Here is a 60,948-nt window from a genome sequence, read left to right as displayed (position 1 = left end):
GTTGAAACTCTATCAACCAGTTTTTGGTAGCTAAAATGTTAAAAAAATCTTACTACTTCAAGATTTTTTGCTGCTGGAGTTTTTCGGCTGTCAGAATATAATTGTTTTCTTAAGAATTCCTGGTGGCTTACATAAACTATTTTGCTGATAAGAGTTTTTACAGTCATTATGATATTGCTTTACTGTTCGAATTCTTGTGGCTGTTATAAAATTGGTTTGCTGTTAGATTTTTTAAGGCTATTATAAACTTGTTTTCTGTTAGAATAAAAAGTTATTTATTTCACCAGCTGGTTAAATTTTTTTGCCAGGCATTATGTCGCAAGAACTCGAGGCTCAAGAACAGGGCGCTGAAATCCGGCTGTACAAGCGTAGATGGCCTTTTCTGGCTGCCCTAATGTTCCTGCAGATTCTCGCCGGCTGGGCTTTCGCTTGTTTCGGACAAATCAGCAACTTTTACGTCAAGTTCTTTCGCGTGCCCTACGCCCTAGTCAACTGGCTGACCATCGGCGAATCGCTGGCCCCTTTTTTCACCACTTTACCGCTGGTCTGGCTCGTCTACAAGGGCTGCCTGGGGTTCAGGAAGATAGCCATAGCTGGAGCGGTTGGCATTGTGCTTGGTTTTGCCCTTATAGCACTTTCAACAGCTTGTCGGGGCTGTTTTGCCGCCGCCTTTTTAGGCCAACTGATCAACGGGCTCGCGGGTCAGTTGCTACTCGCCACGCCTTCCATGTTTGCAGTGCTCTGGTTCCCCGAGAAGGAAGTGGGCACCGCTATTTCGGTGAACGTGCTCGGCCTGTACGTAGGCAACGTTCTGGGCCTTGTTATCCCCGTAACTTCGCTTCACCTCAGCTTCGACAACTCAACAGCTTCACAGCGCTATTTGCTTGAAGACAACCACGTACTGATGATCTTGTACACATCCTTCACAGTTCTCGCAGTCGCCATCTGCCTCTTCTTTGTAGTCTTCATCACCGACCGCCCGCCCTTACCCCCCACGCGCGCCCAGCGACTCAAGACGGACACGTCATCAGCAGTGACGTCATCCAAAGTGCCGCGCTCCTTCTGGGCGCAGACCAGTTCGATCTTCGCCGACCGAACTGTGCTTTTGACGATCGAGGTCGTCGGAATCGTTTTCCAGGCGCCGATCGTCGAGTTCACCACAATGTCGCGCATCGTTCAAGCTTTCGTCACGAATCATGACGCAATGGGTGCTTACGTCATGACTGTGTACTGCGTCGGCGGCGTGGTGGGCTCGGTAGTGGGTGGCAAGCTGGTGGACGTTTACAAGCGCTACAAGACTTTGTCGATAATCAACGCGGCGCTGGCCTTTGCGGCTTCAGTTGGTATTGTGCTGAGCGCCAAGTACAAGAGCTACGTGTGGATGTGCGTCACAAACTTCGCGTTCGGCTTTGCCAATCAGAACGTGCTCGTAATTGGCTTCGAGATTGTAACGCAGCAGACCTTTCCGCTAGACGAGACCTTTGTGAGCCTTTGGATTGTTGGTATCTTGATCCCGACTGCGGTACTTTACGGGGAGTTGGGAGCCGTGGTGTACAGGTCTTGGGGCGGCGTCGCTCTGCTCACTGCCCAAAGTGCGCTGTTTCTTCTGGCCTTCATCCTGTGCTGCTTTTTCGACAGCAGCAATAAGCGACTGGAAGCTGATAAATCAATGACGTTGGGCGATAAAAATGACGATGGAGAGAATGCCAAAACGCCTTTGTTGAATGGGACGAAAATTTCTCAAGAATGAAGCGATTTCTGCCCTTTTTAAGATTGCTGTACAGCCGCATGTAAAGGATTGGACAAATAACCCTTTAGTGAAGATAAAGCGACGGCCGACAAGTCTGCCTTGTACAGTTATGTCAAAGATTATTTCTGTACAGTCATGTCAAAGATTATTTCTGCACAGTCATGTCAGGAATTGTTTCTGTACAGCCACGTAAAGGATTGTTTCTTTACAGCCTTTTCACGGATTGTTTCTGTACAGCCACGTAAAGGATTGTTTCTGTACGGCAATTTAAAGGATTTGACAAATTACTCTGCGAAGAACCTAAGGCACACGCCAACGTTTTTGAACCACGTCATTTGGTGCCCTGGTGTGGCTATCAGCAGTATTCTTGGAACATAGCATATATACTTTAAATTACTGTCCAGTTCAAATACTGTCGTTTTCATTATGACTTTAGAGACCTCCTTTACGATGTTGCATGACGTATTTTTCTTGAATCGTGACCAGGGGAGTTAAAAGTTGCTGTGAGTCCGTAAAAGATGGCAACGACCCATGGAACCATTGAGCTGGGCTTACAGTCGTGTATCCCAATGTTAACCAATCAAAACCATGTTTTTTTTTGTTGATCTGACCATTTTAGAACGGATAACGAATGTCGTTACATATATTAACTTACTGAGAAAAACTATGCTGAAAACCTACATTGAGATTCGAAAGTTGACTTCGGCTATCCAGGATAAAACTCAGTTTCGTATCGTTTTGACCTTACGTGGGTCTTGCATCCGATAACGTTTTGTATATTGTTTACACATATATGTTGCCAACGCCAGGTCGCAAAGTTTTCGCATTGTATGGAAGACACTCTAACGTTTGTGTAAAGCGTTAAAGCCTTTTTTTGATCCTGCAAAATCTTTAATAGTTCGACTGACTTCGATAAGCCTTTCACACAGCACCTAGTGTGTTATTGATGGGCGTTAACTTGTCACTTTTGTTGCCTGTGTAACTTTAGTGGGGACAGATACGAACACACACTTATTTCTTAAAAATAGAGGCGTTATATTTACTACTTGTGTTATATTTTAAATGTATTTGAAACAAAAATGGTATGAAAGCGTTTTTTTGTTTTGTTAATAGACGCACCAACTGAAACTTGAATAACAGGAGCCTTGTTAAACGACAAATTGTGTGACCCGGAAAAGCACGGTTGGGAGAAAGATGGTCAACGTTACAACACAATTTGTCGTCCAATAGTTTTGTGATTTCCAGATTTAAAATTAGACAAACAAAGCTATCAATATAGACTAAAACATATTGTACACTTTATAGCAGTGATTCCCAAATTGTGTGCCGCGGCACACTAGTATGCCTCGAGAGAGTATTGCCAAGTGTGCAGCGAAACTTTTTGTAATTTTGGACAATAAGTTATTTGTTTTACTAATAGACACATCCGCAAGTATTTTAGACTTAAATACGCACTATCCATCACAAATTCGTCGTGTGTTAAAGGCGATTGTAACATTAGTCTGTTGTTCTTCTGTTAAAAATGTGCCGCGAAAAATATTTAAGATTTGTTTTAGTGTGCCGTAACTGCCGTAACCTAAAAAGTTTGAGAACCACTGCTCAATACGCTAAAGCAAAACTATAAACATAACATAAAGCTCGGCTGTATAGATATAAGCATACGAGCCAACTTAATAGTGATTAATTAACAACAAGAACTTTCTATAGGACAAAAATAAGAAGCTCTGATAGAACTTGCTGTAAATCATTATTTTCAGAAACCATCGTAGGAATAATAATGTTTTGTTATATTACACTAAAGGGCATTCAAGGAAGTATAAGTTTTAAACAAATCCGCAAACTAATGGGCTTTTTTTTCGTTAAACTGCAGTAAACGTCGAACACTTATATGGAGTTTAATAGGTAAACTTTTAAACACAATACACTGGTATTTTTAGTAATTTCAATAAAAATATTATACAACAAAATTACTATTATATCCAATATAATGACTTTAGTATTTTTATTAAAATTAACAGATAAACTTCCTTTAAAGTATGAAGTATTCTTAGGGTTTCCATATTTTTCGAACCTTATACTTCTACTCAATATATCATGGATCAAGGATTTTTGATGGTTTAGGGATTTTTTGATGAAAGTGTGACGTCACAAAACATGTAACTTAAAAAAGGTGTAGTTGTTGCCAGTCAAATAATTGAGCGCCAACGTGCAGTTAAAATCAGGGCTAAATACATTCAAGTTTTATTTGTGCAATTTACGGCTTTTTTTGTATTTTTGGCAAAATATCTATTTACTTAACAGGCGCACTCTTCCTACTTAAATGTTGGCTAATGCTGAAGGATATATCGTATCAAGTTATTTTACAAAAGAACACTTCGTAGTTCTTACCATTAGCGAGGAAGTAATTGGGCTGACAATTAATCAATCTACTGCTTAACTAGACCAATTACTAAAACGATGTAACGGTTGCTTTAACAATGAAGACAAGGAAACAATTAAGACACGTCCGTGTTCCTTTAGAAAACCAGCTTAACACAGCAAATTAATATCATCGTAGATGGGAGAAGACTTGGAAAACTAGCTAATTCAACGAATAAGAGCAAAATATGGCAAATTCTAATTCTAGTCTTGTTTGTAAATTGCTTGTGTGCTCTAATATTCTTGTTCTATTCTAATTCAGATTTTATTAAAAATGCTACTTTGTCCAACGGTATTTTTAATCTCTCACTCAAAACAACGAGTTTGAAATAAAACTCTTTGGATAGAACGACCTGTAGGTGATTTTTACTGTCTGAAAAGTGTGATATGCTAAAGGCATAAAAATTAGCACACATATATTTACCATTCACATTCTTATTAGAATAATTCGCGATTTTAGTGAAATTGATTGTGAATAATTCAATGTAATATATTCTAGTTCGAATTCTAGTTCAAATTCGTTTTTTTGACAATTCGGTAATTTTAATTCTAATCTAATTTGAGAAAACTCAAAATAATCTAATTCTAATTCTAATCTAATTTGGAAAAACTGAAATAAATCTAGTTGTCTAAGTTTGGATGGGAGCAGGTCCGGGCTGAAAAATTGTATTTGTATTGCAAGCTATTTTCGTATTATCGAATCGGAGCCGATACTCGATGTCGATTGTATCGGAATCTGCCCGATACTAGAGGCAGTTATTGCAATAAAACTATGTGCCACGGCACACCAGTCATCAAGTTTAAAATTACTTGACTTGAATTAATTAAGGTTTTAGGTCAATTCACTAACTTGACTTGGACTGTTAGTGTGTCAAATAATTGTGGGATTAAAATTAGGTGTTTTTGTCAAATATTCGTTAATAAAACTGGGAATTTATTCTCATATTTGGCATCTAAATCAATTTCGCTTGGTGTAAATTGCGTTTTATTATTTTTAGTTGAGTTATGGCTCAAATAATCGTACGAGTTTTTTTTAATAGTTTTGGGTTTATTTTATATCTTAACTTAATGTTGACTTGAACTAATAATGACTGGAACTTGGCTTGTTTTTGTTTGTTTTTTGTCAAAGACTTGACTTTGACTTTATTCATTTTACAAAGACTAAGAATTAGGTCATTTTTTAATTCCAAACTGAGTAGATTTGTATCGGAACTTGTCCGATACTAGAGGCTGTGATCCTAAAAAACATGTGTTACCTGGAAAAATAAAATAACCTGGAAAAATGACCTTTTAAACCAGGGCTGTCCAACATGAGAAAAAAAATAGAACGCAAGCCCTCAAAATACAGTCAATTGTCAAAAAAGCTAAATTTGTTCTACAGACAATTGTCATCGTTTATTCACAATACAAAACAATCCCAGCAATTACGACAACAAACAATTACTTCTGATATTACAACACTATACTGTTTTTATTTTTTGTATAAAAGCGCTTTTATTATTAGAAAAAAAGTGGTTGCCAAACTTTGGCACAGGAAGAAGTTATAAGATAAAAAATTGGCACGTCGTCATGTTTGAGTTGGCCACCCCTGTTTTCAATGATCCAATTCCATCATTTTTTGCCAATTTAAGTATAGGAATGCAGTCATTTAGTATGGGCTCGGATCGCGATACTTTTTGTCCCAAAATGCTACACAAATAATAAGTTTATCGAAGTCACGTTCGAAGCTCGTAATAAAGCTTCTTTGTCCCGTTGTATGATCGTAATAAGAATTTTTTGTCCCGTTTTAAAAAAAATCGTTTACCGGCAAGCAAATGTCCTTACTGCAGTGGGAGAGTTTGTTTTTTAGCTTAAATGTTGTTAATTTTTAAATGTTTAACCCGGTCGTTGAAGCCTTTGGAAAAGTTTATTGGACTTACGATGTACCCAGCGATAACAATTTTCCTTTTTTGTATTTTTGAAATGTTTCTATTAAAAAATTAAAACCAATTGCTGCCGTTTTTGGTAAGAATAAGTTGGAATGCAAATGTCTTATAATAATATTTGTAAGCAGGGTTTTTTATGATGTTTTGAGGTACCGAAACGACCTACTGAACGCTACGACATTAAAATATCGCTTACTTGTGTAATTACAGCTGAGAATTAGCAATTGGTCTAAGTATGTTGTTGCGATCTCTTAAAGTTCATAGCGGCCATCAAAGCCAAAGCTTAAAAAATAACTGTCTGTGAATATTTTATATCGCATATAGCCTATGTTGAGATACGAATCGAAACCATTGCGGACGTCCTTGGAAAATTAAAACGACCCACTGCTATAGGCACAGAACCTCTTGTGCATGTGGTTGTTAACTTTGCAAAAGAATGGTTTGGTTGTAAAATTACGATTATTTTGTCATTATTTGCTGTTCAACCAGTACCATAGTGTTCGGCGAAATGCGGCGTTTTGTTTTATCTTTATGGGTCGAAGCAACCTGCGGTGAAACGTCCTAAAAAAGAGAGCGAGGGGAATTTTAGAAAATGGAAAACAGGCAGGCCGTGGCTACTAAATTGTCAGTGTTATTTTTCACTAAAGATTGTAAAAATTTGTTCGCTAAAAAACATTGTTATAAGCGGAAACTGCTTTATGGGTCATTAATTTGTTCATCCATGCATGGAAAACGAAGAGACTTTTATAAAACCTAATGTTTACGTATAGAAACCACAAGACAGGGTAACGATAACCCAAGAAATGACCGCGCTAGGACGGAAATTTGCAGACGACTTGCCGACAAATTTGGCGAGTGTTATTTCGCCTGGGGGAGTGCTGATTGATAGCCGCTCGCTCAAACTTCATTCATTCGAATTAAGTAACTGGCGATGCCGCTTGGCGAAATATATTTTCCTTCTAAACAAAACGTCTGATCCTGTTTTTACTCATGTTTTTAACTATGAGTTTTACTTGTTAATATACGCGTCAACGGAGTAGTGATCGACTGGCTAAAACCTGCCGCCGATGGTTTTAGATTCTATAAAGATACACCCTAATGTTTTTGCTTAGGGACAGCCCTGTTAAATTGCAAGGTTACATGAAATCAACAAATTGTGATTGTTTGCGCTGTGTCCTACTTGTCTTAGGGAAACAGGTCACAAGATAAGTTTCACAAATCACAAGTAACTGAATCGAATGCAGACAGTAAACCTGCTCCAAACTATTTTAAGTATAAACAGTGGTTTGTACATATTTTTCAGCTATCAGGAATTTGTGTATCAAAGTGTACATATCAATATTCGGCGCTGGTCTAGAATCCTACCACAATTTTTAAATCAACATGCAATATTTGGGTTAAGGTGCGAGTTGGCGTTTGGGTGTGAGTGGGTCAAGTATTATTATATTTTTCATTCAATAATAACACTTGACCCACCCTAACCCAAACACTAACCTGCACCCCAACCCAAATAGTGTGCATTGTGGTAGGATTCTAGACCACTGCCCAATATTCTTTATACTTTCCTGTCTTAATCAAAGTCAGTCATTTACAAGTTCTAGTCATTTAAAAGAGAAAAATAGTTTCTCACAAAAACAGGCATCATCAGTCTCCTAATTTAAATTATTTTCTACAATTATGCAGTTAAAACAGACAAAAAAGTTGGCATCAACCTCTTGCTTAGTTTGTAAAAGAGGTGACAGGCCGTAGGTTGCTGACCCCTAGTGTAAAGAATATTTTAAGTCATTGTTACATTTATTGGTTAAGCCGAGGAGATTTTACGCATTCAGTTTTTCATATATCTGTATTATTTTAATATTGTTTATTCCAATGTTTATTTACAATTAAAAGTATGTGAACTTAGCTACAAGATTATAACAACTGTGATTTCTTATTTACTGTTTATTTAGGTTTTATTTATAGTCACCAATTTGTCGGCACGATTTATAGAAATGTCAAAAGAAAGTGGGCTGATCACTGCAGAAAGAAGGAACGTCAGTTTTGACGTTGAAGAACTGACCAACATTTGGGATGGAAGTAAAAGTGAAACAGAAATGAGGCGAAGAGTTGGTGAGAAAGATAAAATGCTTATTAATGTAAACATTGTTAAATTTTATGTGAATGTTGCTAGACAGACAAAGTTTGTTTTCGATTTTAATATAATTTTAGTATTTGGGGAAAGATGTTGAAAACAAAAAATAGACTACTTCATAAACGTGTGCTTATGTACGTTTTTATGGGCTTTAATATGTTATGGGCTTAATCTAATTAAATTCTCCAATCATTATGCTCCAAAATATTTGGAGATAATATGTACAATAATAAAAGCATTGGATTTAAAATAACAACAATACAGCATTATTAGGGTTTTAAAAAGAATAAATTTCTAATTTCGAAATTTAGAACGAGTGTTTTCTGAGGATCCTGTTTTGAAACATCAGTCCTTCTACTCACTTCCAATAGAGGAGGCCTTTACAAATGCAACCAGAAAAAGTGTCCATATTTCCAAAAATATTTTTCCCCAGCAAGGGTGGACCTCACAGTCACCAGAAATGAGGCACATGACACGGTATTATTGTTAAGTTTTACTTCCATTTGACAAATTTTCTTGTCTATTTTATCATTAATTTGCTTTGAATATTTGAAGTTGGCCAGTTTAATTCTTGAACTGTCTTGTGTAAACAATAATTTAACTTAAATGTAAAACTAAATTTAATATGTCTATGAATGTGCTATTGTGCATTGTTTTCTTCAAATTAATTTTTTTGTGATTTTATAATGTGATTGCAACATTTAGTTTGTGTACCGTAAACTAGTCAAGTTGTGAAATGACTTAAGTTCCAGTTAAGTCATGCTAAAACAACTTAAGTCTTAAGTCGAATCATTCTCTAATTGAGTTAAGTCTTAAGTCGAATCATCAAATAACAAGTAAAATCATTTTGATTTAATTAGTCAGTTGTTTCCATTTATACTCTTTGATAACATGTTTATCAGTTACTTGGTCTTTCTTGTTTCTTCTATATTTTTTCTCGTTTTTTTGTCATCTTTTGAACACAAACTGATGTTGCCTATTTATAAGCCGAAATATATAATATAAGAGAAATCTTTCTAGAAAGTATCTTTCTTATACATTTTATTGTCTGCGGGAGATTCCTTACGTCCGAAAGTGTTTTAACTGGTTTCCTGGTAGCCTTAAATATTCAAACCATTTCCTTACTGAAATCTGAGTGCTGCAAAACATAACAAGTGTTTCTTTTAATCTCCATTGTTGAAAATACAAAAAAAATTTTAACCTGTTCACAGGGCTCAACCAAAGGATTTAAGTCTGCTGGGCCATAGACATGCGTTTACAGAGGCAATACAAAACTTAGCATCACAGAAACAAGTGGAGAAGTGGATTCCACTTTGCGACAACCTCAATATAGTTGGGGCTTATGCCCAAACAGAACTTGGACATGGTATGTCGCCTGAATGGATAACTAAACACACTGTCACTGTTAGGGTTTTATATGCTATTGGCAGTTAAACTTAACATTCTGTCTGGCTGTGCTTCAAAATGTATTTCTAATTGTAATAAAATTCTTTTCAAAAGAATATTATTTTACGTTCATATATATTTTGAATAATTGGGGGCTAAATTTGACTATTTTTTGCGTTTTCTGTTTGTATTTTTATGTTTTAAAAATTAATATTTAGACTTTACAGCAGTTTTGTTTAATTTAGGTTCTTTTATCTGTTTCTTTCTTATCTCGTGCATTTTTTAGCAATCAACGTTAACTAAAATGCCTTTTCAGCTTATAGCAACTCCAGCTTTAGAAGTTGTTAATTGAATTTATGTTACAGGCACTTTTCTCCGAGGCCTTGAAACAACAGCAGACTACGATGCGACAAGGCAGGAGTTGTTATAAATTGTCCAACTATTACTGCAATGAAATGGTGGCCGGGCGATTGTAAGTTATTATAAGTTAAATGTTTCATTATAAGTATTTTTTATATTCAATAAACAAATTCAATTAACAGATTTAATTGAATAATGTTTTTTTTTCTTGAAAGTAAAAAAAGTAAGCAAATCCTTGCAACAACTTTTTTTTTTTCGTATTTAACCAGGTCTAACGAGTCTGAGTAGCTAAGTCGAGAGAATGGTGACTGTTGCATAGAGATGTCAGATACTTGACATTTTATTCTGATAAAGATAACTGATATTTTGAAACAAATGTATTGCAAACAGATCTGACACCAAGTGATGTCATTACCATGCTTATAGGTAGTTTTCCTGATTATTATGCCAAAATTAGATTTAGTGTTAAGAAATTTAGTTGCTTCAGATTGTTAACCTATATTTAAAAAAACTCTTTGTTGCTGCTTCTGAAGTTACACTTAAAGGTACAATCGCTCCATTGGAAAATCTTGCCAAAAATTCCTATATTAATTTGCTATCTGATCGGCGCTGACACCCTAGTATCCGAAGAGTACCAACAATACTGTTTACTACAGGTATCCGATCCTTATTGCTGTATTGCTGATGTCATGAGTTCAAACATTTCATTGGCCTTGCCTTACATACAGTTCTGATAAGGCAAACTGATTTCTTTAATTGCCTTTTTAAGTAAACATGTCTATAAGATTTGTTGTCTTTGGTTTACAGTGGGTAAACTTTCAAACCATGCCCTGGTTATGGCAAGTCTTCAGATCAAAGGTGTCAAATATGGAATGCACCCGTTTATCGTCCAGATCAGAGAGTTTATCGTCCAGATCAGAGAACAATAAATCTAAGTTATGAAACTAGAATTTACCCAGAAAGGTCAGTTTTAGATTAAAGATCAATTTATTTACAGAGTATTTTAATTTGTCATTAAAGACACGCTAAAAAGATTTAAAATAAAAAAAAAAATAATTTCATTTAGGTGCGTACATTTCATCATTATTTTATAATGTTTTTTGTAAAACTATACATGTTGTTAACAATTTAATATACAGTTGATCAAATAGAGTTTGTGCAAATATTGACAATTCAAAACAAATTGCTTGTTTCCTAAAAATTGGCTGTATTATTCATAATTCAATGTATCAACTTTTTTGGTTTTTGCATTTCAAACTAGTAGTGTTATATCTCACTGATTCCTTAACATCTTAATAAACAATATATATAATAAAATCTCAAAAAAAAATAATTATACAAAACTTGGTCAACAATTTTTAATGATTTTTTGGGTCTGATCTAACTTTTTTCTAAGTTTTATCTTGTCTCCGTACCATTTTCACCACTTTTCATGTAGGAGTTGTTGTTGGAGATATCGGCAACAAGTTTGACTCTGGTTTCTATAGAAATGGATTTTTATACCTGAAAAACGTTCGAACACCAAGAGACAATCTTTTGTGTAAGAATGCAGAGGTATGCAATCAGTTTTACAATCTAGAAATTACATTAAGACAAATTTGAAACGTTCCAAATGATACTTACTTCTGTCCTACTACATTTTACTAAAACCTCCAACTATGATCCTAAGATTTATTTGAAACGTATAAAATGACACCTACTTCTGTATGGCCTATGATATTTTTACTACAACTTTTAATATAAAAATCAACAGTTATTGAATATTATATGTTCACCTAGTAATATGACATATTACGTTTAATGTAATATATTAAAACTGTGCTTTTTACCCGAGTTTTATGTGTTGCTTGTTATGTGCTTTACTATTTTTCTTGGACTTAATTTAGTTTGCAAATGACTTGACTTTGACTAAAGTTTTTGTTTGTAAATGAATTGACTTGGACTAAAGTTTTTGTTTGCAAATGACTTGACTTTGACTAAAGTTTTTGTTTGTAAATGAATTGACTTGGACTAAAGTTTTTGTTTGTAAATGACTTGACTTTGACTAAAGTATTTGTTTGTAAATGACTTGACTTTGACTAAAGTTTTTGTTTGTATATGACTTGACTTTGACTAAAGTTTTTGTTTGTAAATGAATTGACTTGGACTAAAGTTTTTGTTTGTAAATGACTTGACTTGGACTAAAGTATTTGTTTGTAAATGACTTGACTTTGACTAAAGTATTTGTTTGTAAATGACTTGACTTTGACTAAAGTTTTTGTTTGGAAATGACTTGACTTGGACTAAAGTTTTTGTTTGTAAATGACTTGACTTTGACTAAAGTTTTTGTTTGTAAATGACTTGACTTGGACCTGATTTATTTTGCTCAAGGCTTGATTGGGACTCGAGTTTTTGTAAGGACTAGACTTGGTGTAAGGTTATTTTGCAAATGACTAGACTTTGACTTAATTTATTTTGCAAATGATTTGACTGGGATTTCAGTTATTTTGTAAATTACTTCTCTGGGAATCATGTGCTTTTACATATAATTTGACTGGGAGTTAAGGTATTTCTAAAACTGTTTACAACACTCCTGGCAGGTGCTGCCCGATGGCACGTACGTGAAGAAGAGAAGTGACCGTATGATGTACGCTTCCATGCTTTACTTAAGGGTGTTCGTTATAAAACATAACGTTATCGACGTGTTGGCTAAAGCGTGCACCATCGCTGTTCGTTACTCCACTGTCCGAAGACAAGGACCGATTAACCCAGAGTAGTCCGTATTTTTATGTGTGTGTTTTCTTGTACAGTTTACAGTAAGTGTGATGGTTAACTGTTATACTTTCTATTTCAAATAGAAACCTACAGTTAACCATCAGAGTAGGTGCTTTTATATTTGCGTGTATTTTTTTAAGTAAAGTTTTCAGTAGGTGTAGTGGTTATGGTTAACCGTTACTTTGTATTTTAAATAGACACGGATAACCTATGATTAAGCGAAAAATATGGTCGTCCGTGCGGACAGCAAATGGCGTCATTACTGTGACGAAATATTGAAATTAAAACGTACAAGTTTGGCGTTGTTAAGGCCCGTTTACACTAGAGCTGCACTGAGCTGAGCAAAGCGTAATTTGCATTTAAATTCTATTGTGGCGAGCGTTTCACGCTTTGCTAAACTCAAGCCCGGTGCAGCTGAAAAAAATACGCTTTGGAGCGATTTCCACGCTTTGCTAAACTCAAGCCCAGTACAGCAATAGAAAAACGTACGTTTTGGAGCGATTGCAGCTGTAGTGGAAATAATTTCACGCCCAGTGCAGCTGTAGTGTAAACGGGCCTTGACTCGAATATGCTTTCGCATTATAAAGCCAAGTTTATTTTGACTGTTCATAGAACCATTTTGAAACATTGTTTGTCAACCAATGCGTCGTTACCCAAAGTTGGGTCGTCGTTTGACCTGATTGCGTCGTACACTAAACTAGTTCAAATGCTTAGATTTTTTGTTGAGATTCGTTCTTAAAACAAAGATTTCTCCAAATTTCAATACCAAACCATGACCCATATGTATTAAATTTGATTTCATTAATGCTACATTTCTTCTTTGTCACCTTGAACTTGCGCTTATCATTTGGGTCGCAGAAAAAAAAGATTGAGAAACACTGCCCTAAAATTAAATCGAAGTCTAGCTATTCGGTTAACAACAGATTTTTTGAAAAAACTCGCATAAATGTTTCTTCAAAAATCCAAAGTTTTATTTTGGGGCGTTCGCCTGGCACCATTTAAGTGAGGTTAAAAAATCTCACCCATTTTTTTTTTGTATTTCTCTCGAAATAAAGAACTAACACCGGAGTGTATGTAATTCATATCTCAACAAATCTAAGCATGTGAACTTCTTTAGTGTACGACGCTTAGTTGTTGAATTACGCTCAACATTTGTGTTGCCAAAATGTTGAAAAACACTGCCCTAAAATTAAATCGAAGTCTATAGCTTTTCGATTTACATTAGGCTCTTTAGGTAAAACCGCATAAATTTTACTTCAAAAACCCTAAGTTTTTGTTGTGGGACGTGAAAGCTTATCCGTTTTCGCTGTATTTCTCTCGGAACAAAGAACTAAGTTCGGAGTGTATGTCATTCATATTTTCAGTGGCTGCGAGGTGCTAGTGTTGGATTACGTGACTCAGCAATACAAGCTGCTTCCCCAGGTCGCTCTAACCTTCGTCAGCAGTTTTGCCGCCGAAGAGCTAAAGACCAAGTACGAACGGTTTTCGGGAAATGCTGATAAAGGAGACATTTCTGAATTGGCTGAGGTGCCTATGAACGTTTTATGATCGGTATTTAAGGGTAAATCTATATGTCTAATCAAACCGTCAGCGCATATCCATCTAATTTTTATTGAATTGTGCTAATACTTGAAAACGATTTTAACGCTTATTTGCAGGCAATTTCTCTTTAGTTACTTGTTTACAGTATTGTTGTCTTGTGGAACTTTTTAATACTTTTTCTTGGTTTTCAACGTATAATATTTAATCAAGTTTGTAGATCTTACTATTAGTTTTCTCTGTACTTTACTGAATAGCTACTTCCCAAAACTAACTTTGGCGTGTTAATGTACTATTTAAGTTAAAGTAATCGACTATTATGTTGATTTTGTTGGCAGTTGCACGTTTTATCGTCAGGATTAAAGGCAAGTGTGACGGAGCAATGCACGGAGGGCGTGGAGATTTGCAGAAGAGCTTGCGGAGGTCACGGATATTCTCGCGTAAATATGTTGTTGTTGACTTCTAGGGCGGTTGTTTTCGAACTTTTTGAAATCAAAGATCAACTTAACATAACTTTTGTTACGAAAAGATTGTCGAAGTAATAATTAAAGATATATACCGATATATTTGTCTACCGCTAATATCGGCCAACATTCTACTCCTATCGATATCTCAGAATCGGTCAATTGGAACCGATATTTTACTGTAAAATTAATATGTAGATTTTTTTAAAACAAACATATTTTCCATTTTTTAATTATTCGCCATACGGTTTTATTCGCCATACGGTTTAATGTGTTCAGCATTATGAAAAGTAAATATGCAAAATAAGAGTTGGATTAGTAGGTAAGTAGATAAACTGAGCTGGTTGACCGTTGCCTGCTGTATTTTGTTGCTAATAAAGGCCGCTGATGCCCTTCAATTGAAGTTGTATGTAGGATTAGGATGCAGCAGGCAACGGTACTACGGTCGTTTCTCTACTCTCTCTGAGTTCGAACCTCACCTCAGGCTACTTGATTTTCTAGCTAGGCTTTACTTGATCTATAATCCTGATCAGGCTAAGTGATTACAGCCTTTCCGAATACATTCGATGTACTGTATAATGCGTGTCGTTATCGTTGGTCAGTACCACTCCAGAAGAGAAAACATATGTTTAAACATAGAAAAATCGGTTATCGGTATCATTTCGAAAAACTGATTTAAAATATTGCTTTACCACAGGACCGAATGATAAAAATTATAATAAAATAGGGGTTATTAAATTTGGGTCCATGGACCCTTTTAGATGGACTAGTTTTAGGGGGTTCATGAAAGCTAATACATAAAATTCTTGGTGTATGACGTATACTTGTCATATCTGAAAAAAAAATCCCGACCCTGGACAATGAACCAAATTTTTTTTAAGTTGTCCGCGTTAAAAAAAGTTATAACAATCCCTTCCTAAAGGGTCCCTGGGCCCCAAAGTTAGGGGCACTGAATTAGGGTGTGTTGGGTAGATCTACAAACTATTAGCGCCAACTTAGTTAATTTTAATCCAATACCTATACCCAATATTTCCAACAAAAAATACCAAAAGACGTCATTAATATGCCCGAAATAGCAAAATAGATGAAACTAAATCGTATAAATATCATGTTTTCCGTTAATATCTCATTTTTTGTCATTAGGTCAGTTACTTCTAGTTGTTAACCTAACATTATTTATGAATTTTGTGTTTGAAGATAAAAATTGCTGGTTGGATCGCAAATGCAGACAAATATTCCTATGTTACCGATACCACCTTAGTATCGGACGAGTACCGATACTACCACTTAGCATGCGGTATCAGCTCCAAACCGGTATTACCGTACATCCTTAGTTATTAATCTTCGTCTAATATTAGGCTATTTATGACATTGAAAACATCGACTTTTGAAAAAAAAGTCCAACTTTCAATTCACATGTCAACCGCAGTTGTGAATTGTGATTCTACCTTTTGTCGTCTAAAATGCAATTTACAAATAGAAAAAGTTCTTAACTTGTTTCATTTCAGGCCAGCGGTTTGCCAGATCTTCTCGAAAGGGTCACTGCCAGTTGCACTTACGAAGGTGAAAACACCGTTCTGTATCTGCAGACTGCAAGGTGCGTTTCTATTCTTGGGGCATAATGCCCAGACCAGCGGTTCCCAAACCGGGGTCCGTACAGCAGTTTTAGAGGGTCCGCAAGGAGAATTAATCTTTAAGTTTTTTAACATTAGGCTTTAGCGAATGTTTTTAAACATTAGTCTATGTTTTAAACATTATCTGTCATCACTATTGTCTTAAGTTATGCTTTATTATTCGATCATATAGCGTGTTTTATGGTGTCTCTTGTGACATCATAAAGCATCAATTATGCTGTACTGCCTGCTATTAGCGAATCGTTCGCTTTAGTTGGAAAGTTGTTACATTAGAAAGAATCGTAAATGCACTACAGTGTACTACGAGAAACACGGGTCATCTGACCCTTGAATTTTTATAGGGCCGCAAAATATCGAAATAATTGCAGCGGGTCCGCCAGGCTAAATTTTTAGAAAAGTTTGGAAACCGCTGGGATAGAGGTTGTAGTTGAACGTAGAACAAATATTAAAGCCCATACAGAAGTATAGGTAGCATTTTGTGAACATTTCTAATACATTTTAAGATAATATTTGGTGGTTGTAGTCAATCGTAAGAATGAATAATTGAATATTTAAAATCCAGTTCAGAAGTAAATAGCGTTTTATAAACATTTTGAATGAATTTTAAGATGATGATGATTGGACGTTGTAGTTAGACGTAGATATCAAAGACCATATAGAAGCAGGAAGTGTTTGGTAAACGATTTCCATGTTTGCTTTGTGTCCAATGGTTCGCTCTCGCTAGAAGTTTTTTGGCTGTTTGTGATGTATTTGTGACGTCGTCACCATCATTATTTCATAACGTCATTAATCATAAAAAACTAACGGTTGCGCACTTGCGTGTTCAAGCACGTCGTTGGCACCAAATGTAGTGGCAAACTCGTTTAGCGTGTTCAGATGAATGACATCAGTTGCCACGTGCGCGAAACGCAACAACAAAAACACACGAAAAAGGCAAAAAAGGCACGAGACCCGCTTTGGTTAGCATGCCCTGTAGGGGCAATAAGACGCTGTTCCAAATGAGCCGGTCCTATGCGGTTTCCAAAAACGGAACAATTGCGGCAGAGAAGCGTATGTACAGGCGAGAGAACAAGCTATGCACAATGCACAATTGCACATGCTTTTTATGCCTACCGAAATCCAACACATTGAATTTTGATTGATCGCAATTTCCAGCTTGTAAAGTCTGGCGTTAGAGAATTGACCCCTGTAAAAAACAACTTAGTAAAATAAACTCGATAAAATGTTTCTCGTTATATGTGAATGATATTGTAATATCGCTTGTTAATTGTTATGCTGGGAATTTACCTCAGTTTGAGTTCTGATCCCCTCTGTTTGCGCATGCGCAATAGGTTGGGTCCCTCTAGTCTATTGGCTTCAATGCCACTTGTGGTTATTGTATTTGGTTCAGAATATATCCCCGCGTATGGCTTAACTGTAGAAAACGTCGTTAAATTAGGTTTATATACCACTGTTTAAGTTTCAACAAACCATTCTACAATTTTCACCGCAGGTACCTGATGAAAAGCAGCCCAGACAACGTGGCGAGAACCATTTTCCCTTCTTTGGATCACGATGAAAAAGTCAAAGGAAACATTTCTAAGATGGACAACATTGTCAAGTGTTTTCAACTGAGGTAAAACTTTTTTTTTAACTTTTGAAATCAATAAAATAACCTCAAAACAACAGAAGTAGGAAAGCACGGCAAAATACCTAAAAATATCTTAGGAGACTTGACTTGAACTTTACTCGACTGGGATCACTTGTTTACAATTCAATGGCTTTACAGTATTTCGTGCTGGATTTTGTCTTTGTTTGATTTAGAGATCTAATCGATAACGTAATACGTTCAGGCCATTAACGGCCCTAACGCACTTTCTACGATGTATTTGTTTCCTGGTCAATCATACCCATTGCTTTTACCGTGTTCCGTGCCAAACTGTTTTGCCGTTTACTTCGTAGAGCTTTACATGCCACGGTAGCAGCCTCTAAGAAGCTGGCAGGAATGGTAAAGCAAGGCAAGACAAGGGAAGAATCATGGAACATGTGCTCGGTTCAGCTGGTCAATGTTGCTAAGGTCTGTTAATCTCAACACTCATATTGGAACCCATCGTAGCTTCGGGAGATAGACCGATAGTGTCGTCTGATATTTTGCTTCCACCGATATATCGGTATCGGTAATTTTAGCCAATATTGACCACCGATATTTTGGCTTTTACCGATATATCGATATCGGTAATTTTGACCGATATTTACTACGAAAATATTATATTGTTTTTCTATTTTGTTGAATTTCCTATCTTTTATTATTTTTTTGTTGTTTGTCATCATGCCAAGTTAATTTACAAAATAAGTGTTTAATAAATAGTGAATAAACTGAAATGTTATTTGACGTTTCTTTGCATTAGTTAAGACAAAATTGCATTTATGGTAAAATCCGATTTAAATTAGAACTAGAATTAAACACACAAGACACAAGCAATTTACAAAATGAACTAAAATTAGAATTAGACTCTTTTGGCTCCAATTCATTCAACTAAAATACCGAAATTTTAGTTGTCCGAATTTGTTAAAGGCTTTTCAAGTACGGTTTTGTAAATCTTTTTGTTGTTGTCCAAAGGCCTATGTGCTCCAATACTCTCTGTCGTCTTACGCGCGATTTTTGGCAAAGTTGAAGAAATTTTCGCGACCTGTTCAGGATTTACTGGAAGACTTGGGACGCTTGTACGGCTTACATGCCATCAACAAGGATACTGGCGACTTTATAAAGGTACAATCCTTGGTAGCGATCTTTAATTCAGTTTAACATATGGTGCTATATGTGGTTCGCGTTAAAAACGTTTAAGAAACCCTGCCCTAAATGGTCCGTAGACCCCACTTAAAGAGCGCCAACTTCGTTGTTTATTTGCGTCTACACCTAATATAGGCTATTTATGAATACCAAAATTTGACGTAATCCTTAATTTCAACTTTTTGGCTTAGACTAAGTCCATTGCCTTTATATTTCATCTGTAAGCCAGTTTTTCAAAAGGGTCACTGAAATCAGTCGGCCCCGTAAGGATATTTGTTCAAGTAAGGCAAGACTTGAAAAATAACTAGCCTGTGGCGAGGTTCGAACTCATGGCCTCCGCCAGGGCCATTGCTCTGCCTTATTTATTTTAGTAACGTTACTGTATGATTTTATAAAACTCACTTTTCTGAGGCGATATACATCATGGTTTCTATGTTTAGGGTTGATTTTTCCTAATTCACACAGGGGCGTAAGTCATCAGTCAATTACAAAGTTATGACTTTTTCCCTTTTAGTTACAAGAAGAGAATTACGAATCCATGAAATAGCCTTATAGATTTTACAGTTATTTACGACTACGTGTTTACTTAAATCATACAGAGCCTTGAAGATTTCCTCAGACGCAATCTAATACATAACTAAGAATTCAAACTGCACAATGCACATTGATATGGCTTATTAGGTCAGAGCTTTCCGTACCTTTCAGTCTAATGGTTAAATAAAAAATGTCATCAATAAAATCATAGCGTCAGAATTTACCAAATACCAAAAAAACAATACCTAAATAGTTGAAACACTACGGTAAGTGCGAACCTCACGGCAGACTAGTTGTTTTCTAGCCTGACCTTGTTTGTGCTATAATCCTGATAAGACTGACTTATTTCGGTCATTGGTGCACTATATATGGGTGTCGTTATAGTTGGCCAGTACGACTCCAGAAGGGCTGCATTACAGAATAAAAAATTATGCATGTGCACGTTTTGGTTATACTAGATTGCGGATTACGTAAATAACCATGATTCAGTCATTTTTAACTTCCATTTTACTGTGCGTACTTCCAAGCAGGGCCATATTATCAATTAGGCTACTAAGGTCATAGCCTTAGGCCCTGGAAAAATTCGGCCCTCAAATTTAAGTTTTTTAAAGGTTTTTAAATTTTTGTAAGGCTGATAGTGATAAAGATCCAGTACAGTACAGATTTTGCTAAAAACGAATGACTAAGTCGAGTTTTCATCTATGTTTTTTATTACTTTTTGTAGCTCGATTTGCAAATTAGGCCCTTCTGTAGTAACAGCCTTAGGCCTACAGTAACCTTAATTCGGCCATACTTCCAAGACCGGAGTGCTGACGGCTCAGCAATGCGACGAAGTGTATGAAGCCGAAATGCAACTTCTCGCCAAACTTCGGCCCAACGCTGTCGGGATCGTGGACGCTTTCGACTTCAGCGACTGGTCGCTCGAATCTTGCCTGGGAGTGTACGACGGGAACGTGTACGAGAAGTTGTTCGAAAACGCGAAGAAATATTCGCCGTTGAACAAAACCGAGGTAGGATCGAAATCATGCAGAGCCAGTGTCTCAAATTATTTTTTTTTTCAAACAAAAACGTAACATTTTGCAACAAAAAATTAATAAATAAAAATAAAAAAAAAAGTCCAAGTCAAGGTCAATTGCCTAAAAAACTGAAGTCCAGTGATTTGTCCAAAAGACATAAGTCAAGTCTAGTCATTTAAAAATAGTGACTTAGGTGCACTTAAGTCAAGTCATTTAAAAATAGTGACTTAGGTGCACTTAAGTCAAGTCATTTAAAAATAGTGACTTAGGTGCACTTAAGTCAAGTCATTTAAAAATAGTGACTTAGGTGCACTTAAGTCAAGTCATTTAAAAATAGTGACTTAGGTGCACTTAAGTCAAGTCATTTAAAAATAGTGACTTAGGTGCACTTAAGTCAAGTCATTTAAAAATAGTGACTTAGGTGCACTTAAGTCAAGTCATTTAAAAATAGTGACTTAAGTGCACTTAAGTCAAGTCATTTAAAAATAGTGACTTAGGTGCACTTAAGTCAAGTCATTTAAAAATAGTGACTTAGGTGCACTTAAGTCAAGTCATTTAAAAATAGTGACTTAAGTGCACTTAAGTCAAGTCATTTAAAAATAGTAATCTCAGGTCACTTAAGTGATTACAACACTCGACTGCTTATAATTTACGATGTATCTTTTAACGGCATAACAATATACGTGGTTATATTCTGATTCCCTTGAACCTTAATAAGACGATATGCTTTGTGTTTTAGGTTCACGTGGCTTCCTACCAGTATCTAAGACCTTATTTGTTGGAAGGTCGTGACATCTTGGAAGGAGCAAAATCTAAACTGTGAAAAGTCACAACCTGAATTAAATTCCGAAGCGCAGTATTATGTTATACGTATTGCAAGTTTATTTTGGCTTTTGTGTTTTTTGTTCATTACCTATAGTGCATTATTCCTGATATGTATATTGTTCGCTTTTAAAGCTCAGCTTTTTCACTTTTACTTTTAGCCACCTTTCTTGCCAATTATTTTTTACAACGCTTACCTTAACCTGTTATCACCCATGGTGTTTGATATTTAGTTGTAACATATGTGTTTATTACTACGAAATAAACTAAGCAAACTATTTGCATTTTGGTTAAAACATTTGTCCGAGATACAGAACTTGTGGAAAATTTCACATCCCGACCTTAATTTAAGATTTCACTGAATGACCAAATAACAAACAGCCAAATGACCCCAGTGGCTATGACTTTTTCAGTCCTGTATTTCCCTGACCGGGTTGTTATATAACTCACTCACACAGGCCTAGATTATATAGAAGTGTTTCACCCTGTGCTATTTCACCTTTATGCGATTTACAGTGTGCGTGCTTATCGGGTTCAAATTGGGTGATAGCCATGCGCACTCCGGACTCGTAAATCTAGAAGTCCGACGTAATCTTACTGAACTCTTGAGTCCGATTTTTCCGCTTTGTGGGTGTCGGGCTGATGAAGGTGACAAACGTATGTCGAATATAGTAGGCCTACATTCAAAATATCAGGTTTCTGTCGCCTAATGTGGAGTTTTGGGATGACGCACAGTTCAGAAACTTGTGAAATATATCATATCAACAATCAAAACTGCCTAATTGGGTTAATGCTGAATTGTTGGTTTCAAAAGGGTTTCTAGGGGGGCTCCAAGCAATTCGTAGGGGCGAAGGCAAGCTCTAAGTTAATATTTCAATTAATTATAATTTTTATCTTATAGATAAACGATAAAAGTCATCCCCCGTTTGAACTATTTTTTATCCATATTTTATACAATTGGATAACAGGCTAGCAACAGGGGGACCAAATGTTTTGCGAAAAGCCTCCTGATTTTACAGTTTAGCGCCAATTTAACCAATTAAATCCAATTTTTTTTCGCGCTTCGTCGCGCGATCGAAAAATAACTTCACTATTTTCAAGTTGTCTCAGTGATATTTAATTAAAAATTCTTTGTTTTGTGCTTTTGTTGCTTTATATTTCTGAACTCAAGAAATTGTAGATTTGCAATGGTAAAACTTAGCTTGAGCTGATCAAAAATCGAAACAATCTAAGTCATTTGTGCTGTTATATATAGACGAGATAGTTTTATCATATCATGAGACAAGGGTGAATGAAATCTGGAGATATAGATGCTAGGGATGAACGAAACTAAAAAAGTTTAAGCAGCACTGGTCTACACTATCATACTTATGTTTTTATGTGTTACATTATTATACAGTGTGTATAAAAATGGCCAACAATTAGCCTACCACCATACTTTAAACAACTAAAAAAGGATTTATAGTTTGTTGAGAACGATGTCTGTTAGTGCTTGTGATTATTGCGTAATCGTCTGGATTATTGCGTAATCGTTAAGTGTTAAATACTTCACCTCGATACTATTTCCTTGCCAGGCCGGTCTACGAATCCAGCCAGCATTTGGCTCAGTTAATCCCTCAGCGCAGTCGCTCTTGTGCTTCACGCGGCTGCTGGAAAATAGCGAACTACACATAACGATAAGAACGTTATTCTTGCAAGATGTGTTTTGCTGCGCTGTAATTAAGGTATTTATTGAAAGCGGAACTATGCTGAATTTTTAGAATGTACAATAAAACTATAAGTGACCTGACAAATACACTTTGTAATGCAATGACAATTTGTATATAGTTTCAGTTTAGTGAAGTTCAAAAAACGCGGGGGTCATGTTCCCCTGTTATACAGGTATACAAGTTTGGTGGTGCATCTAGCAATGGATCAAGTCATTATTAAATGACCAAACCCAAGTTAAGTCTACAAATAACAAGTTAAGTCCAGTTAATGTCGTCAGTTGTCCAAGTCAAGTCCTTATAGGAGCAAGTCACATTTAAATTAAGTCATTGACATTAAAATGAAACGGTAAACTATTAAGATAGGTAATAAGTTTTTCGAAAACAGTCGCTAATGTCAAATAGTATCTTTAAATTTATTTTCCTAAGCAGAAGACTTTCTATCAGGGAGTCGAACCGTTTGACTTTTCCGGTTCAGCTCCGGTTCGACTAAATTTATTTTCAAAACCGGTTTATAAAGTTCCGGTTCGGATGCAATATGAGATGAAAACGTGTGTCAATAAATGTAGAGTTACGCGGCGTAAACAAAGCTGCTCGTCATTGAAATATCTGAAAAAAAAACGTTTTATGTAATCAGTGATTACTAATCACTATTCAGTATTTTTTATAAAATTTTGAACATGGCATAGATTAAATCTGTAAAATAGAGGTTGTGACGTCATTCTGGAGTGAACCGCTTTTGTTGACAGGTTCGGGTTCGGTTAAGGTTCAGGTTTATTCCAAATATCCGGTTCAGTTCCGGTTCGGCTCCTTAGAATCTTACATTAAGCGGTTCAGGTTCAGTTACGGTTTGGGAAAAATTGAACCAAAACCGGTTCATAAAGTTCCGGTTCGGTTCCGGTTCGACTCTCTGCTTTCTATTAATGTATATTATTCTATGGTGGACGCTATCATGCGTGCAATGTCAGCCGGGTCAACTAATCATGCGTGTCTCGTAAATTCGTAATACTGGTAAAAATAAAATATGTGTTTTTCACTTAAAGAGGTTCTGGCTTAAATTAAAACGTAGAAGAATATTAAAAACCATTTCCTGCATAAGTATTTGGCCTACCTTAATTATGGAGATTGCTTTTAGATGTCCATGGCGAACAATTAGATCTTAAAGGTAAAAAAACTATCTAACATTATGTAACCCTAAGTTTTAAAGCATAAGCCACCTTTGTTTTTTTTTTTTAAGCTGATAAAGGTGTTAAAAAAATAAGTGAGGTATAACCGTTATCCATTCCACGTTGCACGGTTTTGCAAGATCTTGTGTTTGTACCTGTCTCGACTGGCAACAACTGTGTTTCATAACTTGTGTAAAAGGCCAGGAAAACTTTGGATTTTGTGCCGGGGAGACGATTTTGCAGCTTGAAATTGCGCGGCTGTAATAACATTTCTGCCCAAATTTGCACGGCTGTAAAAACCTTATTTGTAAAATTTGCACGGCTAAAAATGTTAGCGCAACGAAAGTTTTGCGCGTTTAAGCGACATTTTGTGTGTGCAGCACTAAATTTTTAGGTTTGCCGGTGGGCATACACCTTAGGTTGAAATCCTACCACAATGACCATTCTATGAAGCTTTTCTTCTTAGTGCACAATACTTGAATTTCGGTATGCGAACAAATTGTTTGAGAAAAAAATACCTGGTCCGTGCCTGCCACAGAATGCAGACTGGACCACATATATTTCATGTGACCTCAATTAGTATATAACACATCGTAATTTTAGAAAAACCTTGGGTGTGCAAAATACATAATTTGCATACCTACACACCTCTCAATTGAACACCACCCACCTGAAGTCTAAGCGCAAAGTACCAGGAAATGCAGACTGTACCTACACAGGGATTTTATCTTGGCGCTCTTTCACTATTGTACGTAAAAATTAATAAAAAAAAAACTTTCTTTAAATGCCGCATACCACAACGCATATTGTTTGGGTTAGGGTGCGGGTTAGCGTTTGGTTGAGGGTGGGTCAAGTTATTATTAATAATAAACATAATATTACTTGACCCACCCTCACCCAAACGCTAACCCAAACAATATGCGTTGTGGTATGCGGTATTATTGTGTTTTGTTTTTTGCATAACTTTTCACGTACATAAGTAAAAGAGCGCCTTTATCTCTTTCTAATCTCGTACAGAATGCAGAGTGTTAATATGTCGATAGACTTGGCTTGCTTAGCTTTGCATAACCACACACAAATTAGTGAACATACATTCTTGGATTTAATGTTTTGGTTCGGTTGATCAGAATTCCAGTTTTAATTTTTAGTTTTCAGTATTTTCATAAATTTATTCCTGTATCCAACGAAATTACAAAAGTTGTTAGATGGGTAAGTAGCCTCTAAAATGCTTGCCTTGCTTTTTTCTCACCTCACTAATGTAGGCATACACTTATTAATTAAAACAAATTCGTTCGCCAGGTAAATAGTGTTAAGTATGAAATGCCGAAAATTTGTTTGGAATGGAATTTAGCTCTCAGAAGGGTAAACGGCAAATATCGTTGGATGGATTTATCTATCGTTGCGATAAAACCCTAAAAAATGGGGTGGAGTCCTGGCGTTGCCTGAGAAAGAAATGCGGCGGTCGAATTCATATCAAAGACGGCCAAGTGGACAGCAGGGGGCAGCATAACCATGAACCCAACCTGCTCGAATCGGAAGTAAAACAATGCTTGTCACGAATTCGTCAGCGGGCATCAACAAGTCAAGACAAGCCCGGACTGTTGATAAAACAAGAACAGGCTGTTTTGTCCCCAGAAGCCATTATCCATTTCCCAAAATACGCCGCTGCTCAGCGAATGATAAACAGAAAGCGGAAATCAGAGACTTTGGAGGAACCACGGGCCGCTGATGTTGTAGAACTGGACGTAGTGCATCGCCTAGCTGAGTCAGTAAAGGAAATTAACAGAAAATCTGAAAACACTTGGACAGTACCCTGTGCGCTAAACAGCGACAAAGAGTATGTGATTAAAAAACTAGACAAAAAGTGTGACAAAAATTGCAAGGTCACCTGCGGCAAGTGCAACTTTTGCATTCACACCTACAGCTGCACTTGTCTGGAGTTTCTAACGCACGCTTTCGATTGCAAGCATATCCACGCAGTGCACATGGGAATGAATTCTGTTCAAGATATCGAGACTAACCACAGCGAATCGGACACAGAATATCTAAAGAAGATGATAGCTGAAAAACTGGACAAGATTATGTCACTGTCTATCACCACAAACTGTAACGACTGTCTTCATGGCGTATTGATAGGCCTCGATACAACATATGATATCGCCCAGGATATGCTAGACTCTGTATCACAGGATAAACAGGAATAAGCGGGCCAGGTTTTTATGCACTCTTTTACTAAGCCTATCTGGTTGATACCTAATTATTTTCACCGTATTGTGTGCTTGATTGTACTTCAATATTGTTCCTGCAAACATGTTTGGCAGGGAGGTAGGTGCTTAACACTTTAACCGCACACCTAAAATTTAGCTGCTTACACTCATGAAATCTTGGCATTGCTGCCAACTTTTCTTTCATCTACTTTTATTCAGCGTTGAACTGAAAGTTTTTTTTATTATCGAAGTATTTTTGACATATCGGTGGTGTTAACAAACTTATTACATACACATTTTTTTTCTTATAGAAAACCTTAATGTTTATTGGTGCTTAAAGCACTTTTGAATTTTTACCTATATATGTAAATCTGTTAACCAAAATTGCTATATTTTCTTAGAATAAAATATGAACTGGCAAAATAATAGGGGTACATTTAACCAGTACTAAATACCTATAGTTAACTGTTTCAAAGTATAGTTATTAACTTAAGATGTAGTTATTTTAGTATTGTTGTTCATAACCTTAATCATAGCTTGTTGCATATTTTAACGTAAACCGTAGTCAATGTTTATTATGTTTTCTTTCTTCAAACTTGTCTACTTGCTTTAAAAATATGTTTTTATTATGAATTATTTTTTAATGCCCAGGGTGCTGTAACAATTCAAATTGTGGTATTACTTCATTATGAGTTTTTTTAGAACAGCAGATTTCTTCATTTTTTAACTTTTGAGTTAGTTGTATTTTTTCTTTTTCATGGCTGACTGATTCAAAACAGTGTTTGGTTTACAGTTTTCAACATTTGGCAAAGATAGTATGCGAGTGGGAGGAGTTGTAGTAGATATAATTAAATTACTACTTAAAATAATTAATGCCTTTACTATGTCTCCGGGATGAAAAAATTGGGTCTTGTCGTATTTATCATCATAAAACATAAAAAAATGTTATTATTATTGTTCCAAAAAATGTAAACAGTTAATCTCTAATTACTTGCCATCACTAGTAAAAAACAAAACACTGCTTATTTTCTTCAAATAATAATTTTTACCTTAACTCATACTGTGCTAAAAAACTATGATTACAATGGTTACCATACCTGGAACCAATTGGATGTTAACCTGTTACACAAAATACTATACTTATAATAGTTTTGAATAACCAAAGAGTTGATAATTTATATGTTTATTTTATTGTTTGCCTGGCATATATATTTGTTTTCGGTTATATACCCTGAAGAAGATTACCTGTATAGATGGTCGAAACATTAGTATTTTTTTTAAAGTTCGGAGGAAGAACACTTTGAAAATAAAAATTTTATGTTTATCGCCATGTTATGTTGCTGTATCTTTTTAAACTTTATAAGTTGTGAATCAATTTAAATACATCTTACTGTTCACTGCCATCTTCATATTATGTTCTATGTTATGATCGTAATTCTTTTCGAATTTTCTACTTTTGCAGGCGCAACTTTCACACAGGTTTAAAACAAAAATAATTTCAAAATGATTCGGTGTAGTAAGTTAGGTGAGCGCATGTGCCTAGCACCATTAAGACAGGTTGCACAACTTCCCAAAAAACCAAAGCAACTAGGTAAGTCGAGGCTTTCTAAATCACTATCTCTTATATATATAGCAGTTTTACAAATGTTTTAAATTAAAAAAAAATTTGGACTAAATTGTATATTATGTAAATGTTCAATTTCTGCCGAATGAAAAAAAAAAAAAAAATTTTAGCATCATTACCACAAGCATAAAAGTAGAGATTTGCAGTTCTATCTTGACCAGGGTTTAACAAATTTTTCAGCTTGCGACATATTTTAATTTATTTTTTGCAACCCCCTTGATGAAACAGTTTAAAACAGTGTGTAATGTGTATTTTAGGGATTTTGTTTTGCATTTACTTCACTAATTAGCATATCAAACAGAAAAATAGAACAATTTTATAGATGTAACACTTTGAATACAAAATTCTACGGACTTATTCACCACCCCAGAACATCGGACCCTATTGTGGAAAGCCCTGGTCTAGAAACAAATTAATGATGCATAATATTAAAACAAGTTTTTAATGTCCAGTTATTCGCTGCATTCATCAAAACCCGAACAGCCATACCTCCAGCAGATTTTCACACACAAATGGACTTTCAAAGCTAGATTCAACTGGTAGCCTGGGTTCAGGCTTATGTATTGTTGGAGGCTTTCTATTTCTTGGAATGGTAAGAAACAGAATTTTTCAGTTGAGACTTTTCAATAATTGTGTTACTACTAAATTATGGTTGTTCTTTGTTTGGTTTTTCGAGATATTTTTAGAATTTCAGTGTACACTTGGTGTCTGTGACGGAATTTTATCTTAGCAAAATAAAGGTTTGTTCATGGTCAAATGAATGGAAACAAAATATACTTTCATAGAACATTATCGGCACCACAAAAGTTAATTACCCAACCTGTGATGATTACATACAGCTTTTTGCCGAAAAATGGCAACCCTTAATATAAATCTAACACTTTGTAAAATAAACACTACAAAACTATATTGGGGTTGTAAGTTAGAATCTCGTGCAGGTAATTAGCAAACATTAAACAATTCGAAACTAATTTGTGTAGGCCTAACTAAACAATCTGTTGTTTTAATTTAACTACATAGTGATACCCAATAGTTTGAAAGATGTGCCCTCCCATACCGCATATTGTCAATAATATGGTAAAATAAACAAAATTGATCAGGTTGATAAGTGTGATGGTAATGGTTTTCAAGGTATAAGGCCAAATCTGATTTTGCATTAGGAAGCTTACTTATCTTTGATGTTTACAGTAATTTTTTATTATAAATTATTGTTTTAAAGTAGAAAACTGGATTAAAACAAGGCTGAAATGTACAATTAAGTGTGTATATATATTTATATAAGAGTGGTTATAAACATATTCCTATAGACTTTCGAGTAAAACTTAAAAATAATACTTTCCATTGAAAAACATTCTGCAGGGTATTTACAAACTTATCAGCAAAAATGAGGCACAGGCTGCCGAATCAGTCGAGCGCGACACGTCGGCTGCTGAAGAACTGACAAATGAGCAAAGCGAAGAAGAACAAGGTACTTACAACCAGTTTTGTTTTGTTTAACAAATTTTCAGTGGCGACAACTCTTTAATCTAAATGTGTTGAATATAAATATATTGATACCTGATGTTTTTGTCAAAAACTACAACTTACAGATACACCGGGAAACTTATTTATCTTTCGTACTTAATTTAGCAGTTTTTACAACTTTAATTTTGTGTTTTACCGATAACTTATTTCACTCCCACGCATACAAACATAGCACCGTGGCCCTATGATGCAACAGTGATCAAAAGTAAAAAAAAAATTGAGCCACGCCACTTTAAAAATACAGTACAGTGAATATACTGCTATCATGCATCCCATGACATTGACAAAACTAAAATATTTCAAAAAATAACCCGTGGCCCACAGTTTGCCCACCACTGTTTTATGTGACAATACTTCCAGACACTGAAGTACACATTCCAGAGTTTCCCGCTCAAGTACAGTATCTACTTATCGGTGGTGGAACCGCCTCCTATGCAGCCATGCGTGCAATCCGAAAACATGACGTCAGCGCAAAGGTTTGGAATTAGGTCTATATTTATCACCTTAACCAGGGATTGGTTAACAATTGTGCACTCCATGATTACCAGTGGTAATATATATAAAAGTGTTCATATTATTGGGGCATGTAGATAACCAGTTAAAGTATATATAGTCCAAACCAACCACATTTTCATGCAGTAAACTAATTAATTGGTTTTTGTAAAACTCTTGATTAAGTCTGCTACTTCTGTCTGATCTATTACATTTTCATTGGGTGGAAATATTCCCCCTGTGTATTTCAATTAGCGATTTACAGTGTGTGGTCTATCCTTTCTGAATTTGATATTGCATTTGGTGAGTCAAACTCATAACTTTAGTAAACCTCTTGGTTTAAATCAAGTAGCGATTCGTGCAACTCTAGCAAACAAAAACCCTGCCGTGTCGGGGCTATTCTATGTTTGACCAACAGATTCTCATTACACATTTAAACCCATAAGCTGAAGATAGAACACCTTAATCTTATCATTGAAACTGAGGTATTCTATGTTTGACCATCAGATTCTCATTACACATTTAAACCCATAAGCTGAAGATAGAACACCTTAATCTTATCATTGAAACTGAGGTATTCTATGTTTGACCATCAGATTCTCATTACACATTTTTCAACCCATAAGCTGAAGATAGAACACCTTAATCTTATCATTGAAACTGAGGTATTCTATTTATGACCAACAGATCCTTATTATCAGCGATGATACTGAAGTCCCGTATATGCGTCCCCCACTCTCCAAAGAACTGTGGTACGGTGACGACCAGGAAACATCACGCTTGTTGCAATTCAAGCAGTGGAATGGAAAGTGGAGAGACATCTACTTTGAGAAGCCTGAGTTTTATTGTAAACCAAGCGAGCTTTCAAGTAAAGAAGCAGGCGGTGTTGCCCTGGCGTTAAATAAGAAGGTCAATTTTAAAGCGTTTTTGATTTGCTTGTTTTAAATCAAAAAAACCTCCACCTATATCTATAGTGAGTAGTATACAGTTCCATTTTTTTGTGAATGCTTTGGACATTCAAGTTACAGTATTATGTATTACAAGTCAATGCTGTTTTGTAAGTAAATTTTAGCTACTTATTTTATATGAGCTGTAAAGGTTTATAATTCATAATTAAGCAACTAGGATTCAAAAAAAATATAATGGCATTTTTGCCATAATATTATTTTTAAGATATAGTTCATGATCAGTTTTTTAACATTTGATTTTGATGCTGGCGAATAAATTTTGAGTGAGTGCTACTAAATTCACCAAAAAAAATACAATAATTGCTAATTTACAGAATTAGGCTGTATATTATAGACTGTTTAAGAAATGTAAAAGACTATTTCAGCTTAAAACACTGGACATTGCATTTGTTTGTTGAGTTATGCAGTGATTTTTGGTTGTATACTAAAGTGATTGTATTACACATTCTGTGCAGGTGAAAAAACTTGACTCGTCGGAAAACCTTGCCACCTTAGATGACGGGACTGAAATAAAATACGAAAAGTGTCTTATTGCCACTGGAGGGCAGCCTAGAAACCTCCCCAGTGTTAGAAAGGCCGGCGACGAAGTTGCAAAAAGAACGACATTATACAGAAAAGTAATTGTTTTTTTGAACAAAATTCCCATTTTGCTTAAACAATACCTGACTTGCACCATGTAAGCTCCAGACTCCACTATGTAAAATATATATATATATTGTTTTAGAAAAAAATGCATATTTTTCACCCTAAAAGTAGAAAGCTTAAGCCAACTATAAAGGTGTAAATCAATGAGATCCAGGTTTGTGCAGCAATTTGACAATTATTTGTAATAAAAAAAAACACAATATACATGATTTAAAAGATATGATTTTGTAAATTTGATTTATGGCCATTCCTTATATTGTATTTTTCTAATTATTTTGTACCTAATTTCCTTAATCCTGGAATATTTTTTGTCCTGTCTATGTTGTAATTGTGATTAGCTTCAACAAATTAACAGTTTCATGTTATTTTTCAATATAATCCTCAACAAAACTAACATTTTACCTCGTATGTCAGTGCTGTGTTTCAAAGGTTTGCTGACAACGTTGAAAACTTAGCAGGCCAAACCATTATTTCCAAAAGTACTCCAGTCACAGGTGTAGTTCCAGATGTACGCTATAATTTAAGTGACTGTATGAGAATTTTTTCATTCCTTCAATAGTACAAAACACCCTAAAAGTGGCCTTGGGTGTACATTCCAACATGTTCTATTTTATACTATATATTCACAGTACTCTGTTTTTAAAAATTACAATGGCTTTTCAGGCCAGCGACTTTCTCAAATTGGATGAAGTGACTGATTCAGTTGAGTCGGTTACTGTCATCGGTGGAGGCTTTATGGGAAGTGAGATCGCATGTGCACTCGGACATAAAGGTACAACCAAGTTTATTTATTTATATTTCACCAACACAAAGTGTTATTTTTTTGTGTGCTGTCTACTATATAATTATAGTGTATATTGTATAGCATGTTTTTAGAATAGCAGATTTTATTTTTTCTGACATAAAGTACCACAAATTTTTTTATTTATTTTTCACGAACGCAGACCGTTATTTTTTGTGTACTAACTACTGGCAGATTTTAAATAAGTATATACAAAACATATTTATGCCTTGAAAGCTTGCAATAAATTTATTTATTTTAGCCCAATGTTTCTCAACCCTTTCTCCAGCCACCTAACTAAATTCTAAGCATAGCAGCCAAGCTTTGGCCCCTTATAGTAGGATTTGTGAAAACCAAACAAACGTTAAACCGCTATTTGCAGCCAGCTAGAACTAAAAAAAAATCCTCGACCAGGCGAATCAAAAGGTTTCCGCGTGAACCAGATCTTCCCAGAGAAGGGCAACATGGGAATAGTGCTTCCTGAGTATCTCACCAAGTGGACAACGCAGAAGGTTAAAAGTGAAGGCGTGAACGTTGTGAGTGAAGCGCTCGTGAAAGATGTGAGCATGGAAGGAGACAAAGTCAAGCTCACGCTCACCAACGACCAAGAGGTGGATTTTTTGACACCGATATCTTGTGTTCAAACCGACACCGATGACAGATTGTTTTATGGTTTTGCTAACTGATAACGATAACACTTTTTTCTTTTTATATAAATGATAATTAGGGAAAATGTTTTTTGACCTAAAAAATGAAAAATTTTGACAAATTTTAACCTATTTGAAGGATTCAAACAATATACTATTATTTAAAGTACTGCGTTACTTGGCGTCGTTAACCACGTTTTTGATGCATATGTCAGTTAACGTTTCAGGTTCATGCAAAACTCTTGAAAATGCTGACTACATATTTTTGTCAAATGACTAACAACTATAAAAAAGCCCCCCCAAAACGAAAATACTTCATTTCAACCAAAGTCATTTGTCAAAAAGACTTTAGTCAAGTCAAGACACTTTTGCCCAAAAGACTTCAGTCAAGTCAAGTCATTCAAAAACAGTGGCTTAGTGCACAAGTCAACGACTTACAGCACTGCTTTTTCAGACGCCATTAAAACATGGTGTATTTTTAACTGCAGATGTTGACCGACCACATCGTAGTGGCCGTTGGTCTTGAAATCGACACCAACCTGGCCGACTCAGCTGGAATCGAGATCAACGAAAAACACGGAGGTTACCAAGTAAACGCCGAACTGCAAGCAAGGTCCAATATTTGGGTGGTAAGTCGGTAAACGGCAGTGGTTTAAAAAAAGTCATTTTGAAATGACTTTAGTCTAAGTCAAGTCTTTTTGAATAAATAACAAGTCAAGTCGTAATTAGAGTAAGTCCATTCCAAGTCAAGTCTTTGTCTTAAAAATTAAACGTTTAACTATTAAACTTGACAAACTTGTCCGATTTTGAGCAATATCTTAACTGAAAAATAACAGAACCCCGACATATTGCCTGCAAAATGTAAAATTAAAAAAAAAATAACCCAAGTTTATAATAAAAAATGCTGAAAACAGTTTTGTTCAACCCAAGGCATAGTGACTTGAATGAACTTTAGTCAATACATTGACACGAGTCATTACATCACTGATAAACGCCTCATGAAAATTAGTGCATGAGTTCGAATCTCACTTAACGCTGGTTTTATGACGTATGAAAGAGCGATTGTTATTCGTTAACCTTTAGATATTATTTTACAGCGTTTGAAACATTCCGCACTAATGGCACAAAAATTGTTCGAAAAAAAAAATTTAATTGAAAAAACAAACAGAAAACACCAAGTTGATAAAAACATATTAGGGAAAACAAAAATATTTAAAGAAATTTTATTTACAAAATTAAAAATAATTATTCGGACAAAAACAACACGTGTCCAAGGGGCAACATAAAAAAAACAATTTAAATTATCGACATTTTAAAAATGTTTTCAGGCGGGTGACGCGGCTTGCTTCTACGACACCAAGTTGGGAAGGCGCAGAGTTGAGCATCACGATCATGCAGTTGTTAGTGGGAGACTGGCCGGCGAGAACATGACCGGAGCACAAAAGCACTACTTCCACCAGTCCATGTTTTGGTGAGTGCTGGAAGACTACAACCACACCAACGTCGAAATACACAACACAGTTCGGAATAAGATCAACATAGGACTAATACTTTATAGTCGGAGTAACGTTTAAAATCACATAAGTCCTAAATCCGTCGGAATAAGACCAAACTGGACAACTTGACCCCACACCCAACCCCTAACTTGCCCCACACCCAACCCCTAACTTGACCCCACACCCAACCCCTAATTACCTCATTTAAGTCCGTGCTGTGTATCGCCTGATCAGTTAATCACACCTAATTGTTGGGTTATTATGGGTTATTCGTCTAATAGTTGAAGTTCTGCCAAATTTAACTAAATGCATTTTCTGGATTTTGGATGCATATATTTGGCACGAGTTTGCTACAACAGTGTTTTTACAAATACTTGCTTTACGACGTCTTATTATGACGCAAGTTTGTCCTGTAACTTCAGTATGCGGTCCGCTAATTTTTTTTTGTAATGTTATTACGGTCCTTGTCTCATTTTGAGTTGTGCAGGTTTGTCTTATGCCCTTTATAAAAACATGGAAAAAACGAGCGTTTTTTGCCAACTTACCAGTAGGTACGTCTGATACTCAACATTCTGTCCGATACCCGATATTTTGAACAAAAAGTGTCGCGTTCCTGCCCAATCCCAAATGACGTCATTATTGCTTAAACCAACCAATTAGATCATTTTCCCCAGTTATTAGGCCCACTGATAAATTGTCAGTATTAAACTTTAACATTAAACTTAACAATAATAAATTATTTGGCAGCTTGTGTATAATAAGTTGTTTCGATGTTTACTGATTTTAATGTTAGGGTATTTATTTTAGGGTTGTTTTTTTTAATTTTAGTTTAGTTTGAGAACCACTGGTTTTTACCCATTTTACCCTTTGTTATCTTTCTATTTTTTTACCCTTTTCAAAAACTTTTTTAGTAATTTTTCGACCTCATTATTACCCTTTGTTATCTCAGCGTAGAAGTTTAATTACATCCAGTTGTTCAGCATCGGATTGTTACCAATGCCAGATGGTAGTAGACCTATACTAGAGTGGTATCGGTGTCAATCCGGTACTTATGTGATCGTGTTTGTCAACCATTATTTGTGTTCTACCACTGCGTTTTTTACCCTCAAAGTTTCCTACCTAAGGAAATGAGCTGAAACACTTTAGAAAGTAAGGATCTCCCGCGGACAATAAAATGTAAAAGAAAGATTCTTGTCTTCGTATCCAAAGATCTTAAGACTGTTTATTTATTAAAACAGATAAAACATAAAATCATTCCTTCTTAAGAAACTGATGATGTCTTATAGGCGTAATTTTATGTTTTATCTGTTTTAATAAATAAACAGTCTTAAGATCTAAGGAAATGAAGTATTACAAATCTAAAGGAACAGCAAACTTACGTTTGTACTGTTCGATTTCATCATAGTCGTGTTTTACTTATTTGACCAAAGATATGACGTCATTTCTAATACGGGCCTTAAATATCGGTTATCGGAAAAAAATACTAAGGCTCAGACTTTACCAGTTGACTATCGTACTACAAAATCCGTGTAGTCTTGGACACTTATCGTGCATTTATTTCATAAGTCGACCTTTTACTCCTAAACTCGCTCATCAGAATTAAATTTTAATCCAAAAAGTGTTAAGTACCCAATGTCGAACAACGCATTAGTGGCAACCAACAACTCAAACAAAAGTCAGTATTTCGATTTTCCGGGTGTTAGGCAATTGATTAATTGCCAAACAAACGTTTCGATGCTGACACGATTTTCGATTCCTGTTGAACGTGCCTTCATAGCTGTCGTTTTGCCTAAGTACTGTCGGATATAATTCTGGGACTTACCAATTCTGGGCAAACCAGTCATGTTGTGTATTAACCGAAGTTCCAGTCAAGTTATTTCTAAAAAACCCTTCGATTCAAGTCAAGAAATTTGTAAAATACCTGAAGTCCAAGTCAAATCATTTTTAAAACACCTTATGTTGAAGTCACGTAATTTTGTAAAAAAAATCAAATTCAAGTCCAAGGTATTAACTGTGAAAATTGGAAAAATCGTCCGATAATGGGCAGTAACCAAACGTGTACATTACGTAATCTTCTGTTAACCGATCAGCCATATATGCGATGTTTGGTCTGGTTAATGATTTGCGACACACTCACCAGCTGTTTTGTTTCAACCCCTCTCACGTAAAACAATGGCAATACAGTAGTACATAGACTGACCAGGGATTCTCAAACTGTGCTACACAAAACTTCTTCTCATTTCGTAAAGCAACCCATTCGTATTTCAAAAAATGTCGTCATGACTTGGATTAACAGTACTCAGTCAGTAAACATACCACTGTATATAACAACAGTGGTTTTCCTTTTTTTTCTTGCGACGCCTTTTTTTAAGTTTTATTGTGGTGCAACCCACACAACGATTGGTGATCTAACTCTTATTCATATGCTATTTGTTTATATGCAAGTAAGGTGGGATAGAAAAACAAGTAGCCTGCAGTGAAGTTCGAACTCACTACCTCGGTCATACCGGGACGATCGCTCTACCAACTGAGCTACACGGGCTGGAGTAAGTCGAGAAACAACCGCGATCAAATGTTAAAAACACTGTTTCAAGCAAAGGCACTGCGAACTACTTTATTTTAAGGTCCGACCTCGGTCCAGATGTCGGTTACGAAGCGATTGGTTTGGTGGATTCCCGTCTTCCAACCGTCGGAGTTTTCGCCAAAGCGACAGAAAAAGATTCGCCAAGGGCAGCTGACGAGGAAGGGTTAAGGTCGTCTAATCAAGGTAAGATCCATCAATAGTTTGTACCCGAACGGTTTCATCGCTACTCCCCGCCGTATGAAGCCGGGTAATTGAATATTTTGGGTGGAATTCAGATGGGTTATGCCAGTGTTGTAAACAAGTCATTTTGGAATGACGGAGTCCAAGTCAAGTCAACTTCAAGTGATGTCATTGACATAAAAGTAAAATGTTAAACTATTCAAATTGCTAAACTCGTCAGATTATGAACAAGAATTTAAGCAAAACATAACACAAACGCAATATACAGTAAACTGAATATACATTTTAATGAAAAACACTTAGTAATCCCATATATTTGGCAAAATGACTTTTTCCCAGTCATTTGTCCAAAAGACTTAAATCAAGTTTGGCCGTCAGGCTTCACTTAAAATCTTCAAAAAACTTTACTGCAATTACTCCCACCTTTGTTATTTGTGCTCGTCCCTTGCTAGATCAGAGCTTCTCAAAAAGGGGTCACTTAATAAATTTAAGGTTAAAATTATCAAAAACTAGTTAGCATTTTCTGCAATCAAATTGTTTTTACATGGAAACTTTAATAAAAAACACTTTATGTTATCCCAAGATATTTAACGAATTCTTTTTCCACATCACCTACTTCTTAGGTTAAATTTCTTAGTAAACATTGACTAAAACAAAATTATTGACTCTCTCCTCTGTAATAAGCAAGTGCAACTAATGAAACACATAACTTCTTTATTTGATGTAATATATGCAATCATAATAAAAACAAAACAAATACATAGCAATGGCTCACAAAACTTCGAGCTGTATGACACGAAGGTCAAAATTATTGCAAGACCACATTCAATTCACAGTAAAAACAAAATTTTTGATAGTACCAATTTTAGACGAAAGATGTTGGGTTTAAAATACTGAGTCCACTAATTAAAAGCAACTTGTGGGATGTTAATAAAAACTTTTTTTGTGTTCATAAAGAATCTGAACCCGAACCAGAACAAAAACATTCCCCTGAAGTTTCAAAAAAAGTAAGCGACGACTTTGGAAAAGGGGTTGTGTTCTATCTGCGAGACCAAACTGTTGTAGGAATTCTGCTATGGAATGTATTTGGACGAATGTCTGTCGCAAGAAAGGTAAATTTTCTTGTTTGATAATTCTTGTTTTATCTTTTTTTGTGTAGGTTACAAAAATCTAATATATATATATTTAAACATTATGCCATTCAATTTATTTTTTTTAATTATTGCAGTACATATGTTGCAAACCTTTTTAAATATTGTTACAATAAACAAATGCAACACCATTATTCAACAAACTGTAAAATTTCACAGTAGGCTGCAGCAAGTAAATGGTTGAGAAACACTGCTGTATAGTCATAGTACACAAACCTGCCTTAATTAGTGCAAAAAGGTTAATTAACATTTTCGAATCCAGTAAAGTAGATGACCCAAATTGTAAATTGTTAACTACTATTTTTCAGATTATTCGTGATCATCAATCGTACGAAGATTACAGCGAATTAGCGAAACTTTTCAAAATCCACAGTGAAGATCTCGATTAAGTTCAAACAGCTTCTGCTGCTGCTGCTTAAATATTACAGTCCAATGGTGCATCATGAAATAAATTATGTGCCTTAGTTTTGTCATCTGTAATTCGCCTGTGATGAAAGCGGTTCTTATACTCTACTAGTTCTACATCTTGCGAAAAAATATAAAATTAAAGTTCCAAGATTTGTTTTTGTGTTTGGCAGGAACTGAATGTTTTACGGCATTTGAAGCCAACTGAAAGAAATAATTTGAGCTAAATATAATAGGAGACATGATAGGGTATGCCTGATAATAATTGGATCAGAATCTATACCAAATGCCTAGTTGTGGTATCAGTGATTTTTATAGAAATTTCAGGCATGATATACAATCTTGTGTAGTGATTTCTACATCAAAAAAATTGTACTTTTCTATGTAACACAACCAAATAAAAATTACTGTTTTTTTTAGCATAGTAAACATGTCTTTGGATCACAATACTTTTTTTCCAGAATATTGGGTATGGAAATAACATGTTGATACTACCAAGTAAAACCATTGAAATTGAAACTAATACATACCATGCCGAGTTTCATCAAAGACACCAAGTTAAAAACATTTATAAATACTGGCTGCAAGTTACTTCATAATAAATTAAGTGCATTATACACAATATATGTTTAAGAAGGTGGCCAGTTGGCAACCAATTGAATGACCATGCTTACAGTATTCACTATTTCAGCAACACTTGGTTTTACCCATATCAGTGGTGTGCAGGTTGATTCTTGGCATATCCGAAGTAAGGTTGGTAATACTTGCATCTCCATGGTGCAACTGTGCGGTTACAGTCTTTCGAACTGCGGTGTCAAAGCACTGTTTCACATTGATGGCATCCTTTGCGCTGGCTTCGATGTGCGGATAACCACCGATTTCCCTGCACCAGTTGTTAACGTCCACCATCGAGACTTCTTTTTCATCTGCGTCAATGTCCACCTTATTTCCAAGCACCAGAAATGGAAAGTGCGGTTCGTTTATGTCGGCGTAGTACAGAAATTCTTCCTTCCACATTGGTAAATTGTGGAAACTTTGCAAGTCGTTCACGGCGTACGTCAGCACACAGCAGTCGGCACCCCGATAAAACGGTGTCCGTAAACTTTTAAATCTCTCCTGGCCAGCTGTATCCCATATTTGAAGCGTGTATTGGACATTGTCCACCGTCACGTTTTTGGTCAAAAATTCAACACCTGAAAACCATCAAAAGTATAAATATGTATTTTTACAAAAGAAAGTCTGAAAAAGCTGTGTATATACTGAATCTATTCTCTTGCAAAGAAATTCTGATTTACTCCCAAGTATGAAAAAGGTTATTTGTGGCTTGTGGGCATCTGTAGCTATATAATGGCTGAAATCTTAGATCTTAAAAAGTGTGGGAGTTAAATCAACAAAAAAGACAGTCTATACAGCAAATTTTTAAAATAAAGCCTTTGTATCGTACCTAAATCAATTGATACACATTACATCCAACTAAATCTTGGTATGCAATAAACAGAATATTTAATTTCCAAGTTTGAGGTATTTTTATTTCCTCAAAACCATATATTTGTAAACTTATTTTCAAATGTTAATACAAAAATGCCTATATATCTAACTATATTGCTTGTGGGATGAAAAAAATTATAATTTCCGGCCAGTTATATAATTGTCTTTGCAAAAAAAAAATCACACAGTGACTGGGTGAACCAAAGGTAAATTTGGGGTATCATTGATCATCCATTTTTTTTTGGCTTGTCAGAAAACAGTTTATAAAATTATTTGTTCAAGGAATATAATATTGTCAGATTCCAAAAAAGTTTTTCTAATACCACCTAAACCCAAACATTTGCTGTAACTCAACTGGATAAACTAATAGTTAGTGGTTATTTGCCCTTATCCCTAGGTACACAATCACCCATTGGAGATTATACATGAATTTAAATTTGGTTGGAAGTCTCATTAAAATTAATTTTTCAAGATTTGCTTTATTTGTATGATTTTTTCCCCAATAATTTTAAATTAGTTTGTTAGCCAGGTTATTAACTTGGAAGAGGCTATTCACTCGGACACTGTAGTTCAAATCGACATATAATCACTATCAGGTGCAACTGTAAAAGACAGATCCAGTCAAATATCCCATAAGCACCTTCTGAGACTATTTAGCTGGCTGACAATGTATATTAAATTACTTGCTGAAAACATCATTGAAATTATGTAAAACTAAAAAAACACCAGCAAAACTTAAGCATTAACCCTAACCCAAATTAAAAATCAGCTATTGGTACAAGTGTAAAAGAGTAATCCAGTGAAATTGCAACTTCCTGTATTGGCGTTTAAGTCCAGTCTGCATTTCATGGCACTTCACGCTATGATCTTTGGTGAAATTTTGAGATGTGCAGTTTGCCACAAAAGATTAATGCCCACCTAAGATTTAGAAGTCTAGGACAACTCAACATTTTTTTGAAAGTTAGATATGCAAGTTACTAAGTTAAGCGTATACCTTTTACAGAACGCATTTCAACTACTTTCTTCCTGGCGAATAGCTCCTTGCTTCAAGGATAACGTTTTTGGAAACTCTCGTCAGTTAATATTGTAGTTTGTCGCATTTTTTTTAAACAATGAAGGCAGAAATAAAACAAGCGCATATGTTTCTATTCTTACCAATTGTGTGATACGACTGTCCGTCGAATTCGTCTGTAATGAACCTGTTCATAATCGAACTTTTTCCGACGCCACCGTCTCCAATTAACACAATCTTTAGAACCCGCGGCTGGGCCATTTTGGAAAACAAACGAAGCTACCAGTATTCCATAAATTTAATCGACCAGGGCAATTTGGTTTGGCAAATAAAGTATGATATGAAACTTTTAAGTGGCCATTGTCATCAAAGTATATCAAAACAGTAGTAACGAAACTCACGTGATTTCACGCTTGATCAGGTAAAGTCATTTTCAGAAATAATACTGGCAGAGATGCTAACTAACTAAAGTTTAGATGGTTTCTGATAAAAACATACATTTGTTTGTTTGCAAAAATATTGTATTATTAGGAAGTTATAGTAGACCTGATGCCTTTAGGGAAAGCTTACCGAGATCAGTCGGCCTGGCCAGAATTAATAAGCCTATAGCTTTTGTATGCTTCTTTTATTTTACAGCAAGTGAAACAAGCGCGTACATACGCTACAGTGACACATTCGAAGAAATAGTCGTGTACAGGTATAAACATGTTGTGCAAGATTGCTACACCTATTAATACAAAGCACACTGCGCATGTGGTACGCGACAAAACAAAAAAATTAGCAAGAAATCTATCGTCTTCAGTAATGACCAGTGTTCCTTCTAAAATAGTTTTCTGGCTGAAACCAAAAAGCCCAATAAGGATTTTAGTACAAACAAGGCAAGAAAAACAAATAGCCAGCGGTGAAGTTAAAGGGATCTACAGTAAGATATCATCTTTCGATGAAATACTCATACAAATACGTGAACTGTGATCTAGTCCTTCTGAAGTCGTGTTTTTTACCAACGATAACGGCCCAGGTATCACATTTGTTATGGATACAATAGAGTTCGCATAAACCCTTACAAAATTTACTTAACATATCTATCTTCTTACTTGTGCACTTATTAAGTTTTTGGGCTAATACACTTTGTCTACGGTTATGCTGTAATAAAAGTTGCTTGAGAAGCAAATTTTTGGTACAAATTGTTATGCGAACCTTGAAACACTGGTCGAAAGGCAAGTTATTGGGCCACACATAAAATGGGTTTGCGCTCAAATACACTTTGAATGTACGCAGCCAACATATTTACACGTAAAGCGACAATAAAAGAAAGAAAAAAACAATCCGTTTATGAAAACATTGAGCGTACCTAATCTTTATTTTTGTGTTAAATTTTTTAATAGAAATTAATGCAGACAGATAGATTGACCTATAAATTTGACCCCTTTGAAATATTACTCGCTCCAAAGAACATTCTTATATATTACGATGCTTAAATGTATCGACTGTAAATTGCCGAAGCATCGATAGCTTGTGTTATGTCCTGACTACACCAAAAATCAAAGATGTTCGAATGTAAAATGGCGGCGCTGTCAGTTCAAGACGCTTTTGGACGAAGAACTTTTGTAAGAAGGTGATACTGTTCTCCTAATATATTCGTGTCCCCGTAAAGACGGTCGTCGGTGTTCCGGACAGTTGCTCTGCAAACAAAATATTCCAATTAGCGGTTTTAAGCACCAACGAAAACGCGACTATTAGCACGAATTTAGGAATGCCTATGTTAAGTAACTTACCATGACTGTCGCATCAAAAAAGCTGCAACTTTTAGAAATAAGTCCAGCAAAAAAGTATAATTAATTGTTTTTATGAATGCTAATACATTAAAGTTAGGTAAAATTAAGCTTTTTATGCTTTGGATTGTACCTGTTTATTACCTATGTAATGGTAGGATAATGTTTGTAATTAATTTTAACAGCGCGCACATTTTTCTTGATAAAAGAGTCTATATTTGCTGACGAAATTCCACCTTTAGCATCACGACCAGTGGTCTTCAAACTTTCCTACTTAATAGACACCTATTGCTTGAAATAACGCGGAGGGCTTGGAAATATTATAAATAAAACTGTACAGTTATTAATTCTAAAATCGAATCAGTACTCTTATAGACTGCCTTCTGTCCACGAGCTGTTAAATAATTTACTGCCTAAAATCCAAGGTTTTGTTTTACATTTTTTTGTCATAAGGGTGCATCGAAGTTATTAATAAAAAAGGTAGAATACTTCCTATTTTTTTGCTCGCGAGTAATTGGAAGTGTTTGCGCTTGTAAGGCTGGAAATAAAGAAAAAAAGGTAAGGGTGAAAATAAAAATAAAAACTTGGGGAACCACTTTTAATCTCACCTCATCACAACGACGCTTCCGCATATCGGCGCCCTCCATTTGCCCACCCCCTTTTTCACGTGGCGCCGCTTAACGTCGAGAATCAGCGGCTGAGCACATCCGGGTGGTGGCGCTGCGAACTTGCGCCCGCGCTTCCGGGTTCGCCGGAAACTTCCCACGCTGTCGCCGCACGATGTCGTCGTTGAGTTGGCTTGGAGAGTGACGTAAAAACCAGTGATGGCCGTTTTGCTTTTTCTCTTGTACTTCGTGACTCTGACTTGAACTGAAGAAAAAAATGGCCTTGGTAGCAAAATGGTTTAAAAATGTAGGTCAAGTCAAAGCTGAAATGACGCGAAAGGTTGATCAAATCTAAATCTGATGTTTTACTTGCCACACTAAGACACGATACTTTTAAGCTTTAAAAGAGCTCACAAACAATGCTCTGCACCTTTAAAAAAAAAAAAAATCTTAAATATTTTCTCTTAAATTTACATTTCGGGTGATTGCAAGAATTCTCACCACAAATAGTACTTGCTTCATTTAAACAATTGTTGCAGAACTATACTAAAATCTAATAAGAATATCAAAGCCCATATAGAAGTAGTATCATTTTAAACGTTTCGAATAACTCTTTATTTATTTTATGACTATGTTTTGAAAAACAAATCAAAATTCTACCTACTTGTGTATGGGCTTTAATATTCTTAAATCTTACTACTTCCCACAACAGGGATGGCGAACCACTGTCCCGCGCCACAGAATTTTAATGACCCACTTGTCTCTTTAGAAATATCGAAATGTTATTAATCATTTTCATGAAAGAACAAATATGAAAAAGTTCTTCGTTAGATAACTCTATTTAAATAAGGACTGGTAAATCTGTGGGTCGTGCAAAAGTGATTAAGGCGTGTCAAGTATAGGCCTACATTAACTGCACTTTAACAAATCGGTGCAAAAAAGGAGACAACTATAAAGCATTTGGTTTATCGCTGTAAAACGGATCGGGTGGTGATCCTTTAAGGGAAACTATGAGTGCGCGGACTAAAAGTTCTGAAACCCTGGTTAAATCAATAAACCATGCTGAAAACTTTCTGCTGAACTCCTGTAAACCCGCTGCAGCATTTGTTTAGCATTTGTTAACTATTTAGCTTCTTAATATTTGTGGGAATCCAAATTTCGAAATCCTCCAAAAACATTGAATTACCAACCCAGACAATACTTAAAACGACGCAACAGCAAAGTTTCGCATAAAATTAGCAAATAATTAAATATATACCCACTTGTGAATTTTGTAAAAATTGAAGACGTGTTTGTGACCCGCGCGATGAAAAGGTTCGCCATCCCTGCCCTACAACTTGCTGTGTGTTCTCGATTAAACGTAATTTGCGCAACGCGTAAATAAGAAAAAAGTAGACGCCGTGCGGAGTTTTTCTGACAGACAGAGTGCTAATTTAAAAAATACTATTAGATACAAGTGTATATAAACCAAAAAAAATTGGTTTGGCCTTGCGCCGCCTTTTCTCCGTTTCCAAATGATGCAGACAAATCAGTTGAAAAAAACATTGTATCTTAATTTTTTATGTGTTTTTTTATTTTGTTTTTCATTACCAAGTAAAACATAGGAGAACTTAAAAATATAGTAATTAGCAACATGATAAACCGTACCCGTGTGCAATTTTCCGGGTCGGTAGCGTCCATGTTTGTTCAGGCCCTTGACGACCAGCTCAAAGTGGGGCCTAGAAGTGCTCAGGACGCCCGGAAGGACCCAGTTGTCGGCCACCTTGGCGTTCCAGAGGGGTATTTGACACGAGGGCGGGACTTTCCCCAGCAACCTTCGTGTACCTGGGTAAAAGAGAAAAAAAAATAATGAATGAAGGTTTAAAACATTGAGTTTTTATTTTGACGCGATAACGATATTTTGGACGAAAGTCTTTCTGATAAAAAAATGACGTCATGTGTAATAGCAAAATACCCAATTGGTGAATTATAAGCGAGCAAGTGTAACGCTTTAGCTTCAAAAAATTAAACCGCTTTAGCGAAGCTATTTTACTTATAATACTGATTTTCAAAAACAACTTCCATTTTAGTAGAAAACGTTGTGTACTGCATGGCTAATAAATATATATACATGAAAGATGGTATCATATAATGTGATATCGGACAAGTACCGATGCTACCACTTGGCATTGGGTATCGGCTCCGATCCGGTATTACCGAACACCCCTACGCCTTGTCACTCACAGTAGGACGCTGCAACAAAATGGCCGATTTGCAGCACAATTAACGCAAAGAGTTATCTGGAGACGGCACGAAAATTTTAAACTTTTTTGACCCATGCCACAAATAACTTTTTTCTCAGTGAATAAAAACCCCTTTCGCGGCAAATTTTAAACCATCGACCTTGGTAGGCTACGCGAAATTAATTTCGTATAAGTCGACTAATTGTTATATGTAAGTAAGGTCGTTATAGTTTCGAACGTAACAAATAATGCTAAAGACGTAGGTTTTCTTTGAAAATCATGCGATAACGAAAACATTAGTTGTCTGTCAATCGTGTAACACCATGTAATAAATATAGACATTTGAAAAAACTAATGCGAAAAATTATACTTTGTAAAACCATTTTATCGTGTGGAAAATACACCACGTTCGAGCAGTAATTAATTGAGTGTAAAAAAATCTAAAATCCGTTATCTCTAATTGCAACGGTTGATTAATTTAGTCGATTTAAATTTGGGTCATGAAAAGTGCTGGTTGTTTGAAAATTTGATTGTTACAATGTTATTGTACTGTAAACAAGTAATTTAACTTTACTTACGTTTCTTTGAGGCCGCTGATGCAAGCAAAGCCAGACCGACGACAAGCAACAACACAACTTTTACCATTTTAGCAGAACTATATCCTGTTAACAATAATAAAAAAACATGAAATGCTTAAAAGGCGCAGGTTGAAAAAACAAGTTGGCACCTTAAATCGAAATCCGCTCAAAACATAAAATAAAAAAGTAGCACCAAGCCAACGCCCCTGTCTGTCCGAGCAAAAGTTGTTTTCCTCGAAAACTGGACATTTTGGCCGAAAAACAACTCCGCGAAACCTTTTTCGGCGATCTGATAAGCGCACAAGCGCGGATAAGTGAATTTATAGCCAGCGCCGATGCTTTAATAAAACGCCCTAGGCCGGGCATCTAAATTTAAACCACGCCGCTTTTCCCTTTTTGCCTTCCACTCCGGTCGAAATCGTGATGGGCTGCTGGTATTTTGGGACTGACGGACTGACACCTGGATTTTGCCTTCCGACGGCGACCGTAGACTGTAGAGATGCCCGCTGAGCGCCGCGCAATTAAAATATCTCGCCTCCGAGCTTGGCTGATTGATCTGATATTCGGCGAAATCCGGGCCGAAAACTTTTTCGCTATTTACATGCGACTGGAAGCTGGAAATATTTGCGCAATTGGTTTCCTTAAAAACAAACGCCGCGCTACAGCGGTTTAGAAGAGTTCTGAACTGTCAGCTCAACATTCTTAGAGTAGATATTACCGCTTAGGATGAGATCATACTTTTAAATGACCGGCAACCGAAAAACTTATGCTATATAGACCTTACTAAACATTAAAAAGTGAAATATCTTTGAAGGTATTTAATCGCTACCAAAATCTGAGACATAAAAAGGTATGAAGTGTGATTAGGGATGTCAGATACTTGACATTTTATTCCGATACCGGTAACCGATAATTTGGGCAAAAAGTATCGCGAACCTATCCGATAGGAAAATGCAATTTTTGTGTTAAAATAAGAAAAATAGATAAACCATGTTATTAGTCCTAATTTTACTTTAAAAAAGTTAAGTTCCCTTCAGTTGTTAATCTCTATTTTAAAAAAACTACCTTTTTTGAATTGCAGCATTGAATCCAAATTGTGGCTGTAATTCCTTAAATAAGTTGGTATCGTAAAGAACTTACTTTTCTTAAATAAAGGACTTAATTAGACAAATTTCGCTGTAACCAGCAAACATTTTGGGCCACGAGACAACAAAATAAACAGTCTGCAGCAACAACACGTGATTTTTTAACAAGCACGTTTGTATTTAAAATAGCGGTATTTAAATAATCCTTTGCAGCCCACAATTTTCCATTTACAAAAATGTGGTATAGAAGCCCACTTAAACGTGCTGCTTTGCGTCCTAATGTCTGTCTGTTAGGCCAAAAAAAAAGAAAAATCCCATATCTGGCGTTTTATTTTCAACTTGTGTGGGCATGTTTAGTCTGGAATTCTTCAAATACTCTTGAAATCAGGAATTAATCTTTCTGTAAAAAGTTGTACACAAGTTGGTTTACAGAAAGATTATTTTCTGATTTCAAGAGTATTGAAGAATTCCAGACTATAGTAGTTTTAAAGTATATAATTACTATATACTTTAAAACTACTAACCTTTTCAATAAAAATATAAAAGCCATAATATTTGATAAAAGCGACATTTCGCAATTTACAGACGTTTCAACAATAACTCATGCCATCATCAGTGTAAAATTCAAGTGAAGATAAAAGCGATAAAACGTAAAAAGAAAGGAAAAAAGGACAAAAAATAGCAGCGAAAAAAAGGCGATGTATGGGTCAGTTCATACCGCTAGGTGTTAAAAAGATATAAAGGTGCCGAGGTTGTATCTATGTTGAGTTCTGGTTTGTGATGTTGGTCAGCAATTCCAGCAAAAAAAGGCGACATTTGTTATGCCGCGAGCCCAATTTTACACTGATGATGGCATAAGTTATTGCTGAAACGTCTGTAAATTTCGAAATGTCGCTTTTATCAAATATTATGGCTTTTATATTTTTATTGAAATTACTAAAGAAACCCGTGTATTGTGTTCCATACTATACTTTTGTCTTGAAAGAATGTGCAATTTGTCCTGTTGCGCAAGCCATTATATTATTTTGCAAATTTCATCACATACTAAGTACTATCTCTTTTTACTACTTTCTGCAATCAAATAGGTTCTAAACTCAACCATTGGATGCAAACTTTTTAGTTTGCTGCACCAAATGAAACAAAAACGCAGCAAAATTTGCACAAAGAAAAACATAGAATTATACTTAGGCCTACTACTCGGTAAGAAGACCCAGTTATTTTTACCACCCCAAAAGGAAATTTTCTCCAAAAAAGGACAAAAGTACAATGCTAATGAAATTTTAACTTTGAAGAATTTATCAGGGAGTCGAACCGTTTGACTTTTCCGGTTCACGTTCAGGTTTCGGTTCGGAGGAATTTAAAAGTTCAGGTTCAGCTCCGGTTCAACCATCTTTATTTCAAAACCGGTTCATAAAGTTCCTGTTCAGATACAATATAGTTTGCGTTAAATCTCACAATGTGGGCGATAATTGTAGAGAATAATCTTTGATCTGTAAGTCATTTAATCTAAGTTACGTGACTCATTAAAAAACAGCAACTCATTATTGAAAATAAAAAATTAACGATTCTTTCATTCAATATTCATATTTTTTTCATAAAATTTTCAACATGGCGTAACTTGACTCTATAAAATAGAAGTTGTGACGTCATGCAGGAGCGAACCGCTTTTATTTACAGGTTCGGTTAAGGTTCAGGTACTTTTAAATCATTCGGTTCAGTTCCGGTTCGGCCCCTTAAAATCTTATAAAAACCGGTTCAGGTTCGGAAAAAATTGACCCAAAACCGGTTCATAAAGTTCCGGTTCGGTTCCGGTTCGAATCCCTGGAATTTATCAAAGACAAGTTTATTTAATCTGATACTTTCGACGAAACTTCATTTAATTTATCTTAGGCCTTATGCAAAACAGTCACAGAAAAATATACAGTAGCCTACTTGTGTTGAAAATATTAGCAACAAAACGCAAACTACAAAAGGATTCTTTCGTCGGACGATCTATAAAAATTTTCTATAGAAAATACAACACATCCTATTAAAAGAAAACGTATGGCACAATGGCAGCCCCATCGGGTAAAGCAAAATTAGTAAACACGATAATTTTAAAACGACAATAATAGGAAAAGACGAAACAAGTTATTTTACATCTACAGTCATTAGTAATCAAGTTATGTACAAACAGGTTATTTTCAAAAATGACAAGACGTTCTGAGGAAAACTTAAGAATATCCCAAGGTACACACAGTTTAAGAATCACTGCTTAAAACTTTGGAGCATAATGGTTGTAGGTTGTAGTAAGACGTAATAAGAATATCAAAGCCCATACAGAAGTAGATATCATTCGAAACGTTCCAAATGATACCTACTTCTGTATGGGCTTTGATATTCTTATTAGGTCGTACTGCTTAAAAACTCACAGCTTAACTTTCCCAACTACATTGACTAGTAATGAGGCTACAAAATACAAATATGGGATGTACAGCAAATAAGCCTTTATTACCAAACTATGCAACAAATAAATGGTTACTTCGTAACAAACAATTCGTAACTTAAACCAAAGATCAGGTGTATTAAAGCCATTAAAAAAGTTGCAGAAAATTAAAGCGCTTTGCGAAAAACGGTTTACCGAATTTTACGCTTGTATCCATACTATGGGATTGCACACTCTTTCAGAATGTAGCTCAAATTAATTTGGAAAAAAATCAAAGTTCAAATGCATCAGAACCAGCAGCTAGTCATGCAAGTTCCTCCATTAATGGTGGCAGCTGGACAAGCCGCCAATCCAAGGTTAAGTCGTTATAAGAAAACCATGAGAGGACTTGGGGTAAGTCTGGTATTACTATCGTGAGAGTTTTAGTTTTTTTGACGATTACTTTAAATTTTAGTGCCTAGTTTGATTGTTTGTTTTTGGCACTTAATCTAATTTCACGCCTGTTTTTGTAATGACATTAACAACTAAAAAAAGACCCAGATAAACTCTTGCCTATTCCAAAATCCCACCCATAACTCCATCAACGTCCAACCCCAACCATTACAAACCCAGTAAAGTAGTCAACTTAGAAACACTTTTAATTAAAAGCATACATAAATTATTTGACAGAAATGGTTTCAAAATGTAATTTTAGCAGTGGACCATTGCAATTATTTTCGCATTAGAAAAATTAAAATGCTTAACTCAATTTTATGTAATTAGCCGAACAAGCCTATATATATTGTAATTTAAAAATTAAAACCTTACTATTGCTGCAGACGGAAAGCCAGCAAAAACACTTAACATGTCAGAAATATCTGCAGGCACTTTGCGAGCCGTTCAAGTAATAATGATTAATTAAGGCACGCCTTGTGTGCAAAAGGTGGTTTTAACGAATGATTAGTTTGTGGCCTACAATTTCATTTGGTCTTTATTTCTTGCATTTTCAGTGTTACTGTGCTGTGTTTAACAAGCAAGTTGAAATTTCGCTAATATCAGATTGAGATTTTTAGACTGCAACAAACATGTTTTTTTAGTCATGTAGAAAAAAAAGAGACATGTTAAACAAAAAGATGTTTAGACATGTATGGAAGAAATGGCGTTAGCAAGGTTTGCTGTATGACAACTTAGCCGCATGTAAAGGTCCATCAATCAAGTGTTTTTTTAATTTATTATTTTTTCGAAAAATATATTTCATTTTTTGAATTATAGCCTACTGCAAGATTTTAGTTAGGCATTCATGTACCCCCAAGTGGTCCACAGACTAATTTTAGATTAAAATGTATTTTTTGTGGCTTTGAATAATTTTGGCATTCGATGCGGCGTCATTCTTCTCGTTAAATGGGGAATCGATAAAAAATCGACCAAATGAAACGTGTAAACGTGATGATTTCCGAATAGTTTATCAGGAAGAATTATAGAGCTGGGAAACTTAAGTACCTTCATTGTTAATTTGCCATTTTCTAAAAAAAACTTCAAATTGGACAGCGGTGAGTTAAAACCGCTTCTGGAAAGTCGAAATTAATTTGCGTCCAAATAAATTTGGCGTTTTGAAACGACACCGCTAGCACCCTTGTATAGGACAAGTACCACCACTACCACTTGACATCGGGTATTATTTACGATACGATTTATCGGACACAATTCGTAATAAGTTTCAGTAACTGTACAGTAGGATACATGTACGCGACATCATACAAAAACAAATAACAAGTATGCAATTTGGCGTATAAACTAAAATTCTAAGTTTAGTTCGTTTTACACTTGCATCTACAGAAATAAAATGGCCACTAATGCCCTTCTTAACTTAACCAACAAAAGAAAGTATAGAGAACCGTGATATAGAACTTGTGGAAATATGTCAAGCACCTGCTGGTTTAGATGCGGGCTCAACGCCCAACCGTGGTTAATCGTTCAGCTAATAATACCCAAAGGTGGTCGTCCACTCCTTACACTTGTGGTTAAGTATAGCATGGGAAAGTAGGGCACGGCGCTAGACCTCCATGAACCTTGACTTGATTGCTCCGTGATTGACAGGTTATTGGCGCGTGAACGGAAGACCGAAATTACGATTAGTGTTTATAAGTCGTGGCTGCTAATTTAGGGATGTATGATCGTATCGGATAGTAGCGGTACTCGTCCGATACTAGGGTGGTATCGGTGCTGATCCGATACTACATTAATATAGGTATTTAAGCCATGATATGTCACCGAATAAAGAACTTATAAAGAACGTTTTAAATAGTAAATTCGTCAAAAATAGTAGGTTTACAAGTATTGGGTATTAAACTTCTTGGTATAAATCGAATTTTGGCCTAATACCCCGTAAAAATATCTAGAACGTTTATAATTTTTCTATTTTGCGTGTTTAAGCATAGTGGTGACGTCATTGGTATCAGATCGGAAGGCGTTACTTTGTGTCAAAATATCGGGTATCGTATCAGGATGAATGTCAAGTATCGGACATCCCTAGGTGTTATGTTTGCAGGCCAAAACCGAGGGTGCGATCTCTTTGACATAGTTGGAAACTGGCCTATTTGTGAAAGGCGAAATTTGGGAAAGGCGTGAACTTTATTTTTACCTTAACCAATTTATTACAATCTGAAGCATAATTTTTGTGATAGTTTACCACTTAATGAACTACGTTTTGTTTTTTAATTTAGTTAACGAAACTACGACATTTAAAAACTATAGACAGTTTAATTGTAATACAGTCCTTATGCATTTTTGCTTTAATCTTCTCTTTTATCGTTGTTGTTTCCTATTTTCTGTTGTAACCTGAGTTCCTTATACCTTCAGGGTCAACTGACTCGATAACAGTTGAATTGTAATAGCATTATTTTTTAATACTCCCACCACTTAATGCTGTAACAGTCATCCATATTTTATTTACTATGAGGTTATTAAAATAATTTTAAAACAGATAACGCATATTTATATAAGTCGAAAGTTTAAAATTATTATGCCATATGCCTTAGTTATTGCTAATGCTGTTGTGTGCATTCCAAATTTCTCCTCTCGGATCACAGTTAGATATTTGTGGAACATTTAGCGTCATAAGGCCGCCATTTTGCCCTGGAGTCGACCGAATACACAGTTGAAACTGTTCACTCCTAGATTTATGGTTGTTTATTTTAGGGTTGGCAAGCCTGTCAATTGACCGGTCAAATACGGTCTTAATGATAGTCAAATAATAATTGTTTTTGTTTTACAAACCATTGTACTTGAGCCAAAACGTTCATATATTTATTTAAAGTTAAAATCAAGGTTTATTTTTAACGTCAATTGCATTATGATAGTGTCACTGTGTATAGTATTTAACCAATATTTGACCTATTTGACGAGTATTTGACCGGTCAGACCAGTTTTTTTTTGACTGGTCAAATGCCTAACCCTAGTTAATTTTATCTGTCCTTTATTGTCCATTAGAATACCTATTTTTTAACTATAAGCAAAGACTGAACGCAATTAAGGTTAATTGCTTTGTAACCTATTTTTGTGTTAAAGTACAAGCTTCCCCACTGTAACCACACAAGCTCTGTATAGGGAAGCCACAAATTTTTTAATCTAAGTCTTTACATTTCTTTAAATAAATTTATTTGTATGTATGTGAATATCGGTAGATATAGTAGATATATATATTTAAGATTTTGAAATATATAAAAACAACAGAATAAACGACTGATCACAGAAAGATATTTGTGGAACATTTAGCGTCATAGGGCCGCCATTTTGCCCTGGAGTCGACCGAATACACAGTTGAAACTGTTCACTCCTAGATTTATGGTTGTTTATTTTAGGGTTGGCAAGCCTGTCAATTGACCGGTCAAATATGGTCTTATTGATAGTCAAATAATAATTGTTTTTGTTTTACAAACCATTGTACTTGAGCCAAAACGTTCATATATTTATTTAAAGTTGAAATCAAGGTTTATTTTTAACGTCAATTGCATTATGATAGTGTCAGTGTGTATAGCATTTAACCAATATTTGACCTATTTGACGAGTATTTGACCGGTCAATTGACTGGATTTTTTTTTTTTTATGACTGGTCAAATGCATAACCTAGTTAATTTTATCTGTCCTTTATTGGCCATTAGAATACCCATTATTTTAACTATAAGCACAGACTGAACGCAATTAAGGTTAATTGCTTTGTAACTTATTTTTGTGTTTAAGTAAAAGCTTCCCCGCTGTAACCACACAAGCTGTGTATAGGGATGCTACAAAGTTTTTAATCTAAGTCTTTAAATGTCTCCAAATTGAATTCTTTGTATGTATGTGAATATCAGTAGATATAGTAGATATATATATTTAAGATTTTGAAATATAAAAAAAAAAAACAGAATAAACGACTGTTCGGAGGTAAATATATGGGCTATACATAAGAGTCAATATATATTTACATTTTACATGTACACAAACTAGATAGGTTCAGTTTCTTAGGTTCTGTACGCCCGTTTTACTAATTACTTGATAGGCGGAAACCGTTCGTTTTTTACCTTTTGCCCTATAGGCTAGTGATTCTTAACCTTTATTTCGTAGGCCTACCCCATTTTTGGTGCACAAAATTTCCGTAGCTCAATATTTTTTAAAAAAACTATAAAATAGGTTTAGAACAAAAAACAGAAGAACTTATTGGACAAAGTAGCATTTGGGTAAAATTCGAATAAGATTAGAACTAGAATTAGAGCAAACAAGCAATTCACAAATTAGATAAGAATTAGAATTATCCGCATTTTGCTCTAATTAAATGATTTATAAGAATAGAATTATCTAGTTGTCCAAGTCTATCCTACACAGACTATTTTATTGAAAAGAAGACTAATTCGATTACCTAACGTGGTCTTGTGGTGGCAGTACGCCGAACTCGTGATCGGGCTGATCTGTTCGATTCTTGGGATATGCGTTCTCTCAAACGCCTACGGAGTGAGCCACTACAGAAGCTATTACGACTACAGTACCGGAGAGGAGCTTTATTATTACACCAGATTCGACAACCTCGGAGAAGGACTGTGGTGTGGAGTATGGGTGAGTTTGGTAAAACTGCTAGCTGTTTTTGTTTTAAATGTGCTGTCCTATTTTTTCGTAGCTGGTTTATTTAAGAGTTTTGACCTTTAAGGGTTCTGGCCTATTTTAAAGGTGCTGGCCTATTTAAGGCCGGGACTTCTAAACTTTTTTTCTAAAGGGACATAGGCCTATATTTTTTTCATGAGGGTTGCCGGCAGCATTTGGCCCCCGAACCGTGATTTAGTGGCCTTTTCTATTGTGCTGGCTTTTTTAAGGGTACCAGCCTATTTTTAGGTTACTGTCTTAATTAAGAGTAACTGCTTTATTTTAGGGTACTGGCCTATTTAGCAGTTTTAAGGTTAGGCCTACTGACCTATTTAAGGCGCTGTTCATTTTAAAAGCTACTGGCCATTTTTAGAGTGCCGGCCTTTTTAAGAGAGCTGGTGAGTCATGGTTTGTGGCCTATATAACGGTTGCTGGCCAGTTTTCTGGTTCCTGGTCTATTTAAAATGGTTGTCTGTGGTATTGATCTATTTAAGGTACATTTAAAGTATGCTGACCAGTTTTCAGGTTGGTGGCCTATTTGAAATATTTGTCTACTTAAGGCTACTGTTCTATTAAAGGTGTTGATCTCCTCATTATGATCACCGTACTTAAAAAACTTTAATTAAACAGGTGTTTAATAAATACTGAATTTTTTTCTTTTTTCCCGCGAAAAAAATAATTGCCGTCGAATCAGACGTCGTTTATTTCTTTACCAGGCCGGGCATTTTCGCGCTGGAAAGTGATTATGTTTGTTTGTTTTTAAGATCATCGTTGCTGGATCTGTCGGAATTGCTTGTGGAAAGAAAACGTTGACACGCGGTTTGGTGAGACAGTTGTGATACAACTTAGTAGTGCTTGATGGCTTCGTTTGTGTTTTATTTAAAATGCCAGAACTATACCACTTAACCAATTTGGATATCCGCTTTTTGGTATTTAATTTCGATACCAATATCCGATATTTTGAACAAAGTATTGGGATACAAACCTTTACCAAACGTCTGCAATACTTTGCTCAAGTAAACAAAAAATTGAAACGTTTAATGATGATTTTTCAGGTTAATAGGGTAAAGCAGGGGTCGGCAACCTACGGCCCGCGGTCCGGATCCGGCCCGCCGATGTAATTCATCCGGCCCGCCGCCTCTTAGTCAAATTAGACGCGAATCAATTTTGATGCTGTCTTTTGAACTAAATCAGCGCTTCTATACTGTTGCGCCATGGAAGGCTGCCAAGTGCGTCGCGGAAAAACGGAATACGTATTTAATAATATTGGACATATATTTTTTAATATTTTTTTATTTTTTATTTTTGGCAAATATGATAAAACTTGCAAGAAATTTAAAAGAAATGCCTGTATACCCAAAACAATCGCGATCGCTTCGCTCGCCAGGTCTGCCCTCACAAACACTGAGCTAGATTAACTTGAAATGTTATCGCGTTCCCTCGAAGTAGTTTTATTACACTTTTCATTAGTAGAATGGATGACGACGTGTGAACTCGAATTTTAAACCAAACAAATGCTTTTTTCGCGCTTTGCGTCAACACTTCACTATCTCCTTAAATGTAATTAAACACGCTTTTAAGTGCAAAAAACACCCGGGCCCACCTGATTCACAGTTGTTCTAACATTTTAATAACACAATTCTTAGTATAAATTTTGTGCAAAGACCTTTCTCAGTTTGGTTTTGGCCCGCGACTAGAAAAAAACTGCCGACCCCTCGGGTAAAGTATGTTATCGTAAAGAAGTATAGTTACCTCCAGTTGGTAACCTAGTAATTTTTTATCAATATAGTTTTCAAGGTAAAGACCCCGTTGTATTGCAAATCCTGACTAAAATGCTTATTTATCAATTTAGTATCGGATCGGCACCGATACCACCCTAGTATTGGACGAGTAGCAATATTAACACTTGGAATCCGGTGTCGGCTCCGTTCCGATATTATTGAACATTCCTACACTTAAAATGGTTACATTGACAACGACAGCGTTAATTTTAGATGCTGTGTTAAATGTATCGGATCGGAGCCGATACCTGATGCCAATTTAAGGTGCTGTATTAAAAGTATCAGACTTTTAAAACAAAATTTTAAGTGTGAATGGCATAAATCGAGGTATTACTTAATATATCGAGGTATAACGTATAATTCGAAAGGTTCAAAATGATACCTACTTGTATGTGGGCTTTGATATTCTTACTGCGACTTACGTAGAAGTTTTTTATTTCTAGCTTAACTCCAACATCGCTTTCTCCATACTCGGATCATTGTTTTCGGCACTCATGTTTTCCATAGCGGTGCCATTCAGCATAATATACAGCGTTAACTACGGCCAGGTAAGGAAAATCAATAGTTTGACAGTTTTGTTAAGAACTACTGTAAACACGTAAAGGAGTTTCAGTATTCCATGCTTTTACAACAAAGTTTGAATTTTTGTCCGGACTTGCAATTTGATTAAAATAAAAAACATTTAAACTTTATTTACTTTATTTACTTTAATTTTTGAAAAAGCTTTTCACCACAACTATGTTTGTATTCGATCAGGATAAGTACTGTGGTATGTTTTCACTTGTTAACCTTCATTGTGCGGGAAATTTCGTTCAAACTTTTCTTTGTTCATTTTTGTTAAGGGCTTCTTAAACATTTTTTAACGTGGACACAAAAAAATTGGTTCGCGAGGACCATGGTCGGCATGGAACGTTTAGAAATTACGTAAGAACACCTACGTCATAAAAAAGAAACTTGCATGAAACTGATATTTTAAGTAAAAGGCGCCAATTGGTTATAAACGTTCATAGCATGCCACCTACTTCTATTTTGGCTTTTATATTCTTACTGCGGCTAAAACTTCAGCCATTATATCCCAAGCCTTATAGCATACATATATATTCACTTACTATAAGTGCCTCCTCGAGTTGTTCCAAACGTCCAAAATGATGCCTATTTCTGTAGGGCTTTGATATTCTTATTACGCCTTATAGCGTACAGTTCTGCGTTTCGAGTCACCAAACGAATACCTTTTAAACACAGTACTACCCTTTCGGCGCCGGAATCGAAGGCACGCTAGCAGTACTGGGCTGCGTAACCATGATCCTTTGCATATCAAGCGCGGCATTCAGTTGCTGCGCTGTTTCTTCACTGGGCGGAGGATCTTGTGGACCTTGCTGTGGAGATGATCAGGCAAGTCGTTTTCTTTCTTTAGCAAAGTTAAGCGGCGACCGTATGTTTCGAAGAGCAAGTTTTTAAAACGTAAAGTCAGTTTTGTTGTTTAAGGCGCTTTTAGTTAAAAGAAAATGTGACGAAGTATTGTTGTCGACTCATGTTCTATCATGGCAATGTATGACCTAGAGTCGGATAAAATGTCTTTCGCCAGTACCTGGTGCTTTTGCTAATTTTCTCAGGGCGAGAACTCTATACCATATACGTCATTAACGAACACGGGTTCAACTATATACAGGGTGTCCCAAAAATTTATACACAATAAAAATAATTGTAAAGTAGTGTTTAAATAAAAAAAATTTATTACAAAAGTGCAAGAAAATCTACAAGTATATTTTTTTTGTTTTTTAACTGCTTGTTCTCAAATTGTTTTGATCCAGGCACTGCTGGCATCGCCAAGCAAATGAATCGCACACATTATGAAACATTTCACTTGGTATTTGGGTACATTTATGCTCAATAGCATTTAAAATAATATAGTCAACATTTTCAAAAAAAAAATATATATATACTTGAAAATATTCTTGCGCTTTTATAGTAAACAAATTTTGTCATAAAAATACGTTTACAATTATATATATGTATAGCAAGTTCACTACGCGTTTTCTTAGGTTAGCCGTGACAGTCCAGCAACAACTGTTTGTCGAATGTCAGCTAGTTTTAAGTCTAATTTTATTTAAAAGCCATTACTTGCTAATATGACGATCGCCATACTGGTTTACACGACTCTTTAAAAAGGTTTAAAGTTTACGCGCCGCATCTGAATTAGAAGTAATTGGTTGGTGCTTAGGAAACAAAACATTGGTTACCTCTGGTTTAAAGCCTCACCACTGATTCTTACCAACTATCTTTTATGGCAGGCTTCTACGGGAGGTCAAGTGGTTTACGTGATGCCTCAAGGAATGGTTGCGGGTGAGAATGGCACTGCAACTCAAGCCCAACAATTCACCTTGCACAGTGGGTACTATAGTGTGCTGAGTTAAAAGTACGCCAGCAGTTTGTATAAAGCTATATGCAAGAGGTTGGCAAACTTCATTTCGATATTTTTGTTGTTGATTTTCAATACTTTTACCTCCGAGAAGTGTGCAGTGTATACCAGTGTTGTAATGACTTAAGTCAATAACTTGACTTAAGTGCACATAAGTCATGTTTTCAAATGACTTGACTTGACTTAAGTCTTTTGGGAAAATTACTTAGGTTGAATTGAAGTGCTTTCTGTAAGTATTTTTTAATAAAATTGAGCTATTTATCCAAATGTTTGCACATAAAACAAATCACTTGCTATAAGTTGCGTTTTTCTCATTTTTTGTTCAGTTATTGCTCATAATCGTACGAGATTAAAAATTCCAATAGTTCAACGTTTTATTTTAACGACAAGGACGTGACTTGAAGTTGACTTGCTATAATTATGACTTGGACTGGGACTTGACTTGTTATTTATTCAAAAAGATTTCCTTGGACTTAAGTTATTTCAAAATGACTTGTTTACAACACTGGTGTATACTTATCATTTTAATATTCGTCCGATCCGAATATTTGCGCACGACATCGAACAATAACTTTAGGTTTCCAAAGGTTGTTATCGACGTCTCGTGATGACGTAACGTTGTGACGTCATCTCTGAAATTTATTTTCGGTAAAAGTTTTTCATCGTTCGTGTAAGAAAATTATTCTAAACTTTTACCACTGATGAGGATACATCCTTTTAATATTTATCCGAAGTGTTTCCAGCCGCCAGCATTAAGGCAGTATCTTCTTCAGATCGGGTCGGAAGTATAACCCCTCCGGGAAATCCCCAGCCCCAGCAACCGATTGGAGCCAACCAAGAGAAGCGACCCTACGACATGTTTGCGGGCAGCAGTGCCCCACCACCCTCTTACCACGCTTAAATGGTCGTTTTTTCTCTTCTGTTTTTCTTTATAAATACATTCTCACAGTTTTGTGAAAAAGTCTTTTTGAAACGCTATGTTTAAACTAATTAAAGAGGTATTCCAAACATTCAAAATGATAGGTATACTTCTGTATGGGCTTTGACAATAATCATTCTACGTCTTACTACACCTCCAACCATTATGCTCCGAAAAGTCAAGTCTCAGTTGAGTCATTCGCAAAACAACTTTAAGTCCAAGTCTAAAAAACAGTAACAAGTCAATTTATTGTTCTAAAAACAGATCACCTTAAAATTACCTCACAATTGGTCGGCCAACCGCGTATGCCATGAGCCATACAAAGGTGGATCCCTTGACCAAGTGTTGCAATGTCTTCATATAATATACTACACTTAAGTTACTCTTGCTTTAAGTGACTTGACTCAAGTCACTTAGACCGATGATTTGACTTTGACTTGCGTCGTTTGTTTTCAAAACACTGATTTTT

At 35.6% G+C, this 60,948-nt stretch overlaps 5 protein-coding genes and 1 pseudogene across 6 annotated transcripts; 4 read left to right on the top strand and 2 right to left on the bottom strand.

The window, feature by feature from the left end:
• The first annotated feature begins 313 nt into the window (after positions 1–313).
• On the top strand, positions 314–1,750 carry LOC146136952 (putative MFS-type transporter C09D4.1). Its single transcript, XM_083396295.1, has one exon. It carries the CDS (start codon positions 314–316, stop codon positions 1,748–1,750), a length of 1,437 nt encoding a protein of 478 aa, XP_083252421.1.
• Positions 1,751–8,073: 6,323 nt separating this feature from the next.
• On the top strand, positions 8,074–21,781 carry LOC146136951 (peroxisomal acyl-coenzyme A oxidase 1-like; annotated as a pseudogene). Its single transcript, XR_014501630.1, has 15 exons — positions 8,074–8,202; positions 8,536–8,701; positions 9,436–9,590; positions 9,976–10,082; positions 10,778–10,883; positions 11,395–11,524; positions 12,550–12,722; positions 14,089–14,251; positions 14,602–14,703; positions 16,236–16,324; positions 17,854–17,976; positions 18,303–18,417; positions 18,961–19,110; positions 20,466–20,675; positions 21,421–21,781. The product of XR_014501630.1 is annotated as a peroxisomal acyl-coenzyme A oxidase 1-like (transcript).
• Positions 21,782–25,715: 3,934 nt separating this feature from the next.
• Positions 25,716–27,766, top strand: LOC146136950 (uncharacterized). The gene has a single exon (XM_083395830.1). The coding sequence runs from the start codon at positions 25,716–25,718 to the stop codon at positions 26,577–26,579; it is 864 nt and encodes a 287-aa protein (XP_083251956.1). The 3' UTR covers positions 26,580–27,766.
• Positions 27,767–29,325: 1,559 nt separating this feature from the next.
• Positions 29,326–39,196, top strand: LOC146136949 (apoptosis-inducing factor 1, mitochondrial-like). Its single transcript, XM_083396294.1, has 12 exons — positions 29,326–29,337; positions 29,566–29,674; positions 30,091–30,206; positions 30,910–31,131; positions 31,646–31,807; positions 32,499–32,607; positions 33,031–33,227; positions 33,752–33,892; positions 34,592–34,734; positions 37,384–37,526; positions 38,481–38,635; positions 38,983–39,196. The coding sequence occupies exons 1-12, from the start codon at positions 29,326–29,328 to the stop codon at positions 39,061–39,063; spliced, it is 1,590 nt and encodes a 529-aa protein (XP_083252420.1). The 3' UTR covers positions 39,064–39,196.
• On the bottom strand, positions 38,227–41,945 carry LOC146136948 (ras-related protein Rab-9A-like). The gene is made up of 2 exons (XM_083396378.1): positions 41,723–41,945; positions 38,227–40,272 (listed from the first exon to the last, which is right to left on the bottom strand). Exons 1-2 carry the CDS (start codon positions 41,838–41,840, stop codon positions 39,767–39,769), a joined length of 624 nt encoding a protein of 207 aa, XP_083252504.1. The 5' UTR covers positions 41,841–41,945; the 3' UTR covers positions 38,227–39,766.
• A 262-nt stretch (positions 41,946–42,207) lies between these two features.
• On the bottom strand, positions 42,208–46,823 carry LOC146136947 (uncharacterized). Its single transcript, XM_083396293.1, has 4 exons — positions 46,757–46,823; positions 45,604–45,780; positions 43,960–44,221; positions 42,208–43,261 (listed from the first exon to the last, which is right to left on the bottom strand). The coding sequence occupies exons 1-4, from the start codon at positions 46,821–46,823 to the stop codon at positions 43,159–43,161; spliced, it is 609 nt and encodes a 202-aa protein (XP_083252419.1). The 3' UTR covers positions 42,208–43,158.
• Between the last annotated feature and the right edge of the window lie 14,125 nt (positions 46,824–60,948).

Source organism: Ascidiella aspersa, chromosome 8, assembly GCF_963924565.1.
Source record: "Ascidiella aspersa chromosome 8, kaAscAspe10.2, whole genome shotgun sequence".
In the NCBI taxonomy this organism is placed as follows: Eukaryota; Metazoa; Chordata; class Ascidiacea; order Phlebobranchia; family Ascidiidae; genus Ascidiella; species Ascidiella aspersa.
Note: the sequence above shows the minus strand (reverse complement) of the source record. Positions and strands in the feature narration are given on the sequence as shown.

Coding starts and splice junctions, on each gene's coding strand:
- LOC146136947 (XM_083396293.1), bottom strand. CDS start 46,823: ATGGTAAAAGTTGTGTTGTTGCTTGTCGTCGGTCTGGCTTTGCTTGCA. Junction 45,781..46,756: donor ATCAGCGGCCTCAAAGAAAC/GTAAGTAAAGTT, acceptor TCTTTTACCCAG/GTACACGAAGGTTGCTGGGG. Junction 44,222..45,603: donor ACCCGGAAAATTGCACACGG/GTACGGTTTATC, acceptor TTTTTTCTTCAG/TTCAAGTCAGAGTCACGAAG.
- LOC146136949 (XM_083396294.1), top strand. Junction 31,132..31,645: donor CCCTGGCGTTAAATAAGAAG/GTCAATTTTAAA, acceptor CATTCTGTGCAG/GTGAAAAAACTTGACTCGTC. Junction 33,893..34,591: donor CAAGGTCCAATATTTGGGTG/GTAAGTCGGTAA, acceptor AAATGTTTTCAG/GCGGGTGACGCGGCTTGCTT.
- LOC146136952 (XM_083396295.1), top strand. CDS start 314: ATGTCGCAAGAACTCGAGGCTCAAGAACAGGGCGCTGAAATCCGGCTG.
- LOC146136948 (XM_083396378.1), bottom strand. CDS start 41,840: ATGGCCCAGCCGCGGGTTCTAAAGATTGTGTTAATTGGAGACGGTGGC. Junction 40,273..41,722: donor ACAGTCGTATCACACAATTG/GTAAGAATAGAA, acceptor GATGGTTTTCAG/GTGTTGAATTTTTGACCAAA.
- LOC146136950 (XM_083395830.1), top strand. CDS start 25,716: ATGGAATTTAGCTCTCAGAAGGGTAAACGGCAAATATCGTTGGATGGA.